We start from the raw sequence: 72089 nt of genomic DNA on the forward strand, positions 1-72089 counted from the left end.
GCAAACACGTAAGGAAATATGGTATGTAATCCATAGCCAAAAGGGAACAGTTTTTAGCTGAAACCCAGATGACAAAAAATTTGAAATGAGCAGACAATGATTTTAAACCAGCTATTCAAAATATGCATGTGGACCAAAAAAAAAAAAAAAAAAAAAAAAGAACATACATAAATAAAACGAAGCAAAATAAAAATCCCAGATATTAGAGAGGTTAAAATGTACAGCATCATAAAGAAAAATATTACTTGATGGAAATATTAGAAGATTAGAGATGCCAGAAGAAAGGTAAAGATTAGTAGCGCACGTTAAGTTAATCATGTTGAAGAATAGGTGGGAAAATATTATTAAAAAGTGAAAAGAACCTTAATGTCTTATGGAACAATAAAAAGTGTCCCAACATACCAGTAACTGGATTCCCAAAATAAAAGAAATTAGAGATGTTATGAGAAAAAATATTTGAAGAAATAATGATTGCTGCATTTTAGATTCATTATTATAGATCTTACAGAAAAAAATCACGTACAAATCCAAGAAGTCAACAAAATATAAGCAGAATAAATACAAAAGAGCCACACCTAGTCACATCATATTCATACCGCTGAAAGTTACATATATAGAGAAGATTTTATGAGCAACAATAGGAAATAAGAAGACATTAGATAGAAAAGAAAACAAACTATGTTTTATAAATCTTGAGCACATACTAGTTGATGTACACAAGAAATGATGATGAAAATATATCATATTCATGACTATAAGAGAAGTCTCAGTTCATTTTAAAATATTGATATTACATCAAGCATATTCTCTGGTCACCGTATAATTGAAATTATGAAGGGCAAAATATCCAAAAATGCCAAATGTTTAAAATTAATCAGAATGTTTCTAAAGAAGTGAAGAGTTAAAAAAGAAATCACAAGGAGATTATACGACATATTGAATTGTATAACAATGATTTTACAAAATGTCAAAAGTTGTAAAGTGAGCCAATGTACTGGGTGAAACTTATTTATTTCAGTCTGTAGCTTGAAAAACAATAAATGTCTGAAATGAATGACACACATTTTAATCTTCAAAAAAAAAAGAGCAAATTAAATCCAAACTAAAGATAGGAAAGAAATAATTTATATAAGATCACAAATCCATGCAATACAAAGAGATTAACAACAGAGAAAATAAGAGTAAAATTTCATTCCTTAAAAAATCAATAAAATCTATAATCATCTAGTAAGTGTGAATCAAGACACTAAAGAGATAATATGAATTATGAAACTCAGGAATAAAAGAGGTATTCTATAGAAATTAAAAGGAGAATTTGATAATATTATAAACAACTTTATGCTGATAAATTTGACAATTTGAAATGGATGAATTTCTTAAAAATGAAAACATAAAAACTGAGATTAGAAGAAATAAAAACCCTGAATACATCTATGTGTATCAATTACATTGAATTTGTAATCAATATTTTTCACAAAGTATATAAATACTTCATATTTTTACTGATAAATTTGAGCAATTATTAGTAAGGAATCATCACAATCTTAGACTTTGCTTTAGAAAATAGAAGAAATAAAAGAGAAAACACTTCTCAATTTATTTTATGAGACTGTATATGTCTAGCACTGAAACCTGCAAAAAAATTATGAGAAAAGGAAAATATTTTAAAAGATCAAAATCTGTCATTAACTGGAAGTACACATCCTTAAAATCTAAAATCAATGCTATAAAACACACAACTCTCCTTGGACACGATGTATTAATATATTAATTATGGTTAGATATTAATTTTGTCAAATAATTTGCCTATCCCTGTTTTGATGAGTGTGTGGTTTTACTTTGCAATATGGAAGACTGCATAGATTTTTTTTCCCGAAAATTAGCTAAAAGAAAGGATAAAGCCCTGTGGAAGGAATAATTGGCCAATTTATCTTAAATGTATGCTTTCCTGATATTAGATATTAGATATCCCAGATAGATTGATCTAATAATTTCATATTTCTTGTCATAACTTTGGTGAATCTTACTTTCACTGAAAGTAGCCTTACTGGAAAGATTCTACAGGTATTTTTAAGCAAAGGTATATGATATATTCATTAAAATCAAAAGGGGTATGGTCAATGATAATTCATCAGAACTTATATAAGCATAAACCATCCAAAATTACTGAAGAAACAGATTTAATTATTTTGCTCCCCTATGAGTTTAGTGTTGTGTTATAGTGACAGAGAGATGGTAGAAGGAGAGAGACACATTTTTTATAGAAAAACCATTCAAATTTGTTTGCAGATTGCATGAAAAAATCTTGCATATTTTACTAACAATTTGAGTCATTTGATGTGGACACACATCACTTTAATTTTGTATTGTTTAGGTACCTTTTATCAAATCCACCCTGATAGCGTTTACAGATGGTTTCTTTCCTCGAGGATTTTAAACAATAGTCACTAAGAAATTAAGCCTACAAAATTTCAGATTGTTTCTTTTTGCAATAGATACATACAGTTCAGTATACCATGCTTTCCTAGTATAAGAGCTAATGGAAAAATGAAATGTATATTTCAAAGAAGTAGTTGCTCATTCTTTATGAAAGTCTTTGTTACATATTTGGCTGTGTTTATATATGCCTTTATCTAAACCCAGTATTTTTCTTTCACATTTGCTAATGAACTACTGAGGATATTAATAAAGTCCAATATAAAAATTGGCTACATTAATTATTAAGGATTCTTGTAAATTTCCAAGTCTGACTGAAGAATCATTTATGTAAAGTGGGAAAATTTTAATAGACTTACTTATACAAATTTATATATTTTAAAACTTATTTAGGTCAAAATATTTAATTTTATTTTCAAATAAAGTATTACATTAAAAAATTTGGAAGACCTTGAAATTGATTGAAAAGTTAAGATATAATTAGGTATTCTTTATTTTAAAATTATCTAAAGGACCATTAGATGTAAACATTTTAATCTTTATTTGTCAGAATTGAGAAATATAAAAATAGCATATATATCCATGTAACAAGCCATATAGGAGTGTAGACGTGAGGAAATTAAACAATTTCTGTTGATACACCAGGTAGGTGAAAGTGTCAGCTTGAAGAGCTTAGAAATAGAAATAATATTAAAATATATACTAATAACAGCAACAGATGCAATATAAAATCTATACGTAAATGTAATGCTCTTGATGTGCCATTATTACCATCTCTGGTTTTCCTAAGAAGTAGCAGTTTTTAATTTTCAGTGAGAAATATTATTCATCCATCAGTCTCCTCCTAGGTCCACTTCGTGTTAGTGGACTCTGTAATTGGCCAAATTTGTGATACTTATTAAAGCTAATAGTATCTTTAGACACTTAGACACTGCTATCTCTGTACTTCCTAATATACATCTGTATTCTACTTCCATAATACTCCATTCTTAGTGATCCAGAAAGTAAGTTTCCATTTTTTTGTGGTAAATTACTTACAAAATCTAACCTCTTAGTAAGTTTTTAAGTATACTTTATAGTATTGTCAACCATATGTATATTTTTCTTTACTGTAGATCTTTAGAAATTTTCATCTTGCATGACAAAAACTCTATATCCATTGAAGAATAACACCTCACTTTCCTTCTTGGCAGACAATGGAAATCATCATTCTACTTTCTATTTCTATGAGTTTACTATTTTGGATATCTCATTTAACAGAGCCATGCACTATTTGTCCTTCTGACTGGTTTATTTCACCTAGTATGCTGATGTCAGTTTCATCTATGTAGTATATGGCAGGATTTTTATTTATTTATTTATTTATTTATTTATTTATTTATTTAGACTGAGTCTCACTCTGTCACCCAAGCTGGAGTTCAGTGGTGTGATCTCAGCTCACTGCAACCTCCACCTCCCAGGCTCAAGAGATTCTCCTGCTTCAGCCTCCCAAGAAGCTGGGATTACAGGCATGCACCACCATGCCTGGCTAATTTTTGTTTTTTTATTTTTTTGTTTTTGAGACGGAGTCTCGCTCTATCGCCCAGGCTGGAGTGCAGTGGCGCAATCTTGGCTCACTGCAAGCTCTGCCTCCCAGGTTCGTGCCATTCTCCTGCCTCAACCCCCCGAGTAGCTGGGACTACAGGCGCCAGCCACCAGGCCCAGCTAATTTTTTGTATTTTTAATAGAGGTGGGGTTTCACCGTATTTGCCAGGATGGTCTCGATCTCCTCGTGATCCACCAGCCTCGGCCTCCCAAAGTGCTGGGATTACAGTCGTGAGCCACCGTGCCCAGCCAATTTTTGTATTTTTAATAGAGAAGAGGTTTCCCCATGTTGACCAGGATGGTCGTGAACTCCTGACCTCAGGGTGATTCACCTGCCACGGCCTCCCAAAGTGCAGGGATTACAGGCGTGAGCCACCACATCTGATCAGGATTTTATTTTTTAAGACTGATTAAAATTCCTTTATATGTTATATACCACATTTTGATAGGTATTGCATAGGATCTATAAATAGTTATTTTGGTTAGTATGGATATTTCAACAACATCAGGTCTTCCAGTCTATAAACACAGGTTAAATTTCCATTTACTCACATCTTTAATTCCTTTCATCAGTGTTTTCAGTATGTATTTTACTTTCTTGTTTAAGTTTATTTCTAAGTATTATATTCCTTTGGTGTTATTAAAAATTAGACTTTTAATCATATTTTCTTGTGGATTGTTTGTTGTTATTTTGCATAAACACTGGCTTTTGCATATACATTTTGTATGCCACAATTACTGAATTCAGTTATTATCTGAAGTGTGTGTGTGTGTATAATGTGTTGCTTTCTCATATATAGCCTTTTTATGTTGAGGTAATATCCTTTTGTTCTTAGTTTGAATTTTTTTAATCATAAAAGCATGTTGAATTTTTTTTTCAATGCTTCATTCTGTGTCTACTGAGATGATCATGTAATTTTTAACCTTGGTGTATGACATTTCTTTTTGTATGTCGTACCATTCTTGCATCCCAAGAATACGTCCCACTTGATCATGGTATATGGCTATTTTAATGTGCTATTGACTATGGGTTGCTAATATTTTGTTGAAAAGTTTTGCATATATATTTATAAGGCGTATTAGCCTGCAATTTTATTTTCTTGTAATGTCTTTGCCTGACTTTGGTATCAGGATAATGGTGACCTCATAAAATGAGTAAGTATTCTCTCCTCTTCAATTGTTTTGGAAGAAGTTGAGAAGGATTAGTATTAATTCTTCTGTAAATGTTTACTTGACGTCTGCAGTGAAGACATGGTCCTAAGCTTTTCTTTGTCAAGAGATCTTTAATTACCAATTCAATCTCCTTACTTAAAAAAAAAAAGATGAGAGTAGGAATAAACAAAATAGACAATAGAATAACAATTTAAAACTCAAGAAAAATGAAACTTTGTTTTCTGAAAACATCAAGAAACTTGACAAAACTTTAGTTTTTTTTTTTTTCCTTCCCACTGCTAATTTTGGATTTTGCTTGTTCCTTTTTTAGAGTTGCTTGAGGTATAAAATCAGGTTGTTTAAATAATATGCTTTCTTGTTCATGTAGACTTTTACCAGTGTAAACTTTCCTCTTTGTACTGCATTTGCTCTATTTTATCAATTTTTATGCTGTATTTTTTCTTTTCGTTTATGTCAAGATGTTGTCTAATTTTTTTTTATTTTTTCTTGAAGCGTTGCTTGTTTGATATTGTATTAATTTTCACATATTTATGATTTTTTTTTTAGTTTTCTTTCCTTTATTGATTTACAGTTTTATTTTATTGTGGTCAGAAAAGATACTTGGTATAACCTCAATCTTCCTAAATGTGTTAACACTTGTTTTTTGACCTAATATGTGATCTATGCTTGGGAATGTTCTATGCATGCTTGAGAAGAATGTGCATTCTTCAGTTGTTAAATGGAATTTTCCATATATGCTTTTTAGGTCCATTTAATTTATTATATCTTTCAAGTTTTGTTTCCTTTTTTGAGTTTTGGTCTTGATATTTTACCCATTATTGAAAGTAGGGTATTAAAATCTTCTAATTTGTGTTGTCTATTTCTTCCTTCAATTCTGTTAATATTTGCTTTATATATCTGTATGCTCTGATGTCAGGTGCAAATATATTTATAATTTTATACATTCCTGGTATATTGATCATCTTATTATCGTATAATGTCTCTTTATGTCTCTTGTGACAGTTATTGACTTAGAGTCTATTTTGTCTGATGTAAGTATAGACATTTCTACCCTCTTTTGGTTACTAATTGCATGGAATATTTTTTACATCCTTTCACTTTCAGCCTATGCATGTTCTCAAATGAAAAGTGAGTCTTTTATAGAGGATGTATAGCTGGATCTTGTTTTTGTATCCATTCAACCACTTTATGTTCTTTGATTAGGGTTTTTATTTACATTTAAAGTAATTATGGATAGGGAAAGCCTGAATATTGCGATTTTCTTCATTGTTCTCTCTCTGTCTTACAGGTTTTCTTGATCCAATCTTCCTCTTTTGCTGTCTTACATTAAGTTTAGTTGATTTTTATAGTGACATGCTTTGATTCCTTTCTCTTCATTTTTGTGTATGTCATATAAGTATTTTCTTTTTGATTACCATGAAGCTTTCATAAAACAGTTTTTAGTTATAACCAGCTAACTGATAACAATGTAGCATGAATCACATACAAAAACTTTACTTTTTTACTCCCTCCCCAGTTTATTAATATCATAAATTTCATTTTTATATTGTGCATCCATTAAAATATTTATATAGTTATAATTATTTTTATACTTTTATTTTTTAACTTTCACACCAGAATTCAGTGATGTATACACACTTGTTACAGTATTGCAGTATTCTATTTGTGTGTGTGTGTTTGTGTATGTGTGTGTGCTCACGTATATCTATCTTTATTGACATCGTTTGGATTATTTGTCCCCTCTCAAATCTCATTTTGAAATATAATTCCCAATGTTGGAAGTGAGCTCAGGCCTGGTGGGAGGTGTTTTGATCATAAGGGCAGACCTCTCCTGAATGACTCAGGCCATCCCCTTGGTGATAAGTGAGCACTTTTTCTGAGTTCACACAATGTCAGGTGTTTTAAAAGTGTGTAGCATCTCCCCACCCCCCACCCACACACACACTCTCTCTATTGCTCCTGCTTTTGCCATGTCCCACCTGCTCTCTCTTCAACTTCCTTCATGATTGTAAACTTCCTGAAGCCTCCTAGAAGCTGAGCAGATGTTGGTACCATGCTTCCTACAAAGCCTGCAGATTGTGAGCCAATTAAAGCTCTGTTCATTATAAATTACTCAGTCTCACATATTTCTTATAGTAATGAAAGAACGATCTAACAGAAAACTGATACCAAGGAGACAGGCATTGCTGGAAAGATACTTGCAAATGTAGAAATGGCTTTGGAACTGGGTTAAAGGCAAAGGTTGGAAGAGTCTGGAGGGCTCAGAAGAAGGACACAAAGATCAAGGAAAGTTTGGAACTTCTTAGGGACTAATTATTAGGCCATTCTTGCATTGCTATAAAGGAATACCTGAGACTAGGTAATTTATGAGAAAACTATAATTGGCCAATGATTCTACAGGTAGCATAGGAAGCAGAATGCTGATATCTGCTTCTGTGAAGGTCTCAGGAAGCTTTACTCATGGCAGAAGGCAAAGCAGGAGTAGGCATATCACATGGCCAGAGCAGGAACAAGAGAGAAAAAGAAAATATGGGAAGGAGTGCTACATAGTTTTAAATAACCAAATCTTATGTTAACTCAAAGTAAGAACACATTTATCATGAATAAGATGGCTCAAGCAATTTACAAGAGATCCATCCTCATCAAACACCTCTCACCAGGACCTATAACCAACAATGGAAATTACATCTCAAAATGAGGTTTGGAAGGAGACATACAAACTATATCATCTGTTCCTCCCCTCTCAAATAGTATATCTTTCTCACATTTCAAAATAAAATCATCCCTTCTCACTAGTCTTCCAAAGTCTTAACTCATTCCAGCATTAACACAAAAGTCCAAAGTCTCATCTGAGACAAGGAAAGTTCTTCCATCTATGAGCCTGTAAAAGAAAAAACAAGTTACTTACTTTCTGTATACAATGGAGGTTTAGGCATTGGGTAAACACTATTATACTAAAAGAGAGAAATTGTACAAAAATAGAAGTTACAGTCCCTATGCAAGTATGAAACCCAGCAGGGCAGTTATTAAATCTTAAAGTTCCAAAATAATCTCCTTTTACTTAATTTCCCACAACCAGGGCACACTGATGCAAGGAGTGGTCTGCAAAGGCCTTAGGCAGCTCCATTACTGAGACTTTGCAGGGTTCACCTCTGAGCCTGCTCTCAGAAGTTGTAAAGTACCTGTGGCTATTCCAGGTTCAAGGTACAAGCTGCAGGTGGATCTACCATTTTGGGGTCTGGAGCATGGAAAACTCCTTTTCACAGGTACACTAAGAAGTGTACCAGTGAGGACCTGTGTGGGGACTCCAACTCCATATTTTCCCTTGGCACTGGCCTTGTAGGAATTCTCTGAGGCTGTTGCCCCACAGAAGGCTTCTGTCTGGACAGCCAGGCTTTTCCACACATTCACTGAAATCCAGCTAGAGGTTGCCATGCCTCATTCACTCTTGCACTCTCTGTGCCTGCAGAATTAACATCACATGGAAATAACCAAGGCTTATGTCTTACACCCTCTGAAGGGGTGGCCTGAGCTTTCCCTGGGGGCCCTCTGAGCTGAGGCTGTAGCTGGAGCAGCTTAGATGTAGCAAGCATTATCCCAAGGCTGTGCAGGGTAGCAGGGCCTTGGGCCTGGCCCATGAAACCATTTTTATCTGCTATGACTCTTGGTCTGTGAGGGGCGGGGCTGCCACAAAGGTCTCTGACATGCTTTCAAAGCCTTTTCCCATTGTCTTGGATATTAGCATTTGGCTCTTTTCAAGTTGTGTAAAGTTTGGATTCCTCTACCAGAAGAGGTTTTTTTGTTTTGTTTTGTTTTTTGGTTTTTGGTTTTTTTATTTGCCACATGACCAGGATGCAAATTTTCCAAACTTTTATACTCTGCTTCTATTTTAAATATAAGTTCCAACTTTAAGTCAGTCCTTTGCTCCCACATATGAGCATAGGCTGTTAGAAGCAGCCAGGACAGCTCTTGATAGCATTGTTCATTAGAAAATTCTTCCACCAGATACTCTAAATCATCATCCTCAAACCCAAACTTCCACAGATCCTGAGGGCATGGATACAATTTAGCCAAGTTCTTTGCAAACGCATAACACAAGGCAGTTTTGATCTAGTACAAAGTAAGTTCTGCATTTCCATCTGAGACTGTGTAAACTTGAATTTCACTTTCAGTATCACTATCAGCATTTTGGTCACAATCACTTAACCAGTCTCTAAGAACTTTCAAACTTTGCCTGATCTTCCTTCCTTCTTCTGAGCCCCCCAAACTCTTCCAACATCTACCCGTTACCAGTTCCAAAGTTGATTTCACATTTTCAGGCATCTTTGTAGAAATGCTGCATCCTTTGGTACCAATTTTTGTGTTAGGCCTTTCTTTTATTACTATAAAGAAATACCTGAGAATAGATAATTCATAAATAAAAGAGGTTTAATTGGCTCACAGTTCTGTAAGCTTTACAGAACACATGGTGTCGATATCTGCTCAGCTTCTGGAGAGGACTCAGGAATCTTACAGTTATGGCAGAAGTTGAAGAGTCACATGGCAAAAGAAGGTGTAAAAACAGAGTGAGGGAGGTGCCACACTATTTTAAATAACCCAACATATGAACTCAGAGCAAGTGCTCACTTAACACCACAGGGATGGCCCAAGTCATTAATAAGGGATCTGCTCCCATGATTAAAACACCTCCCAGCAGGCCTGAGCCCACCTCCACTTTGGGAATTGCATCTCAACATGGTAGGGATCAAACATCCAAACTGTGTCATTCTACCCCTGGACCCCCAAATCTCATGTCTTTTTACACTGCAAAATACAATCATCCCTTTCAACAGACCCCCAAAGTCATATCTCATTCCAGCATTAGCACAGAAGTCCCAAGTCTCATGTAAGAAAATGAAAGTCCTTTCCATTGATGAGACTGTCAAATCCAAACAAGTTATTCACTTATAAGATTCAATGAACGTAAAGGCACTGGGTAATCTTTCTCATTTTATTAGCTAAAAGAAAGGAGTTTTAGGGCCTGTGAAAGTTTGAAGCCCAGTATTGCAGCTATTAAATCTCAAAGCTCCAAAATAATCTCTTTTGACTCCACTTTCCACATTCAGGGCACACTGATGCAAGGAGTGGGCTCCCATGGCCTTGGGCAGCACTGCCTTTGTGACTTTTCAGGATTCAGCCTCCATGACTACTCTCACAATTTGAATGTCTGCAGCTTTTTCAGGTACAGGGTGCAAGCTGCCAGTGGATCTACATTATGGGGTCTGGAGGATAGTGGCCCCTTTCTCATAGCTCCACTAAGCTGTGCCCCAGTGAGGACTCTGTGTGGGGTCTCCAATCCCATATTTTCCCCTGGGACTTCCCTAGTAGAGATTCAATGTGAAGGGTCTGTCTCTGCAGCGTGTGTCTGCCTGGGCATCTGGGCTTTTTAATATATCCTATGAAATCTAGGTGGAGGCTTCCATGCTTTTTTTACTCTCACACTCTGCATACCCACAGGCTTAACACCACGTGGAAGGTGCCAAAGCTTTTGGCTTGCTTATACCCTCTTGAGCTGGAGCAGCTGCTCAAGTTGTACCTGGGACCCTTTGTGCCATGGCTGATGTTGGAGTGGATGGAGTGTGAGAAAAATCATGAGACTGCTTAGGGCAGCTGGTCCCTGGGTCTGACCCACAAAATATTTTTCTTTCTTCTAGGCTTCTGATCCTGAAATGGGAGGGGATGCCACAAAGGTCTGTGAAATGCCTTTGAGATCTTTTCCCCATTATCTTGGATATTAGCTCTTGACCCTTTTTAGCTATGCAAAAATCTCTAGCAAATGGTTTCTCCACAGCCTACTTGAACTCCTCTCCCCCAAAAGCTTTATATTTCTCTGTCATGGCCAGGATGCAAATTTTCCAAATGTCTCCCCTCTGCTTTCTATTTAAATAGAAATTCCAACTTTAAGTCATTTCTTTGCTCCCACATCTGACTGTAGACTATTAGAAGCAGACAGGCCACATCTTGAATGCTTTGCTGCATAGAAATTTCTTCCATCAGCTATTCTAAGTCATTACTCTCAAATTTAAACTTCCAGGGATCCCTGGGGCAGGGATAAAATGTAGCAAAGTTCTTTACTAAGGCATAACATATATGACCTTTGCTCCAGTTCCATATAGGTTCCTAATTTCCATTCAAGACAATGTCAACCTGGCCTTCACTATCCATATCACTATCAACGTTTTGGTCATGGCCTAATACACCTATGATGAAGCTTTCTACTGTTATGTACTTTTGTATTGTCATCCAGTATTATTTCATTTCAATGTTAGAAACTCCCTTTAGCATTTTACTCTAGTAGTGATGAACTCCATCAACATTTATTTATCTGGAAGAGACTTTATTTTTTCTTCAGTTTGGAGAGTAGTTTTGCAGATACAGTATTCTTGGAGTGTATTTATTTATTTATTTATTCAATACTTCATATGTATCTCATCCCATTCCCTTTTGGCCTGCAAGTTTTCTGCTGAGAAATTTGTTGATAGTCTTATGGATGCTCCCTTTTATGTGACAGATTGCTTTTCTCTTGCTCCTTTCAAAATTTTCTCTTTAACTTTAATCAATTTGATTGTAACTTTTTCTCTTTAATCAATTTGATTTTTTTTCTCTTTAACTTTAATCAATTTGATTCTCTTTAACTCTTTATTCTCTTTAACTTTAATCAATTTTTTTCTCTTTAACTTTTATCAATTTGATTGTAATGTGTCTTGGTGTAGAATTCTTTGGGTTTATTCCAGTTGAAGTCCTTTGGGCTTTTTGAATCTGAAGATTAATTTCCTTCCTAGATTTGAGTTTACTTTGCCATTATTTCTTTAAGTAACCTGCATCTCTCTTTCTCTTTCTCTTCTCCTTCTGGAAACTTCATGAGACTTTTAGGGTTTCTTCACTTTTTTGAATTAAAATATTTTTATCTGAATAATCTCAAATGACTTGTTTCTAAGTTTGCTAATCCTTTGTTCTGCTTGCTCTAGTCTGCTGTTGGATCTCTCTAGAAAACATTTAGTTCTTATGTATTTATGTACCAAAATATCTATTTGGTTCTTTTTATATACTTTCTATCTCTATGTTGATATGATATTTGGTTTATATATTATTTTATTGAGTTCACTGAGCATGCTTATGATGATAATTTCGAATTTTTGTTATGTAATTTACATAATTCAATTATTAATTTTATGGACATATACCTTGTCTTTCTAATTGAGCCATGTTTCTCTGATTTTTCATGTATTTTATAACTTAATGTTAGATCTGCACATTTGAAAGAACAGCCACCTCTGCCAGTCTTTATAATCTGACTTTTTACAGGTATAGACTTTTATCAATCAGAAAAAGTAGTAATTCTGGTGGCCTCTCAAACCTTTTTTGTAAATGCATCTTCTCTGGACTTTTTCTTTTTGGGGAAGGTCATGATTGTTTTCTCCCTCTGGTGTCTGTGGTCATGGTTCTCCAGAGCTGCTGCAATCTATCCAGCCCTCTTTTGGTTTCAGAACCTCCCAGGCTTCTAGAGTATAATGGATCTCATCAACGCTCTTACTTAGGTGTGACAGAAACCATTTCCTTGGGAAGCTCCCTGAAAAGCAATATGGTTACATGCATACTCTATGTCAGGCCTCTGAGCCCAAGCTAAGCCATCATATCTCCTGTGACCTGCATATGTACATCTAGATGGCCTGAAGCAACTGAAGATCCACAAAAGAAGAGAAAGTAGCCGGGTCCTGCCTTAACTGATGACATTTCACCATTGTGATTTGTTCCTGCCCCACCCTAACTGATCAATTGACTTTATGACAATACACGCTCTCCACCCTTGTGATAACGTACCTTGTGATATTCCCCAACACTTAAGAAGGTACTTTGTAATATCCTCCCTGCCCTTGAGAATGTACTATGTAAGATCCACCCCCTGCCCATAAAAAATTGCTCCTAACTCCACCACCTATCCCAAACCTGTAAGAACTAATGATAATCCCACCACCCTTTGCTAACTCTCTTTTCACACTCAGTCCACCTGTACCTAGGTGATTAAAAAGCTTTATTGCTGGTGGCTCACACCTGTAATCCCAACACTTTGGGAAGCCAAGGCGGGTGGATCACGAGGTCAGGAGATTGAGACCCTCCTGGCTAACACACAGTGAAATCCTGTCTCTACTAAAAATACAAAAAATTAGCTGGGCGCAGTAACAGGCACCTGTAGTCCTAGCTACTTGGGAGGCTGAGGCAGGAGAATGGCGTGAACCCAGGAGGCTGAGCTTGCAGTGAGCTGAGATCACGCCACTGCACTCCAGCCTGGGCGACAGAGCGAGACTCCGTCTCAAAAAATAATAATAATAATAATAATAATTTCTTTATTGCTCACACAGAGCCTGCTTGGTGTACTTGGTGGTCTCTTCACACGGATACTCGTGACACTCTACCCTTTTCTTTTCCTGGAAAATGAGAGATTGCCAAACTATATTGGTCTCTGTGTGCTGTATGTTAGGTCCTCTGGAACAGCAGTAAGGTGCTCAGCTCTCTTTTGTTCTCAGTGGCCCTCAGATATTATATAATATGCCAGATTCACTTAGTGCTTTAAGACAGGTAGATATACCTAATGTAAATGATGAGTTAATGGGTGCAGCACACCAACATGGCACATGTATACATATGTAACAAACCTGCACATTGTGCACATGTACCCTAGAACTTAAAGTATAACAAAAAAAAAAAAAAAGGTGAAACAGAAACCAGTTTTTTGGTCATCCCCCAAAACTGAAGCATTGGATGAATAGTTTAGCTCTTTTCCTTTCCAGGGAGAATCTGGGAGTTGGGGATTTGCTCCTTCTCATTCAACCCTGAACAAATGATAGTGCATTAGATGAGTTGGTACATGCTAGTACACATTTTCACCTGTGTTTTCATTGGCCCCTTATCTGACGACTTTTTCTATTAGTGCTTGATTCAGGCAAGATAGGAATCAGTTTCTCAGGAAGACTCTCAAAATCTTTGCATCTTAGATATAGATATACATTTTGGGCTTTTCTATCCTTCCTTAGGGAGAAGCTCAGAGTTGGGAGTTTTTTCATCAATCACACCTGGCTGAACCAGGGGGAGTGACTATGTGACTATGGTGAAAGCCATGAATTTTTCTATCAACTTTTGTGTAGTTTGTTTTATGGTTCAGGAACTTCTTTTTTCTTTAGTTTTTTTTTTTTTTTTTTTGAGACAGAGTCTCGCTCTATCATCCAGGCTGGAGTGCAATGGCACAATCGCACAATCTCAGCTCACTGCAACCTCTGCCTTCCAGGTTCAAGCCATTCTCCCTGACTCAGCCTCCCGAGTAGCTGGAATTACAGGAGTCCACCACCATGCCTGGCTAATTTTTGTATTTTTAGTAGAGACAAGGTTTCACCATGTTGGCTAGACTGGTCTTGAACTCTGGTTCAGGAACATCTTAACTGTTTTCTGGAGTTTTCACACAGGGAATTTTTTTCATGTATTGTTGAATTGATGTTTTTTTTTTTTTTTTTTTTGTGAGGAAGAAGGGTCTGGAACTTTCTATTTTGCCATTTTGCTGAGAATAACTTTGTCATTTAGGAAAGTAATTATATACGCTTTAGATTATTTTTATATGAGTGAGACTTAACAATTGTATGATTTTTTTTTTTCCTTTGTGACATGTATTTATCTGCAGTTTGAAACTAAGGAAAGTGACAGCTGACCCTCAAAGCTCCCAAACAGATAATTTAAGTCTTTTTTTGACATTAGCTGTGAACATCAGAGAGATGGAGGCTGAAACTTAATTAAGTTTCCATATACTCACAGACTAGATGGCGTTTTCTTTGGTTAAATAAAAATGAAAGAAAAATTCATCTGGACTGATTTCCCTGTGCTCTCTTTCACTGCTCATGTTCAAAAGTTCCAAGGGCTAATTTTAAGATCGAATAAAATTAGAAAAGGAAAGTAATAAATAAAAATGGGAAGTCCTTCAAAATTATGAAACTACAGTCATCTCTTCTTATCTGTGGTTTATTCATCATTTGAAACAGAAATGTTTCAAATCTAAAACATTTGAAAAAATATAATAAAATTAATACAAATTTTTAAAAATGATATAGTATAACAACTCTTTGTACAACATTTACATTGTATTAGGTATTATAAGTCATCTAGATATGATTTAAAGAACAGGAGAGAGTTTGCTCCCGAGTAGCCTCCCAGCTACTCGGGAGGCTGAGTCAGGGAGAATGGCTTGAACCTGGGAGGCAGAGGTTTGCAAATAATATATCATTTTATATCAAGGACTTGAGCATCCATAGATTTGGATATGCACTAGTGAGCTGGGGGTTTAGGGAGGGTCCTGAAATCAATCTCCCACAGATACTGAGGAATGACTGTACAGTGTACATTTTCAATCTGAAAACAGCAGGTATTTTATGAATGTATGAAGAATATCAGATTACCAGAACAAAATTACATACTATCCATACCACTTGAATTTTTTAATCTCATTTTTTATAATAATTTTTTTAAAGTTTTTTTGACTAAGTTTTTTATTTTACCTCAACCTTCATAAAATACCTAGCATAAATTTACCATTATTAATTTGAATTTCTTGTAATTAATAATAATACATAATGCTGGAAATGGATTCGTCTTAATAAGAAAGCTGAACTACATCTGAAACTTATATTCATGTTTTATAAAAGTGTCATTTTATAAGCAAAATGACACTTTTGTGCCTAGTCACTTGTAAGTAAATGGTTTATTGTTTACTACAAAAAATTGAGACCCTTCTTACCATTGTATGTTCTGAAACTAAGAGGGGGGTTGGAAGTTGGTGCAGTTTTGTTATTCCAAGCAGTATATTGTCGTTTATAATTCTGCTGCCTTCTGAGGTATTTATGAACTATCTCCTACTTGATATTTAAGGAACTGATTTTCAGTTAATGGTCCTTAGATTAGCTGAGGCAGATATTGAACCACTTAAAATGGACAGTTAGCAAAAATTGGAAACTCTTAGAATCTCAAATCCCACTCTGGGTAAAAATCACAGATAATATGTTTTAACAGAGACCCCTGAAGGTCTCCCATAGCTCTATGCCCTTTCAAGGTAATGCATAAATAAATGAGACTTTGTAATCATTCTACTGATTTAATAAAACCAATTTATATATTTTGGAAAAAAATGATTAAAGCACCTTTTAATAAATTAATGTCCCAATTGCACATGATAGTTTATTCCCTACTTAAGCTATAGTAAACTACTTTTAACCAATATAAAATATATGTATATTTATGTTTATTGAGTGTACTTAGTTGACATTTAGCTTGTCACCTAGAGAATTCATTGACAGGCTGTTACATGTATTCAATATCATCACTTTCTTTTCTTGGAATAAGCGAAAATAAGACATGAGAAAATCCTCATTAATGTTTAAATATCCCACAAATAATTTAAGTTACACCTTAATAAGTAAATGCAAGTGGATAAGAAGCTAAATCAATGGCATTTTCTACAACTTTGTCTCTTTCTTTAAGCAAACTTGTGCCAAATTAAGTGACTTATACTAAGAAACATTTTATTGTTTACCTGGATTTTGGAGGGTTTAAAAAAAACTAATGTTGAATTTTAGATACAAATAAGAATTTTTACAAAGGCTCCTAGATTGTGGTGCGTGCTCATGTTCTTTATACTAAGTAATAGAGCATTTGATTAGATTCCAATCACCTAATTCAGGTGAGTCTAAGTCTAATCATGGCTTTTGGTCATCTCTTCATCTCAAGAACTAGATAGTTAGCAAATTACTAGCTGCTTCCTTCTGGTGTCACCTTATTAATAAGAGAAATTTAGTTATTCTCACCATATTTCCTCTATTGATGAGCCATTGTCTTTAAAGCATTTCAAACCATGTGGTTCAATGTAAAAAACAAGCGGAGGCATCAAAAGTTTAAATAATTAACATACTGCATAAACCATGGCTTAGTTCACTCTGTCTTTGTGGAATATTAGGAATCAGTTGTAGAGGTCTACGCACTGCAGTCATGATGTATTCTAAATGCAGTCCTTTTAAAAGATTTTTCTTTTTTAGCACATTTGTTTCATAGGTTATGCAACAGAAATTATTTTTCCAAGAAGTCTATGTGTTCTCAAAAATTCAAACAGTAGATGCTTTGAGATGTGCAATGTACTTTAAAATATTTCAGCATAGGCAGTATGGTATTCTGTACTCATTCATTAGTTTAAATTTCATTTAGGATTCTTCAGTTTCCCTAATCAGAAATTTACATCTAAGATGTGGTTCGTTAGCATTATAATTAGAAAGTCTCACTCTGTAAGTGACTTCCAGAAGTGCTTCATTTATCTTTATATCTGTTCAAGTTTAGCAACTTTTTTATTAGAACAACAGATATTAGAAGTGTGTGTGTTTCTAACATACAAACGATATGGGTTTTCTAACATCATTGAGTCAGTCTTTCCTCTTGCAAGAATGGCACTTAAAACTCTTGAACATTATGTAGCTTTTATTCTTAGGGATAACACATGGACCCTGTTTTTTAAAGGTCTTAGGTTATCTACAGTTGAAGGATTATGGTTATGGCTGAATGAAGCCAATAAGGTTAACTGAACCTGCCTCCAGCATATGGATTTGTTTACCTGAAATAAATTTTTACTGAAAAATGTGATTTGAGCAGTTAAACTATAGGCAGCTAAAGCTTTATTCAGATGATGAAACAATTTGAATAGCTTTTTGTCCTTGTTTTATTACCTAAGTTTAGATATAAATTAGAATTTAATCTGATATGATATGCTTTTATTTTACCTGGTTGCTAGATCTTTAGTTAGTAGCTGATTTTTACCCAAAATTAGAGACTATATACTCTCATTTGCCAAAAATGATCGGTTAGTTGTACATGAAATAACATAGGCTGCTTTGTAGTGATATGAGACTCTTGTATGCAATGCTCAAAATATTAGATTGCACATTTTGTGTTCCATCTTTCTATTGTATGTACTTGCTCCACAAACTCTTAGTCAAATTTTTAAGGCCTAAAATTTTTCTAATATTTATTATATAATCAATGATATTTTCTTTCTCATGGGAAACAAATAAGCTTAATGTATTACAAATTTTCTATGAAGAAAGTCACCAAGTTATTTTCTCCTTTTCTAGAAAGATAAAATTTGCATTATTGCAACAAATCATATGCAAAATACGTAATGTTTCTATGAGAAATCTGCCAAGAAATTGTGTGCCACTTTACAGTGTAATTTACTCCGTTCAGTTTCTGGAGATAGAAAGGAAAGGATCAAAAGCACAGGAAGAATCCATGTTTGGTGACTACCCATTCCTTATAGATGGTGCCTTTTCTCGAATGCTCACATGGTAGAAAAAGTGAGGCAACCCTCTGGGCCTATTTTATAAAGTCACTAATTCAATTAATGAGGGCTTTACCTTCATAACCTAATCACTCCCAAAATCCCCACCTCCCAACACCACCATCTTTAGGGTTAGGTTTTTGACACATGAATTTTGGAAAACATAAATATTCAGACTACAGAAATAATATTGCTATTATAAAGGACCCATCCATTGTACTGTCAACTGAAGAATGATGAAGTTCACAAATTTGGAAAGGAGAACTTTTTTCTCATAAAGGATTGTAGCCTGCAAGGTGGCCATGCTGTCAGACTGGGAAGCATAGCCTCTGGTTAGAAGCTGGAAACAGACATTTCAAGTGAGGAGCAAAGGAAACAGGAATTTATGCAGAGCAGGACGGCCAAATACACATACTCATTAAGCCACAGGAGGAGTCATGGATATTTATGAAAGGAGAAAAGTGCCATGTGCAATGACACTTCATGCCCGTCATGGGTATCATATTCAAAAAATGACAGTCTTAGCATGATCGGACAGTGAAGTTTTCCACCTTCTGACATTAAAATGTGAAACAAAGGACGTGAAAACCCTTACTGTGCATCCTCTTTAGACTGGCCAGTGATTGGCGGTCTCCTATCAAGTAAAAATGAAGGGGCAGCATAAGGTGGTTGGCTGATATCCGCAGTAGAGTCTTTTGAAAAAGCTAGTTTCTGTTTAGCCCTTAGGGAAGAAAGACCAATTGTGGTTAGCAGGGGAGGCAGTATAAGGAGGCATGACTGACATCCCATCCAATCATGGCCAAGAATTTAGTTTTCAAGATTGCTCTGGCCTCCCTATGGCCAAGAGATGGTCTGCTTAAAATTTTATCTTTAGTTTACAGTACCTGTCTCAAAGGATAAAATAACTTTGTGAAGTTATGAATAGATTTCAGACTAGACAATGTTGTATCAGAAGAGTGGTATCTAAGGACTAAAACATGTTGCTTTTCAATTTCAAGCAGAACTCAGATATTTCCCCACGTTCCTAAAAAAGCATGAATAATTTAAGATGGTGAGAAATTAAAATAAAATTCTGAGCCCTTAAGTGACTGAAGAGGGCCCCTCTTAGCCAAGAGGACCACAGGGAACCCTGGGAATCTGAGTTCCATGGCCACGATGAAATGCTGGACAAGCCTCATCATACACCCTCCCTGACTAACCCTATTAGATTTTCATCTCTAAGGGGCCAAATACAAACGAAACCTTTTCAAAGACTCTACAATGTTAAAATTGATTCCTGGCTTATTGTCCCATGTACAGAACACAAAAGATGAAATTAATCATACTTTCACCCTTTTCTGAGATGTCTGCTTCCTCTATTCTCTTTTTCTTCAAATATTTACCTTAAAAATGTAAAATGTAGATTCACTGGCTGCCACCTACAGTCTCACAAGTGTGTAATCATGCATTGCACTCTTCCCCCCTTTTAAAGAAAAATGTCTAAGTACTAAATCTCCTCACACCTCCATGGAAAGAAAAACTCCCTGGTGCCACAGATGTGTCTGTGACTTGCATTTTTTTTGAGGCACACCCAGAAACTGACTCAATAAATATTGATGATTTGAGACTCAAGCCTCAGTCACTCATTTTGGTTGTCAATGGCAATACAGGTAATAGTTGAATGTTGGTAATATTTTTTATAAGTCAAAAATGGATATTTTTAAGTGACTAGTGAAATTATCTTTGATATTTAAAAAAATCTACCTTCTTTCATATTTAAAGAAACAAAAGTAAGCCAATTTGAAAGGATCACCTTGGTATTTTTAATCTCATGCTATAATAACGTTCAGTATAAAAAAACTGAGAACTCATATGGGGGTTAATTTAGTGCACTTTGTATTTTAAAAGTTTCTAATGGACAAATTATTTAGTTTGTTGCAAACACTGAGGAAAGAGGAAGTCCAGGATGGCTTTGTAGGATTTGGCTGTGTATGTAGGTAAAATCTTAAAATGAAGACAGCAGATATATTCATATATTATAGAGCATTAATGATATTGTATTTTAAAATTAAGCATTACAGTAAAAATGTAATACAGTTTAAGTAGCCATAATTTCTGTTACTTTTGGGCCTGGTGCCAATGTACCAAATATTCACATTGTCAGTAGGCTGGAGTCATCCCACACAATATGTAGTTTATCATTCTTTCTCTCAGAAGGAATTCAGTTGTCAAGGCAAGGCCAACATCTTGGCCTACTGGTATTCTATAAACTTAATATTCCATACTGATTTCAGATCCATTTACTTCATGAAAATAATCCATATTCCATTTATTGACTCATAACAGATTAACACAATTTATAAATCCTTAGAATAACTACTCTAGAGAAAGAGAGAAGGACAAAGAGACGGACACAGAGAGAGAACAAATTACCAGAAGCAGAAGGATGGAAACATAAAAATACTAAAAGGATAACATGAAAAAATGACAATATCATGACGATATCACTGACATCTTGGATAAAATACTTTGGCAAAGCATCCTACAGAAATTGACAAAAGAAGAAAATAGATCTGAATAGCTTTATATCTGCTTAGGAAATTAAATCTGTTATAAGAAACCTTATCTTATAAAAAACAGATATAAATGTTTTCACCAGAAGAAATAATAATAATCCGACACAGAATTTTTCAGGAAATGCGTGGCGATGAAAAAAGTTTTTAACTCATTTTATGATCCCTGAATAACTCCAATATCAAAGCTTGTAGAGACATTACAAGAAAAAATCTTATCAAGAGCAATGTCACTCATATGCACAAGCACAAAATTTCTTTTAAAAAGCACAGTAGATGTTGAAATAAATAAAGAGAGTAACAACTAATGATCAAATGAATTTACCTAAGGAATGTTAAGATCTGATATTCACAAATCAAACTTTGTATTTCACACTCACAGATGAAAGAAGAAAACAATATGATGGTCAAACGACTCATTAAAAGCATTTGACAAAATCCAAAGCCTACTCACAGTAAAAGTTTCAGCAAACTTGAAATAAAAAGAAATCCTTTATAATGACATATAAAGTGTAATATTTTAAATGGTTTTTATTTAAGACCAGAATAAAAGGCACCTGTTCTCATCATTTTTATTCAACATTGTTATGGACTAATTATGTTACCCCACAAATTTATATGTTGAGGCCCTATTTCCCTACTTGGCTGTAATTGGGAAGTAGTTAATGTCAAATGAGATCATAAGGGTGGGGCCCTAAGATAATATGACTGCAGTCCTCATTAGAAAAGAGACATGAGATATGCATCTACCCAGAGTAAAAGACCATGTGAGGACAGAGTAAAAATACAAGTATCTGTAAGCCAAAGAACGAAAGTCCTTGGGAGAAATCAAACCTTCTGGCAACTTATCTTGGAATGCCAGCCCCTAGAACGGTGAGAAAATCAGCTTCTGTTGTTTAAACAACCCAGTTAACCATTTTTTTGTTGTTGTTGTTATGGCAGCCCTAGCAGACTAATATAGGACACATATTATATCAAAGATTTTAGCCAGTGAAATAAAACAATAAATAAATCACAAACATTTTGGAATAGGAGACCTATAACAGTTTTTACTTGCAGGACACATAATCCAGTATTTAGACAATCTTAGGATATCTCAAAAAATATAAAGAAAATAGTAAATTTTTATAAATCTTGGGATTCAATGATAAATTTACATAAATGTTGTATTTTTCAGTACAAGCAAAAAAATTGCAAAATTAAGTACATATAAATAGAAGATGCATCAAAGGCATAAAAAGGAATAGGATTAAGTTTAACAAAAGATCTATAAAACTGCACTGAAAACCACAAAACAGTGTGGAAATAAATTAAGCAATACTAAAGTAAATAAATAAGCACTCTGTTCAGGGATAGAACAACTAAAAATTAAGTTGCTAATTCTACCCTAAATCAAAAACCCAATAATTGTAGAAATTGGGTAGGCTGATCCTAAAATTTACTTAATATAAATAACACAAATAAGCTACACCAGGTTTAAAAGAAGAGAATAAATGGTGCAAGGTTTATACATTTTTTATTAAAATATTTACTATAGAGCTACTGAAATCAAGATATTAGAGATAAGAAGCGAAAACTAGATCAATGGAATAGAACACAAAGTCCAGGGAAAAGAAAAATAGGCGCAGCTGGATGATATTTGACAAAGACTTTAAAGCAATTCAGTAAAGAATAGTATTTTAACTGGTGATAATGGGCAAGTACACACACACACACACACACACACACACGTGGGGGAATGACCATCTCCAGCTCACAGTATACACAAATCTTAATTTGAGCTAGACAATACACTTAAACATAAAAGTTAAAAAATAATTTTTCTAGAAAAAAACATGAGAATGGGTTTGTGGTCTTGGGGTAGATAGATAATTTTTAGAGACAAAAATGTTGACAAATTGAAATCAATTATTTTAAAACACACAACTTCTGTCCTTCATAAAAATTAGTTAAGAAAATTAAAGCACAAATGAAAGACTGGGAAAAAATATCCACAATGCATATAATTGACATTACATTTGTGTATAGAATATATATTTTAATAAAAATATTAATAAAATACAAGAATCCTAAATTTAAAAGGAAACATATTTTAAGAGATACTGTGCAAATCAAAGTATCTGATGGCCAGTAATATAGCCATTACTTGTAGCCAAAGGAACTTTACATTATTGAAAAAGTATATACTGCTTTATACACCACCATAATAACTACAACTTAAAATTCTGAAAACATTAAACATTGACACAATTGTGGAGCAGCAATCATATATTTATTTAAAGACACATATGATATAATCATTTTGAAAACTGACAGTTTCTTATAAAGTTAAGCATGCACTTAACATAAGACCTAGCAATTTATTGTTTAGTATTAATTAACTCAAGAGAAATAAAAATATGTATCTATGAAATGACTCATAAAATTATGTTTATAATATATTTGTTCATGATATCTACAACTGGGAACCACATTAAGGTATGCACCCACAGAAGAATAAATACATAATTTTGATAAATTCACTTGTTGGAATACTTTTCAGTAGTGATAATGAATGAACAAATACTATACAATTTGGCTAAATCATAAAAATGTAATGTTGAGCAATAAATTCAGAAATGAAATATAACATTCTCTATGTTTTCATTTATGTGGGTTTCAAGACTAGGCAAAACTAATCTGTGATGATAAAAAGTATCAGCAAAGTGGTTATCTATTGGGTATAGAAGATGACTTCAAAAGAGAGAAATAGCTTTCTTTGTTCATGGAAATAGTCTGTAGATTGATAAAGACTGTGGAGTTACATGGAGATATTTGTCAAAATTATCTACTTGAGTGTTTAAGATCTATGCATTTCACCAACATGAATTTTATGTCAACAAAAAACAAACAAACAAACAAACAAAAACCAAGACTTTGGATTTGATCTATGTGCTTGAAAATTTGTCCTCTAGATAACTGGAATCTAGAAGAGTTTACTGATTCTGATGTTTCATGCAACTTCCAAGGATATTCTAGCCAAATGTTTGCTGCATAGTTTCCCAGACCTACCATAACAAAATACTATATATCGGGAGGCTTAAACAAGAGAAATAAGTTTTCTCACACTTCTTGAGGCTAGAAGCCTAAGGACACAGTGTCAGTAGTTTTAGTTTCTCCCAAGTCCCAGCTCCATGGCTGCCTTCTCACTGCATCCTCACAGGGACTGTTCTTCGTGTATACATCACTGGAATCTTCTTCAGCTTATAAGTTCACCAAGTATGTGGCATTAGTAATAAACAAAGCCATACTACCCTTATGATCTTTTTGTTGAAAAAAAAGCTTTGTTAGGATTCACTTCAGACACCACATAATTCATCCACTTAAAATGTACAATTAAATGGCTTTTATTTTGGTCACAGAGTTGTGCAACCATCACCACAGTTGCTTTTAGAACATTTTCACCATCTTAAAAAAACCCTGTATCCTCACACCATCACCCCCTACATCCTCCTACCCTCATTCTATCTCTCGGCAATGACTAATATACTTTCTGCCGCCATAGATTTGCCTATTTAGGACACTTCTTATGAGTAGAATTATATAATATGTGGCCTTCTGTGACAGGCTTCATTCACTTAGCATAATGTTTTCAAGCTTGTAGCATATGTCAGTACTTTGATTCCTTTTAATGGCTGCATAGTATTCTACCATATGGATATATCACATTTTGTTCGTTCATTTATCACTTCTTAGATATTATGGTTATTTTAACCTCTTGATTCTTGTGAATAATGCTACAAGGCTTTCATGACAAATACTGCAAGAGCAACTGCAACAAAAACAAAACTTGACAAGTGGGACCTAACTAAACTAAAGAACTTCTGCACAGCAAAGGTAACTATCGATAGAGTAAACAGACAATCCACAGAATGGGAGAAAATATTTGTAAACTACACATCTGATGAAAGTCTAAAATCCAGAATCTATAAGGAACTTAAATCAACAAGGAAAAAACCAACAACCCCACTAAAAATGGGAAGAAGACACGGACACATCTCAAAAGAAGACATACACATGGTCAATAAGCAAATGAAAAAAAATGCTCACCGTCACTAATCATTAAGAAAATGTAAATCAAAAACACAATGAGATACCATCTCACACCAGTCAGAATGGCTTTGGAAAAGAGTCAAACAATAACAGAAACTGACAATGTTTTGGAGAAAGAGGAATAGTTATACACTGCTGGTGGGAATGTAAATAAGTTCAGGCACTGTGGAAAGTAGTTGGAGATTTCTCAAAAAACTTAAAATAGGACTACCATTCAACTCAGCAATTCCATTCCTGAATATATATACCCAAATGAATATAAATTGTTGTACTATAAAGACACATGCACACATATGTTCATCACAGCACTGTTCACAACAGCGAAGACATGGAAGAGTGTAAGAAGGTCATTACTGTGTTAAAATAATTCATCTTTCAAAATAAAACAGAGAAACTGATTAGTAGTACATAGACTGAGATGCTTATGTTTTTGAAACTCCCTCTACATTTAATATGTCTTTTGGTAGAGTTATTTGTTCCTTTGTTGATGCTGTTGTACAAAAACAACAATCTGGCTGGAATTAGGCTCATATTGTGAGAACATAATCATTGTAAGAAGTAGGTAAGAGTGAATTACTTTATGTGTTAAATCATAGAGGATTTTTGAACCTCTTGAATTTTGAACTTCAGCTTTTTGGAATATTAATATTAATAAATATATAATTAAGATTAATAAAAATATCAAGTATACCATAATAGAATAACGTTTATATGCAAATTTCAAGTATTTCTACATTTCTAAAACCTGAAATATCAAAATACGTTCATTTATTTCCGTTGTGTAATCTCTGATGAGGACAATACATAACATTGGATGTAGGTTACACTATGGTCCTTTGGAAAGTCAAAACTGCCTACCAGTTGTCTATGGAGTGTCTATAAAAGACTGGCAGGTGATTGTGAGTGAGTAGTCCCATGAAGGGAGGACACAGGTTTAATTCTAGATTGTAATATTTAAGATATCAAAAACCTATGAAATATTCAGGCAGCTGCTTATTATATACTCTTATTTTCTTAAGGGGGGATATTTTTCATGAATACTCCTGGTATTCTCCTCTTCTGTCTTATGTTTCTACTGGGGATTGGATGAGTCACGTAGTTGGTAGCTGTCTTAGTCTATTAGTATGGCTATAACAAAATACCTGAGACTAAATAATTTATAAAGTAATATATATTTATTTCTCACAGTTCTAGAGGCTAGGAAGTCTAAGATAAGGCACTGAGAATCTGGATGTCTGTTGAGGGTCTGTTTTAATCTCACAGATTATATGGCTCATCTTCTGTTTCCGCACATGGTAGAACTACGTTGTTCTCTTCTTTGATACCTCCCTAACACCTGGCACAATGTTGGGTGTATATTATAGAAAATTAATAAACATTTGTTTGACTGACTTGTATTCAGTTTGGTTTAATTACTCAACTTCAAAAATCATTGAAATAATGAATTTCTTTTAGGATTTTATTTAAATGAATTGTGTTATTTTAAACTAGGCATTTTAAAAATGTCCTTTAATTTATAAAATATTTATTTTCTTTTAACAAATATTTAATATGTTTAAAAAACCATCAGCAAGTATGTTTCATATAAGTGCTGCCCACTAACTGATTGCGCTACTGGAGCTCCAGTAAGTACATTTAAAATATTCAGTTGTTTTACTTTTTAATGGAATGGAGCACATTCTAATGGGTAAAGACAAGGGACACACAATTTTATTTTTCTCATATCAGTTTGTTTGCATGCACAGATGGAGCTAATGAAAATGGTCTTTATTTCCCATTTGTATTTGTTATCTCCATAAATTGATGGGCCACATAATAATTGGGCTATAAAATTGTTTCCACTCATTATAGGAGAATTGGGTAGAAGATATTTGAGGTTGCAGAGCGCAGTGCACAATATTTCCATAAGGCTTTCTTTTCTATTTTTAAGCTCTCTTCTATTTTTTTTTTCTCTCTAAGCTCTTCCAGGGCTCAAAAGCTAAGGCTAGTGCTATGTTCAGTCTGCTTTTTTATACAAAGAATTGAAAAGTGAACAAAGAGGCAGAAACACTCTCCCCTACCTCTTCTCTCCATATAATATCATATAATTTCTGTTTAGGATGTCAATGCTGCTTATGAATAAAAACCAACCAATTAAAACAGATGGAAATCAGAAGTCCAAGCAAATCCTTTTGTGTAGATGCTTAGAACGTAGATCCTACATTTAATAGAACAAACAAATCCAGTTTTTTTCTATTCCTTTTGTTTCCCTCTCCATAGCTACAGTTTGTGAGTTTACACTTCAAATGAAAAACAATCAGACTGAAAATATAACTGTGCCTTTTCAGCTTACTTCCAATGTGAGATGAATACTAATATTTCACTCCCTTCAAACAGCGTGAAAAATTGGCCACTGAAAACCCTGAGTATGTTAGTGGTGCTCTCACTGGGTCCACTGCTTCATTCATCCTTACTTCTCTTTAAATTGAATTTCAACTCACATAAAGGAAAACAAAACACAAAAGGAAAAGAAAAAAATAGTGAAAATAATGAAAAGTGTAGAGAACAGTCATATCAGTCAGCTTCCTTACATTCTACCAGAAAATATCAGAAATGAGATTGATTTTTTTTTTGCAGTTATGCATTTGTCAGGAAATTTAAAAAATCAATTTGTGTTTGTTTGCAACCTAGAATGTCTTCTTGATTAAAAAAAAAGTGTGTAATAATTAGTTTCATTTCTCAGAATTGTGTTGGAGAAATAAATAAATGAAATTGATTTCATTTCCCATAATTGTGTTTTGAAAGTGCTGAGGAAGTAAAAGTATCCTAGGTCAATGCTTAAATAGAATTTCAGTTTATTGAAAGGAATAGGTGAATATTTTGATGTTATATGATTATATGACCTGTTGCTACACACTTTTGACTACTTCCATGTTCTGAAAGCACTATCTTCTATTGTCTATACTTCTACTAAATTCACTGGGTTTTTCTGACACTTCACTGGCTACTACTTCTGCATGAACCTTGCAGACTTCATGTGCTTGGTGCATCCTTGATAGATGTTGGTGTTCCTCTTCAAATATTCTCACTCTGTAGGCATCTCACACTATATTGGCTTCACTTACAATGTATGACTGATGACTTTCACATTTATTTCTAGGAACTAGATAGATATGCCTCATATACATCCAACTGTTATTGGACATCTCCTCTTGAATTTATCACATCAACTTCATCCAAACATGACTTGCCAACTTGCTTCTCCTGTATACCTTCTCACTGAAAGTATTAAACACATATGATGGAGCCCTGGCCACCATCATTTATTCTCCCATATTTCTCCCTCTTCGTCATTCCTTAAAATCAATAAACAGAAACTACTGATCCTATATTCTAATTATTTTTCTCAAGTTGCTTTACTTTTCACAATACCCCCTACTTACAATTTTATAGCTAATAGCCTCCTAACTGGTCCCGCCACATAGAGTGGTAATTCTAACATGTAAAACTATGTTACTCCTAATCATAAAATTGTCTGTTTTTCCATTGCTACTGGGCTAAGCTTTAAATATTCCACTTGCCCTCATTATGTCTCTAGATTATGTTATCAGTCTTTTAATAGTACTCTCTGTATTCCTATCAAATTAAAATTTTTACTTGCTGCTTCTTTCTTGAAACTTTATCATGTATGACATTAAAGTCAACTTTTACCCATTTTCTATGTATTATTTATATATCAAATTAGAAACTGCCACCTCCAAAATATTCTTCCTGATCACTCCCATGTATCTGGATTGGTTGCCTCTCACAGACAACTCTATTTCTCCATCACATCACTTACCACGTTTAAAGTAAATAACTATTTGCCTATTTGTCTTCCTGACATACTGGAATTTTTATTGCATAACTAACTGATCTATCTTCTTTACTGTTGTGCCTACATTAAATAGATACTGATCTATCTTCTTTACTGTTGTGCCTACATTAAATAGATATTTTTAAATTTTTTTCAACATGTGATATTCCAGGAGGAGGTCAATAAATATTTTATTAGTTAACATTAACTAAAAGGACACACTTTTCCCTATGCCCTTTGGACTTGATAGTAGGGTTCAGAAAGTGCTGGGTATCTTCATATTGACCTCCAGAGGCTCAGAGGGAAGAGGCAAATGTTTACATATATTTGGCTTCATGATGCCTAATCTTGCTGAAGAACACTATACTGTGTCCTAAGCATGGTAAGAATGAGGCAGAACTGCCAGATCCAGAAGAACCATGCAGCCTGGGGGTAGGAGTTGTATTGGTAACCAGTCGGAAATTATAAAGTGAGTTTGTCCCTAGTGTTTGATTGTTAGTTAGATGCTTGAGTAACTGAGGTTTATTGATCACCATTCTGTAATGGTATTGGAGTGAGGGTGGGTGGCACTGGGAATTTGTGGATTGTGATTCAAAATTGCCAAACATCTAAAAAAAAGCCCAATTATTTCTGACTGTTCATACTATTTATTAAAACATATTTTTTAAAGCTTAATAATTCCAGGTAATGCTAGGTGCTGAAGATCTGGAAATGGAAAAGACACAGTTCCTCTCTAAAGTAATCAAAAATATAGCAGAGGAGACAAACATATAAACAAATAATCATAATATAACAACTTAAGTACAATAATATAAATATGTGCAATTTATGGCAATGGAAGAAATCAGCTCTGCTTGATTACTAGAGTAATATTTGTAAAGAAGAAAATGGCTTTGAATTTGATAAATAAGAAGGAAATTGCAAAAAGTAAAAGATGAGAGATGGCATCCTGGGCAAAGGGTATATATACATATAGTTTAAAACAGCATACTATTTTTAGGGAATGATAAAGGGTTCTTATTTCCTATTTTATTGACGCAAATAAACAGTTTTCTCTGTGTTCACTCACATTTTGTTTATTGTTTTCTGTTTGTTTTGTAAGTCTTTAGTTCATTTTTCCTTTCTTGCTGTCTTGTTGTGTGATTTGATAATTTTTGTAGTTGTGTGCTTAACTTTTTTTCCCTTTACCTGAGGAAAGTAAATACCTTAGTAGTGTATCTACTACTCAGTTTTTGCTTCATGGTTACCATGAGGCTTACATAAAAACCTCTTACAGTTATAATAGGTTAGCTGATAGCTTGATAAGTTTGAGCACGTTAAAAGAACTAGACTACTTTACTCACCATTATTATATGTTTTCTGTGTCATCCTTTATATCTTTTTATATTGTACGTCTTTTAATAAATTATTATAGCTATAGCTATTTACAATCCTTCAACTATTAAATTTTATACTAGAGATATAAGTGATTTCCCTTTATAGTGTTAAAGTATTCTGATTTCAGTTATATAATTTTACCTGTGAGTTTCATACTTTCTTATGTTTTTCAGGTTACTAATTAATATCCTTTCATTTCAGGTGAAAGGACTCCCTTCAGTATTTCTTGTAAGACAGGTCTAGTGGTGAAGGATTCCCTCAGTTTTGTTTGAGTTTGACAGTTTTTATTTCGCCTTCATTTATGAAGAATATTTTTGCCAAGTATGGTATTACTTTCTGGCATAATTTTTTCCTTTAGCACTTTGAATATGTCATCTCATTGGCTCTCGGTCTGCAAATTTTCTGCTGAGAAATCTGCTGGAAACCTTACTGGGACCAGGTGTGGTGGCTCAGGCTTGTAATCTCAGCACTTTGGGAGGCTGGGGTGGGCAAATCACTTGAGGCCAGGAGTTCGAGACCAGCCTGGTCAACGTAGTGAAACCCCATCTCTAATAAAAGTACACATATTAGCCAGGCATGGAGGTGCACCCCTGTAGTTCCAGCTACTCAGGAGGCTGAAGCAGAAGAATTGCTTAAACGCAGGAGGCGGAGGTTGCAGTGAGCCAAGATCGCACCACTGCACTCCAGGCTGGGTTACAGAGAGAGACTCTGTCTCAAACAAACAAACAAAAAACAACCCCCCAAAAAAAACCTTATTGGGGTTTCCTTGCATGTGAGGACTTTTTTTTCTCCTACTGCTTTCAAGGTTCTCTCTTTCTCTTTCATTTTTGTCCATTTGATTATAATACACCTCGGGGTAATCTTAGGGTGGAGCCAGATTGGAGACCTTTGAGTTCTCTATACCTGGCTGTTTATATCTTTCCCAAGATTTGGGACATTTTCAATCATTATTTCTTTAAGCAAGTTTTCTATTTCATTATTTTTCTCTTTTCCTTATTTAGTACTTATAATATTAATGTTAGCTCTCTTGCTATTCTCCTGTAAATCCCATAGGCTTTCCTCATTCATTTTCATTGTTTTTTTCATTTTTTCTCTGACTTCATATTTTCAAATAACCTATACTTGAGTTCAAATATAATTTCTTCTGTTTGAACATTTCTACTCTTAATATGCACGACTGGATTTTATTTCATTTCTTGTATTATTCAGCTCTAGAATTTCTGTTTGGTTCTTTTATATAACTTTACTCTCTCACTTAAAATTCTCATTTTGTTTGCATATTACTTTTCTGATACCATTACATTTTCTCTCTATGTTTTCCAAATTTCATTGAGCTTTATTAAAACAATTACTTTAAATTAGTTGTCAGAAAATTTATAGATCTATTTTTAGGGATCAGTTACTGGGAAACTATTGTGGTCTTTTTGTGGTGATGTTTCATTTTATTTAAAAATATTTCTTATTGCATTTCATTAATGTCTGCTCATTTGATGAAGTAGTCATTTCTTCTAGACTTTCCAAACTGTCTTTATTGGGAGAAGACTTCTCCTTATGAGTGAGTGTGAGGACAGGACACCCACTGGGTCAGTTGTGATGGTTCTGGCTATACACTTAAACCTATAAAATATTGATTAAAAAAATTGAAGAAGACAAATATGTGGAAAAATACTTTGCATTTATGAATTAGAAGAATTAAAATTGTTAAAATATCCATACTACACAAATTGGTACAGACTAAATGCAAACCTTCTCAACATCCCAATAGCATTTTTCATATAAATAGAAAAAAAATTATAAAATATGTAGCGAACCACAAAACACTATAACTAGCCAAAGTAATATTGAGTAAAAAAATAAAGCTGGAGCCATCACTCTACCTGATCTCCAGATATACTGCAAAGTTGTAATCATAAAAGAGCATGGGACTAGCATAAAAACAGACATATCTACCAGTTGAACAGGATAGAGAGGCCAGAAATAAATCCAGCATATAAGGTCAACTGATGTTTGACAAAATTGCCAACACACACAATGGGGAAAGGATAGTCTCTTCAGCAAATGATGTTGTGAAAACTAGATAGCCACAAGTAGAAGCATAATATGGCAGCCATATCTCATATTATATACAAAAATCAACTCAAAATGAATAAAGACTTAAGTATAAGATATAATACTGTAAAAGTACTAGAAGGAAACATGCAAAAAAAGGCATCCTTACATTTGCTGGGTGTATTAGTTCATTTTCACATGGCCGATAAAGACATACCTGAGACAAAGAAATTTACAAAAGAAAGAGGTTTAATAGACTCACAGTTCACATGGCTGGGGAGGCCTCACAATCATGGCTAAAGGTGAAAGGCACATCTCACATGGTGGAAGACAAAAGAAGACAATGAGAGCCAGATAAAAGGGGTTTCTTCTTATAAAACCATCAAATCTCATGAGACTTACTCGCTACCATGAGAACAGTATGGGGAAAACCATCCCCATGATTCCATCATTTCACACTGGTTCCCAAAACATGAAAGAAGTATGGGAGCTACAATTCAAGATGAGATTTGGGTGAGGACACAGCCAAATCATATCATTCTATACCTGGCCCCTTCCAAATCTCATGTCCTCACATTTCTAAACCAATCATGCCTTCCCAGCCGTACCCCAAAGTCTTACTTTCAGCATTAACTCAAAAATCCACAGTCAAAAGTCTTATCTGGGACAAGACAAGTCCCTTCCACCTATGAGCCTATAAAATCAAAAGCAAGTTAGTTACTTCCTAGATACAATAGGGGTACAGGCATTGGGTAAATACAGTCATTCCAAATGGGAGAAATTGGCCAAAACAAAAGGGCTATAGACCCCATGCCAGTCTGAAATCCAGTGGGGGAGGCAAATATTAAAGCTTCAAAATGATCTCCTTTGATTCCATGTCTCACATCAAGGTCACGCTGATGCAAGAGGTGGGTTCCCATGGTTTTGTGCAGCTCCGCTCCTGTGGTTTTGCAGGGTACAGCCTCCCCTGTGGCTGCTGTCACAAGATGGTGTTGAATGTCTTTGACTTTTCCAGGTGCACGGTGCAAGCTGTCTGTGGATGTATCATTCTGGGATCTGGAGGATGGTGGCCCTCTTCTCACAGTTCCACTGGACAGCACCCCAGTGGGGACTCTGCATTGGGGCTTCAACCCCACACTTCCTTTCAGCACTGCCCTAGCAGACGTTCCCCATGAGGGCCCTATCCCTGCATCAAACTTCTGCCTGGACATCCAGAAATTTGCATACATGGTCTGAAATCTAGGCAGAGGTTCCCAAATGCCAATTCTTGACTTCTGTGCACTCAAAGACTCAACACCATGTGGAAGCTGCCAAGGCTTGGGGCTTGAACCCTCTGAAGCCACAGCCCAACCTTTACATAGGCCCCTTTCAGCCCAAGCTGCAACAGCTGGAAACAGGGCACCATATCTCTAGGCATTACACAGCAGGGTGACCCTGTACCCAGTCCACAAAACCATTTCTGTTTCCTACGCCTCCCGGCCTTTGATGGGAGGGCCTGCCATGAAGACCTCTGACATGCCCTAGAGATATTTTCCTTATTGACTTGGTGATTAACGTTTGGCTCCTCCTTACGTACACAAATTTCTGCAGCTGGCTCAAACTTCTCTTCAGAAAATGGATTTTTCTTTTCTATCACATCATCAGGCTACAAATTTTCTGAACTTCTATGTTCTGTTTCCCTTTTAAAACAGAATGCCTTTAACAGTACTCAAGTCACTTCTCGAATGCTTTGGTGCTTAGAAATCTTAGAAATTTCTTTCACCAGATACCCTAAATCAACTCCCTCAAGTTCAGAGTTCCACAAGTCTCTAGCGTAGGGGCAAAATTATGCCAGTCTCTTTGTTAAAATATAACAAGAGTTACCTTTGCTCAAGTTCCCAGCAATTCCTTATTTTCATCCGAGACCACCTCAGCCTGGGTTTCATTGTCCAATCATTATCAGCATTCCATTCAAAGTCATTCAACAAGACTCTAGGAGGTTCTTAAGTTTCACTCATTTTCCTGTTTTCTTCTGAGCCTTTCAAACTGTTCCAAGCTCCGCCTGTTACCCAGTTGTAAAGTTGCTTTCACATTTTGGAGGCACTTTTTAGCAATGCCCCACTCTTCTGGTACCAGTGTACTTTATTAGTCTGTTTTCATGTTGCTGATAAAGACATACCTGAGACTAGGCAATTTACAAAAGAAAGACGTTTAATGGACTCACAGTCCCACGTGGTTGGGGAGGCCTCACAATCATGGCTAAAGGTGAAAGGCACTTCCCACATGGCGGCAGACAAGAGAAGAGAATGGGAATCCAGCTAAAGGGGTTTCCCCTTAAAAAACCATCAGCTCTCATGAGACATTGACTACCACAAGAACAGTATGGTTGAAACTGCCCCCATGATTCAATCATCTACCACTGGGTTCCTCCCATGATACATGGGAATTATTGGAGCTACAAATCAAGATGAGATTTGGGTGGGGATATAGTCAAACCATATCACTGGGAAAAGATTTCTTTGAATGTAGCTGCTGTAACACAGACAACATGTGTAAAAATAGACAAATGAGATTAGATCAACCAAAGTGCTTTTACACAGCAAAAGGAACTGGCATTAGTGTGAAAAAGCAACTTACTGTATGAAAAAAATATTTGTAAACGATTTGTCGGGAAAATGGTTAATAGTCAAAATACATTAAAAAATTCAACAGCTTACAACTCAATAGCAAAGACAAAATAATAACCCATCTTTAATCAACATTTTTTCAAAATACAACATAAAAATGACTACCAGATTCATGAGAAAATCTAAAAATCATGGATCATCAGAAAAGTGTAACTCAAAACTAAATTAGGTGTTGTCTCACACCAGTTAGAATGTCCATTCTAAAAATAAAATAACAAGTGCTGGCGATGATGTGGAGAAAAAGGAACACTCATACATTGTATGTGTGTATGTAAATGAGTGCACTCATTATGAAAAAACAGTAAATAAATTTCTCAAAAAAAATGGAATTACAATAGATCTCCGCTCTTTCAGGTTTTTGCTTCCCTTGTCTCAGTTATTCCCAGTCAACCTCAGTTTTAAAATATTAAATATACAATTCCTGAAACAATTCATACATTTTAATTTCAGTGTTGTTCTGCGTAATGTAATAAACTCTCATGCTGTCCCACTCTGTGCTTTCCAGGACATTAGTTACCCCTTTGTTTAGCATATCCATTCTGTATGTTCTATGTGCAATTAGTCACCTAGTAGCCATCTTCATTATCAGATCAACTGATGTGTTTTGCAGTGCTTGTGTTTAAGTAACCAGTATTTTACTTTAACGGCTGCAAAGCATAAAAGTAGTGATGCTGATAATTCAGATATGTCAAAGAGCAGCTGTAAAGTGCTCTCGTTAGTGAAAAGGTGAAAGTTCTCAACTTAATAAGGAAAAAATAAACATTCTGAGGTGGATGAGATATATGGTGAGACTGAATCTTCTGTGAAATTATGAAGAAGGAAAAAACAAATTTGTGCGTAGTATATATACGGTTTAATACTCTCTGCAGTTTCAGGCATCCACTGAAGGTGTTGGAATGTATACCTTATGGATAAGTGGGAACTACTATTGCATGTGATTCAACAATTCCACTTCTGGATTTGCATCTAGAGGAATCAAAATCAATATGCCAAAGAAATATCTGCACTCTCAGGTTCATGGCAGCATTATTCATATTAAATTAAATTAAATTTGTCCTAAGCCTTCCTTTATACACAGCAAACTGCAACCTAACAAAGTATGTTTTTGTAACAGATAGCTAAGTCATAACCAACCAGAGGCTGCCAATTGGTCACATAATGACCAAATAAGACAAATGCTGAGCTGTAACCAATCAAGTTGTTTTTGTAAGTTACTTCTTTTTTCTGCTTATAAGTACCGCCTACTCACATTGCTGAGTATAGCTCTCTGAACCTCTCCTGTTTCTGAGTGTTGCCATATTCATGAATCATTTTTTGTTGAAACAAACTCTACTCAGTGTAATTTATCTAGAGTTTTTCTTCTAACATTTACAACAGCCAAGATAAGGAATCAATGTAAGTGCCCATCAATGGATGAATGGATGTAGAATATTTGGGGTGTGTGTGTGCTATGGAATACTATTCAGCCTTAAAAAAGAGGGAAATCCTGTCATTTGTAAAACGCATGATTAAACCTAGAGGACATTATTGTAAGTGAAATAAGCCAGGCACACATAGATAAGTTCTACATGAGCTTACTTTTAGGTGAAATCTGAAAAAGTCGAACTTGTAAAAGCAGAAAGTAGAACAGTGGTTGACATTGACTTGGAAGGGGAAAAGGAAGAAATGTGGTGATGTTGGTCAAAGGGCAGAAAGTTTTAGTTAAACAGAATGAATAAGTTTTGGAAATCTATTATACAGCATGGCGACTATAGTTAATAATAATGTATTTTTATTATAATTTATATCTGAAAATTGTTAAAACAGTAGATCTTAAAAGTTTTTACTACAGAAAATGATTAAGTATGTGAGGAGATGGATATGTTATTTAGCTTGACTTCATCATTGTGTAATCTATACATACACCAAAAAATATATACATTTTGAAATTTGGTAATTATACCTTAATATAGCTTAAAAACATAACAGAAGTAGAAATAATCTAAGGCCTAAATAAATATAGAACAAATATAGTCAACAACAATAACATGACGGTCAGTTGATAAATGGAGATAAATTAAGTAAATTTCTAGTATCGTCTATCAAGCAGTAAAAGGAATAACTTGTAGTGTAATAAATAAGTGATACATGTTTTATTCCTTAGTGTAGCCACTAAATGAAAAGTAAAACACAATAGGAATAATATATTCAATAATTTAGAAAAGAAGTAATTCAAAATAGATATCCGCAAAAGAGGTAAGAGAAACACACACAAAAAAACATAGGGTAAGATAGTCATAGAAAACAAAACATGACTACATTAAATGGTAATGTACTAAGTAGAATAAGATCCGCCTGGTTTTAGAGCAATGTTTTCCTCTCAAGATTAATGCTAAATCAAATGCATAAATTGGACAATTTAATTGTGATTTAAAGTTGAATTATGTTCACAAATTGAGTAATGTAACATTTGAGACTATATTTATTAGTGTATTAGGTTTCTCTAGAGAGACAGAACTAATGGAATACATTTTTGTATGTATGACGAGTGTATATATATATATACACACACACACAAACATATATATACACATATATATGGGAGTTTATTAAGTATTAACTCACAAGATCACAAGGTCCCACAAAAAGCTGTCTGCAGGCTTAGGAGCAAGGAGAGACAGTCCAAGTTCCAAAACTGAAGAACTTAGAGTCCCATGTTAGAGGGCAGGAAGCATCCAGCATGGGAGAAAGATGTAGACTGGGAAGCTAGGTCAATCTCCCTTTTCACATTTTTCTGCCTGCCTATATTCTAGCCCTACTGGCAGCTGATTAGATTGTGCCCACCTGGGTTAAGGGTGGGTCTGCCTTTCCCAGCCCACTGACTCAAATGTTAATCTCCTTTGGCAACAACCTCATAGACACACCCAAGATCAATATTTGTAACCTGCAATCCAATCTAGTGGACACTCAGTATTAACCATCACAGTCAGTAACTTCTTATTCAAGTACTATATGTATATATGTATACATACAGAAAATTATAGATTTCAAATATAAAGCATGATGAATTTGCCAAACTTAATATACTCATATAATAAGAACTCATCCATAGCAGAACATTATTATAAAACTCAAAATGCAAATACAATGGTTTGAAATGTTTTTTATAATTTATAATTTCTTCCTTAACCCTTAGATTATATAATAATTAATTCTATGTGCAATAGGAAACTTTTAAAATGTTTTTTAAAAAATCGTCTATGTCTAGTTGGACCTCAGTTGTATCAAAGAATAACTTCTGAATGATTGAAAGGCTTTGGTATTTTTTGAGGCTTTTCTTATTAACTAGCATGTTGTTGACTTTGGAAAACAATTCATAAACCCTTGAAAGAATTTGAATTCTGTAGAATTTGAATATACATTTTCATAGTGTCAGCTAGTTCAAGTTTCCCAATTAAAGTGTCAGCTAGTTCAAGTTTCCCAATTTAATTCCCAAAATTAAGACAATTAATTAAAACCTTAAAAAATAAATTAATTAAAACCTTAATTAATTGTTTTAATTTTGTTAAGAGAAGTCCATTTATAATTTATGATCATATTGTAGATTATTTTGCTTTTTCTTATAGTTCTGCCAAGTGATGATTAATATCCTTTGAAGCCATTTATTGTAAGCTTATAGGTTGAATATTGTGATGTCTTACTGTTGGATTAACTTTCCTATCATTATGAAATGCCAATCTTTTCTCAGTTAATTTTTTTTGTCCAAATTATTTACTGGGTCTACATTTGTATAGCTAAACAGATAAACTTTCGTCATAGTTTTCATTATAGCTTTTTATGAACCTTTGTGCTTATTCTTTCTACATTTTTATGGTTTGAGTGTGCCTTGTATTATGCATATAATTGTGATGTTGTTTTCCCAGACTCAAATCTTATTTTTTTATTTGGAATAGTCTACATATATTTTAATTACTAATAACTACTAATACAGTTTGTTGTATATTTAGCGTTTTTCTACTGGTTTTCTCTTTAACCCACCTATTTTATGTTTCTCTTTCTCCCTGTCATGGTATTAATCACATATTTTACTATCATATTTTTCTAGTAGTCCATTTGCTACTTGCACATTTTTTGTTATGATTTAGTGGTTACCCTACAGCAGACTATTTCATTCTTGGTACTGTTGATATTTTAGTTGAATAATTCTTTGTTGTCGGGGTGCTATTGTGTTATGTATGATGTTTAAAAGTATTCCTGACTTCTACTCACTAGATGCCCATTTAGTATGCACTTCATCTCCCATTGTGCCATCCAAAAGAGAGTTTTACACATTACCAAATATCCCTTGGGGACAAAATCTCCCCTTACCAAGAGCCACTACCTGAAATATACAATATGCATTCTTGAATACTATAGTCAATGAAAACTATTTATTTTGATGATCCTACGATGAAATAGAATATTGAAACACTTCAAGTCCAATTACTCCTTTCAACTTTGTGTTATATTTTCACGTATTTTAATAACACACATATTTTAGTCTCTACTATGTACTTAAATTGATGTTAAGTCAATATTAAGCCAATATTGACTTAAATCAATCTTAGGTCAATATGGAGTTATCTATAGCCATACACATACACACATACAGACACACACACACATACACGCCTGCTTTTCTTTTATTTATTATACTCCTGAGTTTACTTGATATAGACTGTTAAAATGTACCCTCTACCACAAGAACTTCCTTGGATATGTTTTTAATGCAGAATCACTTATAACTTTTTTCAATTTTTGTTTGTCTGCAAATATCTTTACTGTATCTTCATTTTTGAGAAAATTTCACTAGGCTTACAATTATAGCAGCTATTTCCTTCAGTACTTTAAATGTGTCCATTGTCTTCCAGCTGTCACTGGTTTAGTTGAGCAAAACTTCTTAATCTCTAGGCTGCATTTAAGTTTTCCCCTTTTTACTTTGGTTCTTAAAAGTTTTTCTATAATATTCCAAACCTCTGTGTATACTAATGAGGTTGACGAATCTGTAGATTGATGTCTTTTAGTTTTGGAAAAATTCTCTGCTGTTACATATTCTAACAATGCTTCTGTCCCAGATACCATCCTGGTCTTAGTATTTGAAGCCACACATTTCTTAGCCTATAGTGCATGGTCTACATATTTTTTACATTACTTTTCTCATAGAGCATCAGGTGGTTTTTTTTTTTTTGGTTCATATTTCTATGACTAATCCTGTGTTTAGCTTTGATCAACTTACTTTAAGACATTGTTGAGTTCATAATGTCAAATAGTTTAAGTTTTAGCTCTATAATGACTTTTTTTTTTACACAAATGCTAATTGCTGGATAAAATCGTCCATCCTTTTATGTGTTTTATATATACTTTCCATTATGTTGTCGCTATTGTACAGGAATACCCCATTTTTTCACGCTTTTCTTTAGTGTGTTTCACATACATTGTGACTTTTAAAAATTGAAGTTTTGCAGCAACCTTGCATTGAATAAGTCTATCGGTATCATTTTTCCAACAGCATGTGCTCACTTTGTGTATGTATCACATTTTGATAATTCTTACAATATTTCCTTTTTTATTATTATTGTATCTATTATGGTGATCTTTTATATTGCTGTTGTCATTGTTTTGAGATGCTACAAACTGCACCCATATAAGATGGCAAACTTAATCAATAAATGTTGTATGTGTTCTGACTGCTCCAGTGACCAGCTGTTTCCCTATCTCTCTCTGGCACCTCAGGTTGCCCTATTCCCTAGACACAGCAAGATTGAATTTAGGCCAGTTAATAACTCTACAGTAATCTCTAAGTGTTCAAGTAAAGGGAAGAGTCACACAACTCTCTCTTTAAGTCAAAAGCTATAAATGATTAAGCTTAGTGAGAAAGGCATGCCAAAATCCAAAGTAAGTTGATATCTATGCCTGTTGTACCAAATAGCTAGCCATGCTGTGAATAAAAGAAAAGAAAGTTCTTAAAGAAAGTTAAAAGTGATGCCTCAGTGAAGACACAAATGATAAGAAAATGAAACAGCATATTGTTGAAATAGAGGAAACTGTAGTGCTCTGGATAGAAGATCAATCCAGCCATAACATTCCTATAAGCCAAAGCCTAATTTCAACCAAGACTCTAACTCTTTTCAATTCTGTGAAGGTTGGGAAAGGTAAGGAAGCTGCAGAAGGAAAGTTGAAAGCTAGCAAAGATGGATTCGTGAGGTTTTAAAAGAAGAATCCATCTATATATCATAAAACTGCAAGGGGAACCAGCATGTGCTGGTGTAGAAACTGCAACAAGTTATCCAGAAAACCTAGCTAAGATAATTTATGAAGGTAGTTACCCCAAAGATTTATAGCATAGATAAAACAACCTTCTTTTGGAAGAAGATGTCATTTAGGACTTTCATAGCTAGAGAGGAGAAGTCAGTGCCTAGTTTCAACCCTCAAAGGATATTCTGACTCACTTGGTAGGGGCTAATGCGGCTGGTCAATTAAAGTTGAAGTCAATGCTCATTTGCCATTCTAAAAATTTTAGGCCTCTTAAAAACTATGCTAACTTTACTTTAGCTGTGCTCCGGAAATGGAACAATAAATTCTGAATGACAACACATCTATTTACAGCATGGTTTACTGAATATTTTAAGCACATTTTGGAGAGTACTTCTCAGAAACAAAGGTTTTTTTTTTTTTTTCCCCCCCAAAATATTACTGTTCATTGACCATGCATGTAGACACCTAAGAGCTCTGATGAACATGCACAAGGAGACTAATGTTGTTTTCATGCCTGCTAGCACAAACATCCATTCTGTAGTTCATGAATCAAGGGGTAATTTCAACTTCAAAGTCCTTTTATTTAAGAAATACATTTGGTAGGATTATAGCTGCCATAGATAGTGATTTCTCTGATGGATCTGGACAAAGTTAATTTAAAACCTTCTAAAAAGGATTCAACCATTCTAGATGCCATTAAGAAAATTCATGATTCATAAGAGGAGGCCAAAATAACAATACTAACTGGCACTTGGGAGAAATTGGTTTCAACTCCAATGGAAGACTTTAAGAGAGTCAAGGCTTCAGTACAGAAATGAACTGCAGATATGTTGAAAATCAGATAACTAGAGTTAGAAGTGGATCCTGAAGACGTGACTGAATTGCTTCAATCTCAAGATAAAGCTTTAATGCATCAGAAGTTTCCTCTTATGAATGAGTGAAAAAGCTGGTTTCTTGAGATGAAATCTACTCCCAATGAAGATGCTGTGAACATTGTTGAAATGACAACAAAGATTTTGAATATTATATAAACTTTGTTGACTAAGACGTGGTGGGGGTTGAGAGGATTCACTCCAATTTTCAAAGGAGTCCTACTGTGGGTAAAATGCTACCAAACAGCATCGCATGCTACAGAGGAAACGTTTGTGAAAGGAAGAGTCGATCAGTGCTGCAAAATTCTTTGTCATCTTATTTTTAAAAATTGCCACAGTCACCCTGACTTTCAGTAGTGACCACTTTGATCAATCAGGCACCATCAAGGCAAGACCTTCAATCACAAAAAGATTACCATTTGCTGTAGGCTCAGATTTTTATTAGCATTTTCTAGCAATATACTATTTTTAAATTAAGATGTGTACATTTTTGACATAATGTGATTGCGCACTTAATAGACAATACTATATTGTAAACAGCATTATTTAAACTGAGAAGCCAAAAAATGTGTGGCTCACTTTATTGTAGTATTAGCTATATTGCAATGACCTGAAACTGAAAACGCAGTATATCTGAGACATGTCTGTATATTATTTTTAGTTATTTCAAAGTCATTTTTTAACATTACTTCCTGCATTATTTGTTATCTTAATCATCTTGTATTAAGTTCAGTCATATATCTTTGTTTGTTTGCATGTTTGACAATTCTTAACCATATTTATGCACCTTGTATAGAAGAACTAGGGGCCCCAATAATGTTATCATCTACCAGGGAACATCTCTCTTTTCCTCCTTTATGCAAACACAATGAGAATCTGAGCACATCGATAAAGCTTGAGATTGAGCTAGGTCTTGGCATAAACACAGCATTGGTAAATTTAGATTTTATCCTCCTTATTTTTGATTGAGAGGCTGGTAGGTTCTGTTTTTTGTTTTTATTTGTTTGTTTTGCTTTACTTTTTCCTACTTGTTCCTGAAAGACTGTGGGAAATTCAGTTCTGCCCATTAGATATTTTCAGCTTAACTCTTTAGCTTTTGGGATTTGGGAATTTTCAATCTTTAAATTATAGCAAATAAATTAATGATAGGACTGATAGGGGATTTTTTTTTTTATCTCTTTCATATCCAGCTTTTTTTTACTCCATCTCTACAGAACATCTAAGAGTTATTTCTTCTTGCTCTATCAGTTTACTTTATCTAACAAAGCAAGAGTTTTAGCCCAAATCCAAGAAGCTCTGACAGCCTTATTTAAAATAGAAGTGGCTGCATATTACTTAGCTCACCTCAGAAGATATTTTCCCTTTCTGAAATTTTAGTTCATTTAACATTTATTTTTTTTCATAGCTCTCTGGATGCCTTTAAATATATGTTTAAGGTAAAATCCATAATTTTCTCTGTAAGTCAGTATGAGTGTTTAACTGCTAGAACATTCTGTGTTGAAGCAGAGGTCTCTCATATGTATTTTAAGACAGAAAAAAGACATAGATGAAGTCACTTGACCATGACCTTACAGCTAACACTATAGTTCAATATAGTGGTAAAGATCAACACAAGTCTTCAAAACTGAATTAAGTTCTGTTTCCATTACAGCATGATTTGTGAAAAGTAAAATATACTGCTGACTACTAATTATTACTTGGAATAATGTTAATTAGTCTTATGTGTAGAGAAACTCTAAATTTTAGAAAAGATTGACCTTTTCTATGTTTTAATGTTTAATTATATTTTAAATATTATTTACTGTTAGTTTATTTAAACTACATTGCTGGTTTTATTTCTTACCCAAAAGATAGAATTATGAGATAAAGCAAATTATACATCTTTACAAAACAATTTTGAAATTCATGTGGGTCATCAGATTCCATATGTTTTATGGCCATATATATATATGGAGAGAGAGAGAAAGAGAGAGAGAAAGTTGGACTTTTTCTTTTAAATCATCTATAATGTTTATCAATTCTTTAGGTGTTGCAACAAGAGAAACGACTAAAATTGTAAAGGTGAAATTGGAAAAAACAAAATATTTATATATCATAGTAATAGAAAATAAAATTGGATAAATGTTGCCAAAACAAAAGTGTTTCATAATAATAACTCTTTGTCTTACTGTAGGATAGAATTTGTGTTTATTTTATCTCAAGTTTTAATTCTATTACTATTGATCAAAGCTCAATTGTTAGTTGAGAGGACTATAGAAATTGGAGTACTCAGCTTGTGAATAGTTGATAGGTAAAACACTTTGTTTTGCTCTTTCATATTCTGTTCAAAAAATTATTAGTATAGGGTATATATATGAAAGAGAGAAAAATGACAAGATAAACATACCAAGCATCACAGGAATGAATGTACAACTATAATAAGCTGGGGAAGTTACTATTTACAAAATTTTAAATTGTGGCCTAAAGTTGTAACCTATCCTCAGTCTAAGAATACTGATTATTTAATGGCCAAAGGTAAGAGAATACCCTTCCATATTAATTTTCCCCATATTTGTTTCTAATTCAAGATTTGTCACATTAACTTAGAGTATAATAATCTAATCACAACGGATAGCAAGGAATGTTCTTCACACGAATGCCAAACCCTCTTCAACTGAAAAGCCAACTTCGAGGTGAAATGTGGGAAAATGAAAGATGTCTCTACTATTTGTTTATTTTTTCTTGGGTTGAAAACATTGAATTTAATTTGATGCCACCTTTGATTGTACGTTTTGATCCCCTAATGTTTTGAAAAAAATTCAGATGTGTTTTATTTAACCTGCATCTCTATGATACTTTTATAAATTTCATTTATCATTTAAGGAATAGTATAGATTATCCGGAAATATTACTCACATATTTCTCACTTGCTTCCAGGTCTCTTCTCAATCCTGACTTCCTTTGCAATATTTAATTGAAACATGGCACAAATATAACTTAAAATAAAATTTAATTAGATCAATTTAATTAGATAGTGGAATGAAGATATATTTCATTGGAACAGAATGTAATTAAGAGAGCCATGAGAGAATAAGCGGGACAAAAACAGAACAAAGAAAGGGGAAGAAAAGGCATTCAGAGTAGTCTGAAGAGATCAGGACAGCAGATTGAGCCTTGTAAGTAGAATGATTCTTGAGTTAACAAGACCATGAATGAATAATCAGGGAATAGAAAAGGTGCTCTATGTCCCAATGATCCAAGCGACATTTCTGAAATTGCTTGAATATATATAAATTATGCCTGCTTGAAAATACAAGTTTATTAAAGTTAATTAATTCAAAAAGTAAGAAAATTTTCCTTTTTGGTAGTTAGGCTTGTACTTTCCAGAATCTTCTAATATCATTATAAAAGTTCCTTGTTTTGTGCCCTGAGAGTTTGTTTTGACATATGTCTTTACTGTGGAGATACTTGAGTAATACAGTAAAAGATTATTTAAACACCCTCTGGGATATAAAATTATGCAGTGCTTCGAATACACGCTTAACACACATTTAATAATTTTAACAGTTTTATATAATACACACCATTAGGGCAGATGTGATGATAATCTTGATTTGTTTTATTATAAAACTCAAAGTTATAAATATGTTTTATTAATTTAAAAGTGATATAGTATGTATTTTAATCAAACAGATAGTAAAAAGTGGTTGCCCCCTGAAAAACTTTTGAATATGTCTATTTTTGTGTTTCAATATTTGCAAGCATATCCCTTCAACAAACAACTGAAGGTGTATGCCAGTAAAAGATGCTTTTAAAAGACACGCATGTTTTAAAGAGACTGTCTTCTAAACACATAAAATGTAAATAATGTATGTTAAGGTAGAATTTACTTGAAATATACTCTGAGAAAATGTCTAAAGCCTTTAATCGGATGTAATTTTCTCACATTATGTTTTTCTTTTAAATGAAGATCATCTGAAAATTGTAGTTTGCAAATCATATTTGTATTTATTTCAGTATGATTTTTATTTATTGTTAATATACGTCAGCTTTCCATCAGATATTTTTTAAGTACATGATTGTCTTCAATGGGACAAACAGCTTTAGACAGTCTAATCATTTTAATGATCAAATTACAAGCATATATATTTAAAAAGCATCTTAGTTATCAAATATACAGTCTTAGTTATCAAATAGACTGCTGTAAAGAAGAAAAACACTATGGCAGGATCATGTTTTTAAAAAAGCCTCTTTCTGGGCTCTATTTGCCAGAATTAGGACCATGTCACGTTATTAAAGACAACACACCGTACGATAGCTGGTACATGACTAATATTAATACCACTGAAGAGGTAAAAATGGAGAGTCATTTCTACTAACTGGACAGAATTTGCATTTATATGACATGAAAATCAATAAAGGTATTTAGTGTTGGTAGATCATTTAATGTTGGTATATCAGTTAAGAATCTTTCTGGTACCACATTGCACCTTAACCATTTCCTATGAGCATATTAATAGAAACCTTGTTATAGACTAACTTACTGATATGAATAAGCACATATTCCCAGAAAACTTCTGGGAAAATTGAAGGTGTATGCCAGTAAAAGATGCTTCTAAAAGACAGGCATGTTTTAAATAGACTGTCTTCTAAACACATAGCTTTGGGAGATTTTTAAAAAAGGCAAAGTGAAAGAAATAGCCACTCTTCAGCAAAGAAAGAGAAAAACAAAAGTTGAAAACCAAAAAATCAGAGCTAACTTCTGGTGTTGTGGGCAACCCATACCCACCACTAAATTAAAGAAGCAAACAAACAAAAATATTGTCACTAAAGTACTAAACTAACAGAAAAGGGTGCCAATAAGCTAAAACTCTTGTAAAACACACTAATATAAAAATATTTTAAAATAAAAAAAGTCGATATAAACAAGGAGACAATTTCACACATCAAATCCTACCCCTTTCCACATTTGATAAGAATGCATAAAACCTAAGTGAAAAAATATTTAAAATACTGTTAAAATGTTAAAAAATAATAATAGATTTGAACAAATGGAATAAACACTGTTCTTGGATAAGATTATAGAATAAAGATATAAGATCTCTCTAAATTAATTTATAAATACAACCTAACTCCAATAAAGCTTCCAACCAGCTATTTTTGGACTTGAAGAAGATGATTTTGGAGTTTATAAGGAAAACCAAACATTCAAATCAACAATAGCCAGGTAAACACCGGAGGAAATAAACACACAAAACATAAACTATGATGTGGTAGTGGTGTTATGGGTTTAATTTTGTCTCTCATTAATATATATGAAATCATAACCTTTGGAACATCAATGTATGACATTTGGAAATAAGATTATTGCACATATAATTAATTAAATAATAATGGAATAGGTTGAACCCTTAATCTAATATAACTAGTGTCATTAAAAGAAAAGATACAGAGATAGACTCGCAGGGAGAATACTATGTGTTGATGGAGGCAGAGATAGGAGTAGTATGTCTACAAGCTAAAGAGTGCCATGGATGTGTAGCTTCACCAGAAGCTAAGAGAAGGGCATGGACCAGCTTCTTCTCGATTACCCTGAAAGATAACATGGTCCCTCCAACACTTTGATTTAGGACTTCTAGCTTCCATTATTGTGAGAGAATAAATTTCTATTGTTTTCAGCTCCCGGTTGGCTGTACTTTGTTACAGCAGCCCTAGGATCAAAAGACCTATTAATACCAAAGCACAGTATAAACATTCGCTGTAATGAAAACAGTGTACTACTGGCACATGGATATATATACCTCTATCTATCTATCTATCTATCTATCTATCTATCTATCTATCTATCTATCAAAATTGAGTAATTAACACAACAAACATTTGAAATCACTGTAGAAAGATGAGCTTTTAAATAAGTGGTACCATGACATCTGACAGCCTTTAGATAAAATATCTCAAACCATACATAAACTCCAAATGGATTAAGCATCTACATGCAAAAACAAAATAAGCCATAGAAGACTAGAATAATAGATGGGCAAATTCCTCTTTAAATGTGAAGCAGTGAAAGTCTTTGTAATATGACTAAAAATCCAGACAATATATGATTTGCTGTGGCTATATATATATATATATATTTTTTTTTTTTTTTTTGGAGACAGAGTCTTGCTCTGTCGCCCAGGCTGGAGTGCAATGGCACCATCTCGGCTCACTGCAATCTCCGCCTCCCGGATTCATGCCATTCTCCTGCCTCAGCCTCCCAAGTAGCTGGGACTACAGGCGCCCATCTCCCCCCCGCCCAGGCTATTTTTTTGTATTTTTTTTTTTTTTTTTTAGTAAAGATGGGGTTTCACCGTGTTAGCCAGGATGGTCTCCATCTCCTGACCTCATGATCCGCCCACCTTGGCCTCCCAAAGTGCTGGTATTACAAGCATGAGCCACCAAGCCCAGCTTGTGACTACATAAGTATTAAAAACATTTGTGGCCGGGCACTGTGGCTCATGCCTGTAATCCCAGCACTTTGGGAGGCCAAGGGGGGCGAATCAGAAGGTCAGGAGATCGAGACCATCCTGGCTAAAATGGGGAAACACCGTCTCTACTAAAAATACAAAAAATTAGCTGGGCGTGGTGGCATGCGCCTGTAGTCTCAGCTACTTGGGAGACTGAGGCAGGAGAATGGCGTGAACCCAGGAGGCGGAGCTTGCAGTGAGCTGGGATCGCACCACTGCACTCCAGCCTGGGAGACAGAGCAAGATTCTGTCTCAATAAAAAATAAAAAATAAAAAATAAATGAATTGCATGACACAAATACCTTAAGTAAAATCAAAAGGCAATTGACAACCTAGGATAAAATTTTCAAAGCATACAGATTTTATTGCCAATAGATAAAGAACTCAAAAAGTGAAGGAAGTAAAGATCAAAGATCCAATAAGAAAGTACGTATCTTCAACCTTCTTGCATTTTGTCAATTATCTTAGTCTCACTTTTTTGGTGTGAAAAGAGTGTTTGCTGTTAAGGACTTTTGTCACAGAAGACCATATTTTAATATTGAATCAAAGTGAGAAATGAATTTGTCAAGAAAACTTTTGATAGAAATAAAGCCACATAATTATAATAATGCTAATTATAAATCACAGTAGCTTAAGATAAATAGAGGGGTTGCTTGAGAAAACAGAAGTGTGAATTTAATATAGAAAACCAAAGTGTGTGTGTGTGTGTATCTGAAATGTTTACATCTGACAGCTTTTATAGATACACATCATATGCATCTTCTAACAGAGAGTTACATAAATTATGAATTTATTAATATGAGTGAGGAGTTTAATTATACTGACCAGCATCAATTTTAGGCCAAATGTAGAACATATAGTATATAGTGACTTTTGATGCTATCAATATTCCGTTAATCCCAACTATCAAATTCAATTTTTTTTCTTCTCTTTAAAGTCTGTTGTAATATCAATTCACACAAAATATTACTTAATTGATTATGGCTTAGAAGACTATCTGAAGTGCGTTTTCATGATGCAAGGTATTTGAAGTATGAATATCATGGGTCAGGTATTTGAGGGACAATATGGAAGCTCTCAGATCTTCCCTGAAGTCTTGAGAACCATGTTATGCTATCCCCTTTTCCCTGAGGAAAGATGCCCTTTGCACATTTAGTTTAGCCCAAAGGATGGTTATACATATTAACTGCTTTATTTCTCAATCTACTTGAAGAATGAACAGTTTCTGAGTCATGTTATCTTTCCTCCAACCACCTTTGCTCTATTTTAATTCAAAAATTCTAATTTTTCCTATTGTTTGTAGCTATTTAATTAGATTAAATAATACCCACTTACCCAGCTTTAATAAAAATGAATTTTGACAAGTGTCACATCATAAATGGAGCAGATTTCATTCTTCAACTTTCTATGATAATTTGCTTCCTAAGAAGCATGTCTATGTAAATTGCACCAGTCACTCTACTTCTGGCTAATTTTGTCAGATACAGGAAAGATAATCTCTAAAAGCATGCTATAATAATGACATTTAAAGCTAGACTATTATTCAACGCTAGAATAATAGAAAGCCTATCAATTTCACTTCTCTATAGCATTTATATTTTTGGTTATTAAAATTATGCGAGGACGACAAGTATGTTAAGATAAACTACACATGCTTCTGATCTCATAACACTTGTCTAAATTGCCAGAATTAAGACTAAAGGGCTATATATAACATCAACATAGATGGTTTATTTTTTTCTCCTGCTAAGCTTTTATTCACTTTATTGCTTATTCTCAGAACAGAAATAAGCTTAAAGAAAACATTAAAAATTCCCCCAGATATTTATAACAATATAAGATTACTCTTAGACATGAGGAGATAGCGTGTGTGTGTATGTATGTGTGCACGCATACATGCGCATGTGAGTGTAATGGAAATTCATTTTGCTTTTTAAGGTCAAAATCTTTATCTATAACTTTTATTCTCTAGTGGATATAAAGTATTAAGATAAGCAACTGACATTCCTTTTCCTCTAATTTTTATTTATTGTGCTAAGGAAACTTAGCAATTTATCCCTTTAAAAACTGAAGTGTATAATACAATATCATTAACTATAGGCACACTATTACACAGGAGATCTCCAGAACTTATTCATCTTACATATCTGGAACTATATTCCTGATCTCAGAGCGCTGGAGGAAAAGCTTCTGGGAAATTCCACTGCTCTGTGTGTGAGTGAATGTTTGCACTTATCTGAAAACGAGAAATGACTTTAGTATAATATGGTATACTGGTGAGAGCTCTGACATTGCTTCTTTCCTGAGTTTGAGTCTGAACACTGCAACTTACAAAATGTATGATCTTACGATTGTTTCCTTCAATCTTTAAAATAGATATAATAGAAACTGACTCTCATAATTATTGTGAGAAGAGAAAAGGTAATAAACATAAAGGTTTGGTTTTGTTTTTAAATCAGAGTTACCAAGCAAATGTAAGTTAATGTATTTTATCAGGATTATATCTGATACTTTACTGATGCATAATATTTTTATGATATTACAGTAGACAATTAAAACTTGACATTAAATGATTGCTCTTTCTAGTATTATGGTAACAGTGTTGTTACTTGAGAGAACAAGGAAGAATGATACTGATAAGGAGATTCAGACCAATGATATTAACTTAAAAATTAATACCTGTTTACATGAACATCCATAGATTGTACATTAGACTGCATATCAGGAAATATTTTCAATTCCAGGTCTGTAACTTATTTGCATATCACTAGACCTTTGTTTTCTTCAAATGTAAATATCCAAAGATGCTAGTTTTATTCAAACTAAACAAGATTGTGACCAATGGACAGTCGAGGAGAGCCAATATGAGAATGCAATCTAGGCTTCAGGGACCCCTGTCTATCTCACTTCAGTCAAAATGGTTCTACTTTTATCTTCTCCAGTATCATGAAGGATTTACTATGCAAAAATCATTCAAAAGATAAAAATATAAGAATCCTCATGGCTTTTATCTTCTATAATAAGAAAATTCTATATAAAGCTCTGATATGGAAAACTGAAAATCCACACAGAAGTTTCACATAGACAAGTATACTGATAGTATTACTTTCAACCAAAAAACATAAAATCTTAGTCTCTGTGATTTACTATTGTGGTATGTTGAGTGTATATTCAGACAGATGATATCATGCTTATCTCTCCTCAAGTGCTAGATTTCACATTGATGACAACAAGGCAGTTCTATTTAGAAAAAGTCTGAAATATTCTACAGGCAAAGCAGTCAAGAAAGACCTACATACATTAAAATATTAGTCAAAAAAAAGGGGAGCAGATAAATAACAAGGCTACTAAGAAAAATATGGGAGTGTTGGGTAATATAAGTTTCAGTCAACAAGATCGGGAGTCCAGGTGAAAAGAGGATTAGTGACCTCTTTCAGAATCTCTCTAGCATGGAATCTAATTGTAGCAGCTGTGATCTCTGAAAGGTAGAAAAAAAGGTGTTATTGGGTGGAGAAAGTAATAGAAGTGAAATTTTTGTTAGTGAATATGCTTTCTATTTTGCATCGATATCTTTGACTTTTCCTGAATGAGAAATACTGGTAAAATAGCAACTAACATCTAAGGTAATTTTTTTTTTTAATATAGCAAAAAGTGACTGAAAGACAGAAGCATTTGGGATACATAACAGAAGTCATTAAAAAGAGGTATGATGAATATAATGAACTGAGAATGATACTGATCTGCACAATGAAGCATAAAGTTAAAAGCAGATAGGTATTGAACCTTAAACATTCCTTATATTATATGGATTTAATCTGAATGTGAGTAGTTTGTGGACTTAAAGGAGACAAAGTGATTTTTATAGTACCTAGGTAGTGTTTTACAAGTGTAAGGGGTGACGGGGGAGAAAAATAATTTAATACAATTTAGAATTTTTAAAATGTTTCCTCTTTAATCATAAACTAAGTACCTACTTATGCCAACCTCTGGAGTAGGGATAACATGATGAATAAAGGGTCTTACCTACTCCTGAACAACAGAGTCTAAAGTAAGCTTGTCTAACCCACGGCCCGAAGGCTGCATGTGGCCCGGGACAGCTTTGAATGCTGCCCAACACAAATTCATAAACCTTCTTAAAACATTATGAGCATTTTTTGGGATTTTTTAAAAGCACATCAGCTAACCTTAGTGTTAGTCATTTTATGTGTGACCCCCAACAATTCTTCATCTTCCAGTGTGGCCCAGGGAAACCAAAAGATTAGACATCCCTGTTCTAAAGGATAGGAAAAGAAGATAAACAAAATTTAATATGTTAAGCTACACAATAAAAAAATAGCAAAATGCTGTGTTAGCGTATCTGGAAAATACTTTTCCCAGTATTCATCTGACATCATTTAAATTTTATAGGTCAGAGGACTTTAAATGTTCATATTTAAATGTAGACGAGATTTCAGCTGACCACTCTAAAGTGAAAAATCAATTGGACATAAATAAATGCCCTACCCTGTGACTGGTTTAACAGCATGGTGTATGTCATATTGGAAAAAAGCCATCTTGAAGTTTTAAGATATTAGCATGTACTTTGGTCGAAGATGAACCAATTGCCCTGTCTTCAAACAAGTATAACTTCTACTGGAATTCATTATTAAAAATAATCACATTAAGACTAGACTAATTGCGGTTTAAATTTGAAATAATTTTAGGTAGTAATATGATAGAAATTCCTTATTTCACTTTCTCTTTGACTAATTAGTTGAAATTTCTTTTTTGTTCTTTAAAAAAAAATACAGAAAGCAAACTTACTAGTAACTGGCATTTTGTCTGTAATAATAAATCTGTGTTTCTAATATAAAAATCACAGAAACAGTTTTGGGACATTAAGGTTAGGGATTTTTCAACTCTAATTTTTTATCACATACACCAGGATATCATTCTTCATTGGCAGAATTAGAAATCCTTGACAGAGTACACTTTACCAACCAGAAAAACTACTAAATTCCATCATGTAGACCTATGTTGTTTAGTAGTTTTCCTAATAAAACAATGAAGTTTGCAATATGATTGGGGTGAGGTATAACTTAATTAAAAGTCTGTGATTATGACTGCCTGTTAATCCCAATTTGTGGCATGGTAATAGGGGCTTATTAGGAGATTAGTAATACTCAAAATGACATGTGGTTTGAAAGTCGGGTGTGGCCACATATTCCTTGGATGTCACCAAGATTCGTATATAACAATACTTCCTCTAGCAACAGACCACATATGAGATGGTGCCCGTATATTTTTCCTTACTTGGTCTCTTCCGGCTAGAGAATTGAGATAACTTTATTTAATGTGCATCCTTAAATTGTGACTTCTTTAGAGATCATAGTAGGTAAATTATTAGCTTGCTAGCTTCTTCAAATGAGAAAGAAAAAACTTCTGGAAGTAAAATCAGGACAATTTTTGTAAATGTACTTCCAATCCTCTATACTGAGATTTTGTGAAATTGGAGAAACTGTAACTACTTTTTTAAAAAAAAAAAAAAAAAAAAAGATCCTTTCTTTTCTATTTGTCCTTATATAATGCTTCTGTGTTTTGGATAGTGTCTTTAATCCAATTATGAAGTTCAGTCTTTTAAATACAGGTATCCCTCAGTATGCCCACAGAATTGACTCCAGAACCTCTGTATATAGACTGAATTCCATGCACACTCAAGTCCCACAGGTGGCCGTATGGAACCACTTAAATGAAAATTTGCCCCTCTGTGTATATGGGGTTTGCATCCCATGAATAGTATATTTTCTTTTTATTATTATACTTTAAGTTCTACGGTACATGTGCACAACGTGCAGGTTTGTTACATATGTATACATGTGCCATGTTGGTGTGCTGCACCCATTAACTCGTCATTTACATTAGGTATATCTCCTAATGCTATCCCTCCCCTCTCTACCCTCCCCACAATAGGCCCCGGTGTGTGATGTTCCCCTTCCTGTGTCCAAGTGATCTCATTGTTCAATTCCACTGATACTTTTTCTTCCAGTTGATCGAGTCAGTTACTGAAGCTTGTGCATTTGTCACGTAGTTCTCGTGTCATGGTTTTCATCTCTATCAGTTCTTTTAAGGTCTTCTCTGCATTGATTATTCTAGTTATCCATTCATTCATTCTTTTTTCAAGGTTTTTAGTTTCTTTGTGCTGGGTACGTAGTTCCTCCTTTAGCTCCGAGAAGTTTGATGGACTGAAGCCTTCTTCTCTCAACTTGTCAAGTCATTCTCCGTCCAGCTTTGTTCCATTGCTGATGATGAGCTGCGTTCCTTTAGAGGGGGAGATGCACTCTGATTTTTTGAATTTCCAGCTTTTCTGCACTTCTTTTTCCCCATCTTTGTGGTTTTATCTACCTTTGGTCTTTGATGATGGTGACATACTGATGGGGTTTTGGTGTGGGTGTCCTTTCTGTTTATTAGTTTTCCTTCTAACAATCGGGACCCTCAGCTGCAGGTCTGTTGGAGTTTGCTTGAGGTCCACTCCAGACCTTGTTTGCCTGTGTACCAGCAGCCGAGGCTGCAGAAGATAGAATATTGCTGAACAGTGAGTGTTGTTGTCTCATTCTTGCTCTGGAAGCTTCATCTCAGGAGTGTACACAGCCATGTGAGGTGTGAGGTGTTGGTCTGCACCTAGTGGGGGATGTCTCCCAGTTAGGCTACTCAGTGGTCAGGGACCCACTTGAGCAGGCAGTCTGTCCATTCTCAGATCTCAACCCCCGTGCTGGGAGAACCACTGCTCTCTTCAAAGCTGTCAGACAGGGACAGAAGTTTTTGCTGCTTTTTGTTTAGCTATGCCCTGTCCCCAAAGGCGGAGTCTACAGAGGCAGGCAGGCCTCCTTGAGCTGTGGTGGACTCCACTCAATTCGAGCTTCCCAGCGGCTTTGTTTACCTACTTAAGCCTCAGCAATGGTGGGCACCCCTCCCCTAGCCTCGCTGCCACCTTGCAGTTAGATCTCAGACTGCTGTGCTAGCAATGAGGGAGGTTCTGTGGGCGTGGGACCCTCTGGGCCAGGTGTGGGATATAATCTTCTGGTGTGCCATTTGCTAAGACCCTTGGTAAAGCGCAGTATTAGGGTGGGAGTTACCTGATTTTCCAGGTGTTGTGTGTCTCAATTTCCTTTGGCTAGGAAAAGGAATTCCCTTCCCCCTTGTGCTTCCCAGGTGAGGTTATGCCTCACGCTGCTTCAGCTCTTGCTGTCAGGCTGCACCCGCGGACCAGCATCGACTGTCTGACACGCCCCAGTGAGATGATCCCATTACCTCAGTTGAAAAAGCAGAAATCACCCATCTTCTGTGTCACTCATGCTGGCAGCTGGAGGCTGGAGCTCTTCCTATTTGGCCATCTCGGGCACCCCCAATTTTAGGATTTTCATAAGCAACCATTACATTGTTTTGCCAATTGTTCCCCCCATATAAAGTAGTTGAGAATATAATTATCTTAGTAGGACTCAGTTTTATGGCTGCAACCTCCACCTTCCAGGTTCAAGCGATTCTCCAGCCTCAGTCCCTAGAGTAGTTGAGATTACAGGTGCTCGCTACCATGCCTGGCTAATTTTTATATTTTTAGTAGAGACAGGGTTTCACCATGTTGACCAGGATGGTCTCAAACTCCTGACCCCAGATGATCCACCCACCTCGACCTCCCAAAGTGATGGGATTACAGATGTGAGCCACTGTGCCTGGCTTCTTTCCTTTCAGTCTTTCTCCTCTCAGTCTTTCTGTCTCTTATTCTATTAGTTATTTCACTTCTCCTTCAGGTTATATAGAAGTTGAAATATATGCATTAGTGTGCAAAATACAATAAATCTGCAACATTATTTTTTTGTATATAGCTCGATGATTGATATAAACTATTTGATCACAGAAATATCACCATGTAAATCAAACTGCTTAGCTGCTATTTATTTTGCCGTTACTTCTAATGGCAAAAACCACAATTACTTTTGTATCTACCTAATACATAAAAATTGAGCTATTATAGAGGATTTATGCTTCAGTGCAGGTATTTACATTGATTTATAAAAAGTAAATTTCAATGACTTTTATGTTGGTAATCTGTATTGTTCTGAACTGTTCTTTTAGTATCATATTTCTGTTTGGAAATAGTGGATGTATATTTGATCTATTATTTCTTATCATTGGGTAATTTGATTATTTTAAGTGTAGATATCTATTATTCCCCTGATTGTTAAAAAGTAATAATGGCATGTAACAAGAGTATAATGGTAATACTTGTTGCAAACATGTGTAATATTTATCAGACTGACTTGATTATCTATACATATATATGCACACAAAATTATAAAGTGTTAATCATCATATGAGGAGATGTTTTTTCATTAGAATGCATTTTCCTTCATACTTTTAGACTCTTTGTTTCTATACTAATATAACATTTTGATTCTTCTTTAAATTAACAGACAAGAACTTTTCTTGTTGACGGTCTTATTTAGCTGCCTTTTCTCCCATCATCTCTGTAATGACTGTGCTGAGCATCACAATTGCTTGAGACAGTTTTACTTGCATTTCCTCAATGCACTTCCCTTTTAACCTCTATAGAAGATCAATATTTAATCACCTTTTTAAAATCTAAATTTTTACCATGTCTCTCCAAAATGACCTATTTGTCCATCGTGTACAAGATTTCTTCATCCTATAAAGTTCTAAATGGATTAGAGGTAATAGAGTATATGTTTCAAAGAAAATATTACTGTTTGAAAAGATAATTTGAATGTGTGGAAAGTTAAATTTTTCACTTAATACAATTAATAAAGGGCACATTCCTCATACATATGTAACTGCTCAACTTATACTTTATTAGGTGTTAGGTGATGCAATGCATATGGTGATTAATTAAAAAACATTTAAACATTCACAAATATAAATCTGCTATTTTTGTTAAATTACTGTGTGAAGGGATTTTTTTCAAAGTTTATTCTACGTAAGCTCAAACAACCCTGAGGAATATCTATAGTATTTCCATATTATATGTAAGAAACCTGAGATCTTAAAATTAAGCAATTTGTCATAAATTGCCCTGCTGGTAAATCATGGGCTTACTGTTTATTTACATTCACATTATCTTCAAGAATTATTTTATTTTTGTGTTCTCACCAGGATTATTACGGTGACCTCCTAATCAGTCTCCCTTCAAATCTTGTGCTTCCAATGCCCTTAATATCATCTACTTTATTGCCAGAATTAACTTTCTATACAAATATGTGACATGTCCCTTTATTTAATAAAATTCTATATATCCTTGGGGTTCTGTTTCAATACCATCTTTTTCAGATATTCTTTCCTTACCCTTTTATTTCCTCCAGGCTAGCTTAACTATTAATATTGTAGTTGTCATACTTCCTGTATATTTGTAAGGTATGACTTACACCTAATAAATTATAGTCATATACTTATTTGTCTTTCTTCAACACCTGACTGAAATTTTGGCAAGAATAATCTATACTTTATTTCTATGTACCTTTCTTATAACAGAATGTTTGGATTTCTGTCAATTTATTAAAATACTATATGAATAAAGATTAAGTGTGTATCTATACACAAGAACGTCATGAGAGCCTTGGAAAATTGCAATACATCTAATACCTTGGCCTCAATTTGTAGAATTTAAAGACATTTATGAAGAATATACAACAATAATAGTGATATAGTAAGTATGCATATATGACTTTTACAAAGTGTCCAGGTTATTAAATATTATGTATATCAAGTGATAAATAAATCACTGACTCTGTATCTCCTACATAAATAGAAAATCTTATGATAAATTTTTTCATAGAGTAATATTTTATTTTATAGTATATTTTAATTCCCTGAGCTAACTGTTTCACTACAAAATGTTGGAATGACAGTATTTATTTATACTATTAGGAAATATTTTAGAAAATTTAAGGAATATGTATGAATATGTTCCATACATTTCCTATAATTTTATTGATAATATAAACAAATACTATTTTTATATTTACGCATAATCACAATAATATTTTTTAAATGCAGGAGGTAATATTTAGCTAGGAATATCAAAATTATCTTTGGAGATTAAAAACTTGGGTAGGTTCAATTTTAACTTGTACTTATTGGCTTTCCCATCTCTTTCTCTTTTGCTTAATCATATTGGGTCATTTTTTATATTTCCTCACAATTTTTCACAAATGAACATCCCTAAAATGCTATGTATTTTATGGTTGCTTTAGATCTGGTGGCAGGTATATGTTATTTGATATTCCCTTTTATGTGTTTCTTTAAATGTACACACGTATGCTTTCTGATAAAAAATGATTGTGCAAATGACAAATTTTTCAATAAGTATAAAATAATGCCAGGCGCGGTGGCTCACGCCTGTAATCCCAGCACTTCAGAAAGCCGAGATGGATGGATCACCTGAGGTCAGCAACCCGATACCAACCTGGCCAACACGGCGAAACACCGTCTCTACTAAAAATATAAAAATTAGCCGGGCATTTTGGTACATGCCTGTAATCCCAGCTACTCAGAAGGCTGAGGTAGGAGAATCGCTTGAACCCGGGAGGCGAAACTTGCTGTGAGCCGAGATCGTGCCACTGCACTTCAGGCTGGGTGACAAAGGAAGACCCTGTCTCAAAAATAAATAAATAAAATAAATACATAAATAAATAAATAAGGAATAATAAAGTAACTCATATAGCTAAATTGGGATTTTTTCAAACGCTTTGGCATTTTGAAATAATGCATTTTGTAATGATGAAATGTTAGGTTTAATGAAATGTCATGTGTATGTCTTCAGCACTTGAAATTTAGACATTCCTAAGAACAAGCCAGGAATCTGAATTTGTTTTTTCACTGTACTTCTATATGCTGTGAACCTTAAATATAGGCATTTACATCTTTGTTAAAGAAATATTTGATTTAAAAACGATACTAGAAATAAGGAAACTTAAGGGAGGCAACAGAACATTCTCATGTAAAAACATAACATGTTTGTTTAATACTTTTGACATTTCAAAACACGCTTTGCCAAACAATTTATAAAATATTTTTATATTTAAAGTAAACTCAGATAGTGATTATAAATAATAAAATAAATTAAAACAAAAATACTTTTCTAACTATATTTAGAACAGTGCTATCTAATTCTGTGTTTGATATAAATAAAAATAAAACATATTTTGTATCATTGATATTTTTATCATAATTGAATGTGTTTTATAAATCTGCCATTAGAAAAACTATATAGTGTTCTTAATTCTCTACACTGAGTCATATTGTGTTACCACTGAACTAAACAAATATATGTAAGTGGAAAAATATTGCTGCTCACTGCAATTTAAATATTTAATTTAACGTTTATTAAATCCAACATATTTGACAATATGAATTTTTAATTTATACTAAAACAAGTTTTCCTTTAAATGTTCTTAAATGAAAATCATTTCTGCCAACAAAAGATGAAGAGAGAGAAAACTGGCAATTCTAAATTTCTCCTTTATTCAACTAAGAATGGGAGGCGCTATGTTTTTTCATACAATAAATGATAAATCTTATTTAGTTTATAAATAATTAAGGGCAATGGAAACTGTGAGTATAAAATAAAAATCCTACAGCCTTAGATGGTTGCCTTTCTTCTCACAAAATGTTTAAAGTGATCCTTGACATTTTCAGAACAGAGTTTGAGAATCCATTTATATGAACTTTTGATTGTTAAATTAACTACTTAGACTCTGATCTTAGATAATTTTGATTATGTGTAGCAGATATTTAATCATGGATTTGAAAGTCTAAGATTGTGATACTAGGACACCACTCTCTCTAAAATTTTATATTTATAAAAAGTGAAAGACCATGTTCAAGATATTTTACTAAAAGAAACTACATATGCTCAATACATTCATCTATTTTCTATTTTTAGAATTACAATAAAATACTAGTACTTGAATGTTTTCTGTGATATGACTATTTGTAATTAACATAATTAATTTACATAAATATACATGTATATGTATTTATCTTACAGATTGTTGATGAATATCCACATGTATAGTTTATTTCTCAGCATTGTTTTATTCTTAATGGAAGTTTTGTAAATAATAACATTTAATTTTCTCCCATTTGTTCTGTATATTCAGAACATACAGAAAACAAGTTGATTACTTTCTAAAATAGCACCAACCTTTGACAGTACAATTGTTTATCTGAATACAAAGTAATGATTTAATAGGGAATGTCAAATAAATCTTGTTGCTAGTCAGATTTATGGTGGAAAAGTCAACAAGGAATTAAGTCAAGAAAAGGAATAATGTTGTAGGTGCAAAAGAAGTTAATAAATTATTTATTGTCAATGGTAAAACTATTGGTATGCTCTGCATGCGATTTTGACTGAACAAAAACCTGTCATTCACTGTATCTCTAATCTGATATTTCAGTTAACTTAATTTTGGGAAACATTATGTTTTAAAGATTATGAAATTAGGGAAAAATGAACAACTACAAATATTTTCTTTGAAAATGACCTCACTCTTAAGATTATGATAGCATGTATATGTACTTATTTGGTTCATTTACTTTGCTGTTTAAGGTCCCATTATTTTAAATTATTTTACCGGTTTTATATTTCTACAGACACAGTTAAATAACTGATCATGTAAACCAATGATATGAAAAATTAAATTCAGTAAAATCAGGCAAATGCTAAAACACATCACAATAAAATAGTTGTTAATCTAAACTTTCTTCTAAATAATTATTACTTTCCTGACATTGGTATAGCAGGATGTACCCAATAACCTATTTATATGATAGTATAATTGATATAATTATGATAATTAATAATCATAGTTTACCTATTACATTTTGCCTTTTCACTTAAAATAATAGAGGAAATTCAGACTCTCATGGCTAACACAATGTATACACACATAATATAAACTATTTAATACTTTAAAATAGTCGTATACCTACTTATGAATCTGTGGTGATTTCCTATGAAATTTTACAGGGCAAGTAGTATAGTGTGAGTATAGATGACAGCTCTGTACAATATTCTAATCTAAATTTGTAAATTGAAGGGTAGCTAATGATGATTATGAGTATCATTGCCTGTTATACTATATTGCTGTCAAATTAGCTTAATGAATTTCAAAGCATATTTTGATTGTAAATATAATACTGGTTTCATATATGCTTGGTTAGTAGAGGTATAACAAAACCAATTATCTTTACATGATGATATCTAAGAATTCAGCAATCCAACCATTTAAACAAGAGCTCAAACCTCAAAGACAGTAGTCTGTTGGTCAAACATCTTTCTGCTTCTCAGAGAATCCACAATGCAATCTCAACCCTGTGGATGTGTATTCTTCCATCTGCTTGAGAGGAAGATTTTTCTACAGTGTTCTTGTCAGTGTATTGGAGGACATAAGTAACAACGCTGCTATCACTCAATTAGAGGGCAGAAAGAGCAATTTCTCTATAAGTACTGGTAGGTTAACCAAGTTGAATGATTTTGTTCCTTTGCTTATAAATGACTGTGCTTTTATCCCCCGTTGAGGGATTGATTTGGCCTAGAATTTCCTTTTCATCAGGATGTGCTCACATAGAAGCAAGACACAGAAGTGAGAACTTATAGATTGTTCTTTCTCCACCTCCAACATGCAAGAAAATTTATGTGTTTGAAAATGTATATGACATTCACCCATTGGTCCATTGTTAGGACCATTCATTTACTTAATATGTAGACATTTTCTATTTTTTAAATTTGGACAGCTAAAACTACCACATCTGATTGGAATAATCATTCTAGTATTTTAAAATCAGGTCAAATTATTTATTTCCAAATAAATCCATAGAAGTTGAATTATTAGGCTTATGAGCCTAGTAAGGCATATGATAATTCAAAAAAAATCAGATATTTTTTATGTCAGCTTAAATTTAGGTGCAATTGTGTAGCTCATATGTGAACTTACATTGTAGTAAGAACATCTAACATCATGAGATCTAAACTCTTAAGTTTGTAAGTGTGAAATGAAGTATTGTTAACTATGGGAACAATATAGTACAGCAGATCTCTAGAATGTATTCAATTTACATTATGGGCATTTTTACGGTTTTTGATTTGTACTACCATGTTGTTTTTTAATAGGATATATCAAAGTATATCATCATAGTATTTGAATGTCTTCTTTAAGCCTTACTATTTCTTAATCTGAATTATCTGCTTATATATGAACTAAAACATTACACTTTTAATTTGAATTTGTTTGTTTACTGTTAGATGGGCATTTTCCCATATTTTTGTTCATTATTTTTTGTTCGAAGTGAACTTTTCATTTAATTTTTCCAATTACTATTTGAGATCCTAATGTTTTCATGTACATTTAAACAAATCATTTATGCACAATATACAGTAACCAAGTATGTTTTGCTTAGTATTGATAATTTCACTTCATTTTATCTTAATTATGATATATTCTATGATTCACTAAAGTTTCATAATTTGTGCAGCACAACCTTGTAAATTTTGTGATTGTTGGCTAAAATTATGATAGATTTTTTATAACAGTTCTAACAAATATTTATCTTTCTGATAAACTACAAAAAATTATTTTTATTGTGTTTAACTATGTGATCTATGCTTTTTCTCAGCTTGAAAACATGTTCAATTATTTACTTTCAAAAGGTAGGTAAATTTGGATTTGTTTCCAATAATGTGACAGATTATATAGAGTAGTATGTGACTCCCACTGATAGATCACCTACAATAACTAATCAAAACATAGAAAATGTTTTAAGCATGAAGTTTAAATAGAAGGAGGATTATGGAAAGCCCAAGAGGTAGAAAAAAATTGACAAGAAAAAATTGATGAATTTGACTAGATTAAAAATTAGGGATCTCTATTCATCAAAAAACACAAGAAAGAATGTGGACAAAAACAAAGTTAACAACTGAGGAAAGGCATTTGATACACACAGAAAATATGTTTGAAACACATATAACAGAAAAACCCAAATTTGTAAGAAACTATAGGAGAAGCTATATGTGTATATGTGTGTGTGTGTATATATATACATATATAAATATATAAAATAGATAAATAATTAAATTAAAGAAAAAGGAAAAGAGAATAAAATTGATGGCTTGTAAACATTTGACAATATGTTAAGCCTAATTAAGAATAAGTATGTAAGTTAAGACCACAATGAGATGTAATTGTCCACCTATAAGATGGCAATTTCTCCAAATTCTTATCATTAGCATCAATCTTCCCTTGAATTCCAATCCCGTGTCCCCAACTTTCTACTCTATTAAAACTGTACTTGGATGATTATGCTTGTGATTATGCTTGTTCAAATGCTTTTTTTGTCATATTTCCCATCTTTATAATTTTATGCTTTGATCGTTTAGGAACAAAACAAAACAAAACACGTAGACTCTTTCCTGACTACTCTCTTTCTCTCACATTCAGTCAGAGACATCCACCGTGTTAGTAAATCCATAGGCTCTACCTGTAAATTATATCCAGAAATTCACAACTTTCTCACCAGTTATTGTGCTGCCACCCAGGCAGAAAAACAAATTATATGCCAATAATTTCCCTGCTCTTCTCTTTCTTCATTATAGCCTATTTACAAAACAGAAACCAAAGTGACCCTTTGAATATATGAATGATATCTTGTCATTTGTCTGCTCAAAGCATTTCTATAACTTCCCATTTTTTTCAAAGTAGGAGCCAAAATTCTCCCAAAGGCTTTGCAATACCCAGCATCATCTGGGTCATCAGTAGTTCCTTCTGTTCTTTTACTAATTCATCCCACCTAGCTATCCTAGCCTCTTTGTGCGCTCTCTCTCTCTCTCTCTCTCTGTGTGTGTGTGTGTGTTTAAATATATCAGGCACCCTCCAGCCCCTCCACCTTCTTTCTATTTTTTTAAATTTAATATGTGATATTATCATTTAGTAAACTAGTAATTTATTTTTATGTCTCCTATTCATAGTTGGCTTCTCCTCACTAGGATGTAAGCTGCATGGAAGCAGCTTATTTATTCTGGAATGTATCACAAGATGCTAAAACAATATTTGGTACAAAATTGTTCTTATTTATTAATTAAAGGAATGAATCCCTGTAATGCACATTTTACAATGCAAATAATGTGCCTGCTACTAAGAAGGCATCCAAAGATGTATTACTATTCTGGCGTGGTGAAAACAATCTAATGGGTAAGGAGGTAGGGGTTACAGTTTATTAGAACAGAGAAAAGCCATTTTCCAGGGCCCTAACTCCGTACCGGGGTCTATAACTTTGCTAGAAAGGGGAATACATCTGTAGTAGTTACTTCAGAAGATATTAACACCTGGCTAATTTTATTGTATGGCAATGTCATCTCATTAAATTTTTCTATTTATAAATTTAAATAGGGATACTATGGGAATCAGTAATATAGTAAGTTTCTAGCCAATATTTTCTTAACCATGTGATTGTCATAGCTGCCAAAACTACTGCTTGGCCAGAAAGATTCTTCAGAATGTGGTTCAGGTTAGAGTCAGTATACAGTAGATCATAAATATTTGGATACTTCATTTTGCATAGTGCAGAGTTGCCTTAGAAAATGGTGGCAATTCATCTTAAGAGAGATCAAGTGGATGCATTTTTTTGGTTATGGAAGGCTGTTTCCCCAAAGTTTCCCAGCTCTCATTTTATTCAAGGATATCTAGATTAATAACTAATTCATGTCTGTGACCTGGCAAGAGGACATAAACTATTTTTGTTTTGTGTTTTGCTTTGTTTTATTTTTAAGATGCTGAAGTCAGGTCTTTGTTGAAAAGATAAAGATATTTTTCCTCCCTAATGAAAATCAATTAATGGCATAATGAATTTAATTTTATCTACCACCACCTCAGTAGGATTGAAAGTCATACTGGGATTCTGCTCCTACTCCAACTAACATTCTCATTCCAAAATAAAATGTGAATCATTTTTTTCTCAATAATGTGGTGTTTTAATCACCAATCTAGCTTTCAAGACTTTAATGAATGGAGAGCTTTGTAGGATGTCTTCATGATTTAGTTGGGAGAGAGGAAGGAGCATGATATATCCAATACATATTCCAGTCCCTTGGAATTATTGAATTTTTTCCTCTATATTAGTTCAAGTGTTCCTGGCCTCCTGCTGACATCTAGAACAGGCTGTTTAAATCTAGACTTTCATTAGATAATCGAGTACCATTGCCTATGACATAACATTAAATACAAAATAATATTCATTAATTATTGTTTAATATACTGAGTCCAATAATTGAATGTACTGTTATGCCACTGTGGATCATAGGCTATACATCTTTGTATAGATACAGATCATCTCATTCCCCCTATATTTCCAGAAAGCAAATTTCAAATACACAGTGGAAACTAAAGAAATGTCTAAAATCCACTTTATGTTGCTCATGTGTATATTAGTCATATATTGGAATATACCATTAGAATGGAAAATGAATTTTGTCAAATGGGCATGTTGAACAGATTAAACATTTGAGTTGTATAAAATTTTGATAGGTAGACTTTAGTTACAGGATGGTTTACAGCTACAGTTAATCAACTGAGTCTTGACAATTATTGTTCAAAACTTGTAAACTAGGGAACCTCTGATGAGTTTTGTGTGTGGGGATGGGTGGTTGATTGTTGAAACAGTTTGTGCTTAACTAGTTTGTACTTATCTCTTTTGGAAACAATGAATTATCCCTGAGTCTTTGAAAGCTGTTGCTGAAATAAACTTCAGCAGTTTGTCTATATTTTTTTCTTTTTCCTTTTCTTTACTTCTTCTAAAAAAAATTGGGATACCTGTGCAGGTTTGTTACATAGGTATATGCGTGCCATGCTGGTTTGCTGTATCTATTAACCCATCCTCTAAGTTCCCTCCCTTCACCTCCCAACTACCAACAGGCCCAGGTATGTGTTATTTCCCTCTCAGTGTCCAAGTGTTCTCAACGTTCAACTCCCACTTATGAGTGAGAACATGCGGTGTTTGGTTTTCTGTCCTGTTTTAGTTTGCTGAAGATGATGGCTTCCCGCTTGATCCATACCCCTGCAAAGGACACGATCTCATTCCTTTTTATGGCTGCATAGTATTCCATGGTGTATATGTACCACATTTTCTTTATCATTGAGCCCCATTTGGGTTGGTTCCATATCCTTGCTATTGTAAATTGTGTTGCAGTAAAAATACGTGTGCATGTGTCTTTATAATAGAATTATTTATATTCCATTTGACCCAGTAATGGGCTGGCTGGGTTAAATGGTATTTCTGGTTCTAGATCCTTGAGAAATCACCATACTGTTTTTCACAATGGTTAAACTAATTTACATTCACACCAACAGTGTAAAAGCATTACTATTTCTTCACAGCCTTGCCAGAATCTGTGGTTTCTTGACTTTTTAATAATTGTCTTTCTGACTGGCATGAGATGGTATCTCATAATGGTTTTGATTTGCATTTCTCTGATGATCAGTGATGTTGAGGTTTTTTTTTTTTCATATGTTTGTTGGCCACATAAATGTGTTCTTTTGAGAAATTTCTGTTCATATCTTTTGTCCACTTTTTGATGGGGTTGTTTTTTTTCTTATAAATATGTTTAAGTTCCTTGTAAATTCTGGATATTAAACCTTTGTCAGATGGGTAGATTGCAAAAATTTTCTCCCACTCTATAGGTTGCCTGTTCAGTCTGATGATAGTTTCTTTTGCTGTGCAGAATCTCTTTAGTTTAATTAGCTCCCATTTGTCAATTTTGACTTTTGTTGCAATTGCTTTTGGTATCTTCATCATGAAGTCTTTGCCCATGCCTATGTCCTGAATGGTATTACCTAGGTTTTCTTCTAGGGTTTTTACAGTTTTGGGTTTTACATTTAAGTGTTTAATCCATCTTGAGTTAATTTTTGTACAAGGTGTAAAGAAGGGGTCCAGTTTCAGTTTTCCGCATACGGCTAGTCAGTTTTCCCAGCACCATTTACTGAATAGGAGATCCTTTCCCCATCGCATTTCTTTAGCGTTCCTGTTGTCCTCATTGATCACTGGTAAGCCGCGGCTGGAAAATACACTGCATTTTATTGGCAATGTTAAGTTCAGATAAGCACTACTATAAAATTATGGTCATATGTTTTAACCAGCTTTAGGTAGTCTGTGTTCAGTCATCTTTTACTGGATTAGCTTGGAGGTCCAAAGCTGAAATAGCATGATTAAAGACTTTGAAGAACTCACATTTGAATGACACATTGCAGAAAACACTTACAATATTTAGAACTTATAATGCATTTATAAGTCAGTGGCCAAAGATAAACAACTAAGACCAAGGGAATACATTCAATCCTAAATCTGTATACCCTGCAGTATCAGATATGAGTATGTCAGCCTAATTGGTAATTTTCCAGTATCTATTAGTCCAAATATATTTAGTAATGTTATGTAGTGGTATAAATTGGTGGCTCCATCAAAATTATTTCCATATTCCAATCCATGGAACCTATGAATCTTACTTTATTTAAATAAACAGTCTTGGAAGATGTTATTAAATTAAGGATTTTGATATGAAGAAATTTTCCTGGATTATCCAGATGGACTTCAAATTTAATAATCATTGATCTTTTAAGAGATAAGCAGAGAAGAAGGTAGACGCACACACAAAAGTAAGTGATAAAGACAGAGGCATAAATTGGAGGCCGTGGCCATAAACCAAACAAGTTAACAACTACCAGAAGCTGTAAGAGGCATGAGACAGATTTTTTCCCAAGAGTGTCTTTAAGGGGTACCCTGCACCCGCCTTGATTTTGGACTTCTGAACTGCTGAACTCTGAGAGAATAAATTTCTGTTGTTTGAAGTCATCAAGCTTATTGTAATTTGTTACAGGAGCCCTAGGAAACTAATACACATTAAAAAATCTCAGCCAATCTATTGGGAAATAGGAATAATATTTTTTACTGAAATCAGCATTGTATCAGGCATAAATGTATAGTATTACGTCTATGGCTGTTCTGTACAGAAAGACCACCTGTCTAGTCTCTGAAACTTTCTTAGCAAAGGTATTTAAGACCTTAGAAGTATTATATTGCTCCTAAAAATTGCCATATCATAGCATAAAATGTATTTTTCACCATTCTGAGTTTCTTAAAATCATAAAATGGACACAAGAACGTGTTTCAGAATACCCCCCTCAGAAGTTAAGATTTTATATCTCAAATTGTGGCCCAGTTCATTTCCTTCTTGAGTGTACTTTAAAGTTCATATTATCTGGATCACAGTTGCTACCTTTGGTGTAACTATGTTCTTTCTTTTTGGTTTATTTACATTCTTCCCACACAATTATAGATAAATAAACTCTATTATACTGTGCTGAAATTACACAGATTGAGTTAGCATCTGTTGTCTTCTGTAACCTTATAAAATCACGTGTTTAATATTCATCTCTCACTGTAAAAGAAAAATGTAAAATGTTCTCTGACAAGATTACTTTCTTTACTGCCATATGCATATAACATAAAAGTGTTAACATTTATCTCTACAGTCCAATAAGGAAATATAAGTGAATAATTTTATATCTATAGCTGCATGCATTAGTTCCCTAGGACTGCAAAAATGTATCACAAATTGAGTGACTTGAACAATGGAAATTTATTATCTTAGAGATCTGGAAGTTAGAAGTGTGAGATCAAAGTGTTAGCAGGGTTGATTTCTTCTTAGGGTTGTGTTTTAGTGCGTTTTATATTGCTAATACCTGAGGCTAGGTGATTTAGAAAGAAAAGAAGTTTATTTGGTTCAGGCTTCTGTGAGGCATAAAAGCATGCTACCAGCATTTTCTAGGCTTCCACTGAGGCCTCAAAAATGTTTTACTCGTGGTGGAAGTGAAGGAGGAGCAGGTGTGTCACATGGTGAGAGAAGGAGCAAGAGAGATACCAGGCTATTTTAAACAGTCAGAATTCATGTGAACTGAGCAAAACTTCACTCATACCATGGGGAAGGCACCAAGCCATTCATGAGGGCTCTTCCCCCACTATCTAAACACTTCCCACCAGGTGCCACCTTTAATAGTAGGGATCACATATAAACATTAGATTTGGAGGGGACGCACCTCCAAACCAAATCAGGTTGTGATGGAGAGTCTGTTTCATGCCTCTCTTCTAACTGCTGGTGCTTTTCCAGCAATCTGTGGTGTTCTTTGACTTGTAATTTAACACCCTGATCTCTGCCTTTATTTTGCCTGGTGTTCATGTCTGTATCTGTGCCTAAATTTTTTCTTCTTATAAGGATTGTAGTTACATTAGATTTAGGGACCAGTCTAGCAACCTGATTTTAAGTTGCCTATCCCTGTAAATACCCTGTTTCTCAAAGAGGTCACATTCTGAGGTACTTAAAGTGAGAACATCTTTTTGGTGGACATAATTCAACCTACACTACCTTATGAAATACAATGTATCAAACACACAAAAGAAAATATTTATATATTGGCATATCTAGACATTTGCAGTATTTAACAAAAGGGCTAATCTTATGACTCAACAATTCTAATACTAATATTTATCTTAAATGTTAACTCACACAGGGATGTCATTTTAACATTCATTCATTAGAAATGGGTGATACTGAAACATTAATTCCACTAACAAAAATGAGTTTAAAAATGAAAACACCCTAATATTCCATAAGAGTTGTTAATTTTTAAATTTAATTTAACTTTTTATTTCCAACTTTTATTTTAAGTTCAGGGGTACCTATGCAGGATGTGCAGCTTTGTTACATGGGTAAACGTGTGCAACGGTGGTTTGCAGCACAGATCATCCCATCACCTAGATATTAAGCCTGGCATCCATTAGCTATTCTTCCTGATGCTCTCCCCACTCCTAGCCCACCCCCACTCTGTGACAAGCCCCAGTGTGTGTTGTCCCCCACCATGTGTCCTTGTGTGCTCATTATTCAGTTTCACTTATAAGTGAGAATATGCATTATTTGGTTTTCTATTGCTGCATTAGTTTGCTGAGGATAATGGCTTCCAGCTCCATCTGTGTCCCTTCAAAGGACATGATCTCATTCCTTTTTATGGCTGTATAGTATCCCATGGTGTATATGTACCATTTTTTTTTAATCCAGTCTATTATTGATGAGAAATTGAGTTGATTCCATGTCTTTGCTATTATGAATAGTGCTGCAATGTATCTTTCTAATTGAATGATTTATATTTCTTTGGGTATATTCCTTTGGGGGTATATATATGTGTGTGTATATATGTATATGTGTATATATGTATATATACATGTATGTATATGTATGCATGTATGTGTATGTATATATGCATATATGTATACATGTATGTGTATGTGTGTATATGTGTGTGTCTATATATATAGGAATTGCTGCATCAAACAGTATTTCTGGTTCTAGGTCTTTGAGGAATTACCACACTTGTCTTCCACAATGGTTGAACCAATTTACACACCCAGTGTAAGTGTGTTCCTTTTTCTCTACAATCTGGCCAGCATCTGTTCTGTTTCTGACGTTTTAATTGTAGCAATTCTGACTGGAGTAAGGTGGTATCTCATTGTCATTTTGCTTTGCATTTCTCTAATGATCAGTGATGTCGAGCTTTTTTTTTTTTCATATATTTCTTGGCCCCATTATGTTGTCTTTTGAGAAGTGTATGTTCATATCCTTTGTCTACTTTTTAATGAGGTTATTGTAAATTTGTTTAAGTTCCTTATAGATGCTGGATATTAGACCTTTGTCAGGTGGATAGATTGCCAAAATTGTCTACCATTCTACAGGTTGTCTCTACACTTTGTTGACAGTTTCTTTTGCTATGCAGAAGCTTTTTAGTTTAATTCGATCCCAATTATCAAAGTATCAAAGTTTGCTTTATTTCAATTGCTTTTGGCATCTTAATCACGAAATCTTTGCCTATGCCTAAGTGCTGAATGGTAGTGCCTAGGTTTTCTCCTAGGGGTTTTATAGCTTTGCGTTTTATATTTATGTCTTTAGCCCACCTTCAGTTGATTTTTGTATATGGTGTAAGGAAGAGTTCCAGTTTTAATTTTTTGCATATGGCTAGCCAGTTCTCCCAGCACCATTTATTTAATAGGGAATCTTTTCCCCACTGCTTGTTTTTGTCAGTTTTGTCGAAGATCAAATAGTTGTTGGTGTGCAGTCTTAATCTCTGTTTTCTTATTTCTTATTGGTTTATGTGCCTGTTCTCATGCCAGTACCTGTTTTGGTTACTGTAGTCCAGTAGTATAGTTTGAACTC

Source organism: Papio anubis, chromosome 4 (assembly GCF_008728515.1).
Source record: "Papio anubis isolate 15944 chromosome 4, Panubis1.0, whole genome shotgun sequence".
NCBI classification, from domain to species: Eukaryota; Metazoa; Chordata; class Mammalia; order Primates; family Cercopithecidae; genus Papio; species Papio anubis.